The 60,948-nt window shown below is 43.9% G+C and overlaps 7 protein-coding genes across 7 annotated transcripts; all 7 read right to left on the bottom strand.

Moving 5' to 3' along the window:
* Positions 1–2,790: 2,790 nt before the first annotated feature.
* LOC310803087 (delayed-rectifier potassium channel regulatory subunit KCNS2) lies at positions 2,791–5,275 on the bottom strand (the record flags this gene model as incomplete). The annotated part of the gene is made up of 2 exons (XM_083667723.1): positions 2,791–3,288; positions 4,310–5,275. The coding sequence occupies 2 exons, from the start codon at positions 5,273–5,275 to the stop codon at positions 2,791–2,793; spliced, it is 1,464 nt and encodes a 487-aa protein (XP_083523849.1).
* Positions 5,276–9,595: 4,320 nt separating this feature from the next.
* LOC310803086 (odorant receptor 131-2-like) lies at positions 9,596–10,510 on the bottom strand (the record flags this gene model as incomplete). Its single annotated transcript, XM_083667722.1, has 1 exon — positions 9,596–10,510. The coding sequence occupies one exon, from the start codon at positions 10,508–10,510 to the stop codon at positions 9,596–9,598; it is 915 nt and encodes a 304-aa protein (XP_083523848.1).
* A 753-nt stretch (positions 10,511–11,263) lies between these two features.
* On the bottom strand, positions 11,264–15,123 carry LOC310803084 (odorant receptor 131-2-like; the record flags this gene model as incomplete). The annotated part of the gene is made up of 2 exons (XM_083667720.1): positions 11,264–11,353; positions 14,182–15,123. The coding sequence occupies 2 exons, from the start codon at positions 15,121–15,123 to the stop codon at positions 11,264–11,266; spliced, it is 1,032 nt and encodes a 343-aa protein (XP_083523846.1).
* Positions 15,124–31,092: 15,969 nt separating this feature from the next.
* On the bottom strand, positions 31,093–32,004 carry LOC310803083 (odorant receptor 131-2-like; the record flags this gene model as incomplete). The annotated part of the gene is made up of 1 exon (XM_083667719.1): positions 31,093–32,004. One exon carries the CDS (start codon positions 32,002–32,004, stop codon positions 31,093–31,095), a length of 912 nt encoding a protein of 303 aa, XP_083523845.1.
* Positions 32,005–32,673: 669 nt separating this feature from the next.
* On the bottom strand, positions 32,674–37,075 carry LOC310803082 (odorant receptor 131-2-like; the record flags this gene model as incomplete). Its single annotated transcript, XM_083667718.1, has 2 exons — positions 32,674–32,703; positions 36,239–37,075. 2 exons carry the CDS (start codon positions 37,073–37,075, stop codon positions 32,674–32,676), a joined length of 867 nt encoding a protein of 288 aa, XP_083523844.1.
* Positions 37,076–47,178: 10,103 nt separating this feature from the next.
* On the bottom strand, positions 47,179–48,093 carry LOC310803081 (odorant receptor 131-2-like; the record flags this gene model as incomplete). Its single annotated transcript, XM_083667717.1, has 1 exon — positions 47,179–48,093. One exon carries the CDS (start codon positions 48,091–48,093, stop codon positions 47,179–47,181), a length of 915 nt encoding a protein of 304 aa, XP_083523843.1.
* Positions 48,094–48,843: 750 nt separating this feature from the next.
* LOC310803080 (odorant receptor 131-2-like) lies at positions 48,844–57,424 on the bottom strand (the record flags this gene model as incomplete). The annotated part of the gene is made up of 3 exons (XM_083667716.1): positions 48,844–48,933; positions 52,230–52,368; positions 56,487–57,424. The coding sequence occupies 3 exons, from the start codon at positions 57,422–57,424 to the stop codon at positions 48,844–48,846; spliced, it is 1,167 nt and encodes a 388-aa protein (XP_083523842.1).
* Positions 57,425–60,948: the final 3,524 nt, after the last annotated feature.

Here is a 60,948-nt window from a genome sequence, read left to right as displayed (position 1 = left end):
TAATTGTACTTTGTATTCAATTGAATAGTTGTGAGTGGACAGAGGATTTTCTCCAACTATTATGAAAGGCACGCTTAGTCTGGTCGAAAAGCAGGTTAAACAATTAGGCCTGTTAGAGCATCCACTGGGGGGGGCATATCGCTTGCAAATGTTTGGTAGCATCTGGATTATCTAATGAGGAGATGAGCCCCAGGTGTATACTAATTGATGCTCTGGTCGCATGGGAAATCTTGGTTGCAATTAGGATAAGCTCTTTCACACCTGTATCTGATGTAACAAGAGACAGGCTCATGGTCATCCCATTCAGAATGTTGGTGTTAATTAACCCAAGGTTTTTCCAGGATGCTGACGATATGAGGATTTTGGATTTAGGTGGACAAAATACAGTACATAATGTTGAGAGATGGGGCTGTGGAAATGTGACAACTCTCAAATTAATTGACAGCTCTTGATGCCTTTATGTCTATGATAATGAACTTTGTTACAAATGATAATGTAAATCAACCTCTGATTTTTTTAGCATTTATAAGTCATATTCTTTGAGATTCAATGGGTATATATCAAGAATTAAAATGACCACTGAACGGCAGAACAAATCTCTGATTTGTCAGGAACACATCTAATTCCATAGTACATTCTAGAAGACAGCTGAAAAAAGAATTAGACATGGGTTCAAAATAATTTGACACAAACAGTCAGCCATGTCTTAACATAACGTAACTGGGTTATTACATTACTGAGGCAATGAGAATGTCATTCCAAAATGAATGAAAACCAATGACAAGTCACACAATCAGACTGCAACCATGTGTAGTGTAGACAATATAACACTGACCAGCTATAGTGTATGTAACTGGAAGCTAATCCATGCCTTAATGTCTTTCTGAGCCCACAAAGTTGCAGCAGCAGGACGTCTCTTTATTCAGTCAGATGAATAAATCCCTAAATGTTCCAGGAGCCCAGATTGTGTTTCATTTAATGGATGCCCACACAGGACAAACCTTCCGGAAGGCTGGGTTCACAGGCCCGTCTGAAAGCATTTGCGGAGATACAGTACAGTACTATTTGGATTACAACACTAAATGGTCCAGCTACAATAGGCCATTAATGCTCACCTGCCACTGATATTGACTAAATGCAGAACTTGTCCATGCACTTTTGCTTAGCTTGTGTCATTTCTTACAATCCTGTAAGCATTCTTTACACCAGGGGAAGCTGCTCTGATAATGATAATACCTGTAAATGCTTACTGTTAAAGCCACAATCCGAAATTTGAGAAAGCAGTTTTTGTTTATATATAAATGTATATGATATACACCCATTGAATCCTGAAGAATATTACTTACATAATGCCTCATGAGCTTACCTTAACAACTGTCTTTCCCTCTTCATAACACACACTATAAGGCTGTTTTACTCCAATCTTTACAAACAACAGGAATATATACTTTATATATATTCTATATATATATATATAAACATATTTTGAAGCTATACTTTATAGCTTCAAAATATGTTTAAAACTCCTGTGTTGATGTCACAGACTGTCAGTCCTTGCACCCAGAATTCTGTCTATGAATTTGAAAGTGGTAACATTTCTCCACCCCATCCCTCAGCTTTAGAGACTGTGAGACAGTACTTTTTCAGATTAAGGACTGTGGCTTTAAATTTGTTCATTTTAGCAAGACAAGTATTTCTTATACTGTATACTGAATTACTTAGGATGATGATAAGGCAGTCTTTTTTCATCAGTGTCAGGTAGGCCATTTCCTTGTGTAGCTGCCCATTTGTCTCTGACTATAATTCAGGGAGACATTACAACACTCCAGACTCACAGTATATTATGTGCACCACTTCAACATCAGTAAATATGATCATTTGTTTTTTTATTATCAACATTGGATGAACCACTGACTGCTTGCATTAACGTAATCTAAATTGCAATTCAGATTGTGTTGTACTTTGTTGCGTTATACCTGTGTCGTAACACTATTAATTACTATTTCATAGTATTTTTGTCATTGCTTCGTACTTGCATAGTAATTACAGTACATACGGTAGTTACACAAGTAGCTTCACATATAGTGTTGCACTGGAGGGAGATCGAAGGTGGGGAGAAGTCCTTGGCTGGGATTTTAACTATTATTTTGCTTCACGAATGAAACAAAGTGTTACGCAGGTCCCCTCCATGAATATCAGGGCCTACTGTTGCAAAACCACAGCTTTTTCAAGTCTAACATGTCTAACACCTAAGAGATGTTCTCCAGTGTGAGGTGAGTCCATCAAGGTAATTCCATCGAGCATACCCAGCCTTGCTCCTGGCTAGTGTGTTAACATACAGTGGACTAGTTACATGCACTATAAGATGGAAGTAAAGCACTATACTGTATGGGAAGATGTAAGTGAAGCACTATGAAGATGGAATTGAAGTGTAAGTTCAGAAGGAGATTTGTCATGCTTGAGGAAACATTCAGCACAACATAGGAGTTAGCATAATCTTACTAGCATAAGAACTAGTAGTGGCTTGATATTGACATTATTGCATAGGCATCCATCTGCAAAACTCACATTAGAAGTATCCCAATTTTGATGAGCTCTCCTAGAAAACTCAAAGATGGCACAGGTCCTGTGTTTTCTTATGAATTGGTACCTTGCCTTAAGCTACAGGTACCAATCCAAACAGAAAATACACAAAGCATATAATCCATCACACCAGTTCATGAACTGAATACACTGTGTGTATTTTCTCTCTATTGCTTCTCTCAACAGTCCTTTGTTGAAGAAAAAGACTCAGAACTGGTAGAGCTCTTTCCTCTTCATCGTCGGCGCAGGATGATCCACATAGCTGTAATTCACTACTCCTCCCTCTTCATCATCATCATCTAGCTCTTCTAGACACTGGCTATCCCCATCCGAACCCCCATCCTCCTCCTCAGTTTCACATCGCACATTAAGCTTCCTCTTGTTGTTGTTCCTCACCGAGGCCTCCAGGGCCTTCTGCTTGCGGTAGAAGTGGGAGAACTTGTTAAAGATGATGGTGATGGGCAGCGCCACCACCAAGGTGCCCCCAAGGATGCAGCCTCCAGCGGCCAGCTTGCCGGCCACAGTGACGGGCACCACATCTCCGTAGCCCACGGTGGTCATGCTGACCGTGCCCCACCACCAGCAGGCAGGGATGGTGTCCAAACCCACGCCTTCCTCATACTCAGCTGTGTAGGCCATCCCCGAGAACACGGAGACGCCCACAGCCAGGTACAGCAGGAGGCAGCCCACCTCCCGGTAACTATGCTGCAGAGACAGACACATAATAGCTGACAGTGTAACTGCGACAGACTGACATGTACTACAGCCAGGGGCACACTATGGAGGTCAGGACAGTCTGTGTGTCACAGAGACAAACAATGGAGGACAACGTGTAACTGTGCTGCAGACAGACACAGCTGACAGCTGGAGAAACTTACAAACTGGTCTGCAGCAGGAGAATCATTGATAAGGCAATTTGCACCGAATGACTTGTAAACATTAAAACAAATTATAAACATTTGAACAATTTTTATTGATTTGTTTGTGATTATTATAACCAATATTAACATTATAATATAACCAATACAATAATAATTTGTAATATTATATCATAACCTATCATTCTAATGCATTTTATTGTGTAAGGGGATTACCGTCTGTATTGTAACATCAGGAGAATGACTTTCCTATTGGAAAGGGCAGTGGAGAGATCAAATAGAATGTCCTGTAATACGCTACCCCATAGGGAATCTCCAAAGAGATCAGAAGGCCTTCCAAGATCACCTCTGCTAAGTCTATCAATTATGTAATACATGCTACAAAATAGCATCCAAAATTTAGCACACTGCTTAAACAGATAGAATCGATAGTGTGAGTCTTGAATCTAACTATGTATCAAGATACACAGGCAGAATGAAAATCTCTTAAATGTGCTATATACATGTAAATTAACAATATGAACAATAAAAATGTGATATGATCCATGCTGTTCAGAGTAATATAGTAAATAATGATACATGCCACTATGTGATATGATCTATGCTGTTCAGAGTTATACATTTTAGATCATGGTTCATAATAATTTGTGATATAATCCATACAATTCAATATGTTGATATGTGATATGTGATTTGATCCATGCTGTTGCCACAATACTGGAGCGTGACAGAGTAGTGTAACACAGTAGTGTGGTATGTATGTATGTATGTATGTATGTATGTGTGTGTGTGTGTGTGTGTGTGTGCGTGTGCGTGTGCGTGTGCATGTGTGTGTCAGCAGGGCTCACCCGAAGCGTAGCACCTAGTGACCGGAGGCCTGTGGAGTGTCTGGCCAGCTTCAGCACCCTGAAGATCCTCATGAGACGGAACACCTGCACCAACTTGCCCAGGTCGCCCAGCTCCGACTCACTGCCCAGCGCCAGGTCAAACACCAGCGTGATGTATATGGGCACCACCGACACGATGTCGATGATGTTGAGCGGGTGGCGGAAGAACTTGCGCCTGTTGGGCGCCAAGATCATGCGCATCACCACCTCGAAGGTGAACCAGCAGATGCAGAAGAGTTCCAACACGTGCATGGTAGGGTCCTCCACCAGTTTCCCGTCCTCGTCGAAGTGCTGGTACTCCGGAATGCTGTTGATGCATATGGTAGTGATGGAGGTGAGCACAACTATGATGGAGAGCAGGCTGAACAACTTGCTGGGGATGGAGTAGCCCGGGTTCTCCAGAGTCAACCACAGACACTTCCTGATCCCACCGCAGCGCATGTCCTGGAAGTGTTGGATGTCCCTGTTGAGATCGGAGATCTCATCCACCGACTCGTCCACACTGCTGACGTCACTGTCCTCGTCCCAGCTCTTACGGTGGCTCTCCAGCTTGCGGTCGTGGTAGCGGTAGCTGCAGCAAGTGTCCAGGAAGAACTCGTTGATACCCCAGTACTCGATCTCCTGGCAGAAGGAGAAGACACACAGCTCGTCCATGATGTGGAGCTTTCCCGTCTGGTAGAAGTGCAGCACGTAGGGGAAGAGACCCGGGTTGCGGTCGAAGTAGAACTCCTTCTGCTGGACGTCATAGTCGTCGCAGACCTGCAAGATGGCCTCCTCGGACTCGCAAGCCAGCAGGCGGCCCAGGCGGGTTTCGGGGAATTTACGCAGGGTGCTGGAGCACAGGCTGCGTTTCAGGCCGCCAACGTTGACGTGCACCAGGGGGTCCTCAGGTTCCTGTACCCAGCTTGGGAGACTCTCGTTCACCATGGTGGTGGTCCCTCACTGAATGTCAGAGAAGCCATCTTTAATAATCACTCTACTGCCTTGCACTAAACATTCTATACATCTCAAATAGTATCAAGATTTCAATAAAAACATGGGAAAACACAGGATCACAATTTCTTTTATGTTCCTATTCCTATTCTTTATGAGAGCAATTATTTTAGGCCAAAGTCTACCCTGATAATCTGTAATATTTAGGTTCTGTTTCTATTGGCTCTTTGTCTTTGGTCTGTAGAGCCACTGATTCTTTCGAGAGGGAAAAAGGTTTCCACTTATGCAATTTGGTTTTCTCAGGTGAGGTACATATGCAGTATGGGAAAGTTAAAAAGGTAATACCATTTTATTGCACAAAGTGGGAATAGTTTCAGGTTGCAGGTGCTAACCTAATGCAGATGCCATCTGGGTCTCTGCAGAGCAATTCTATACAGATTAGTCTCTCTCCCACAGCATGCTTTCCACTTAACACAAACCAGAGAACCTATAGCTAATTCTCAGAATTTCCTATGGTGGCACTCAGTAGTCCGGAAGCTTAGCTGGGAAATGTTGCAGTGAAAAAGAGCGGGTAATGTAGGTGGATTAAATACATTTGACCTAAAGGTAATTATTCTCTTGTTTGACTAACACCATATGCTTGCATTTACCTCATACTGTATCGATCGAGTGATAGACTTCTGATTTATTGCAACAGATTGCAACAGATGAATATACTGAAATAGACAAGGGGTTTCTTTGCGCCTTGTGCTGCTGCAAGGTATAAATGGAGCGCTGTAAACACCTTTGGCATTGAATGGTTCTGCTAACGGGGTTCTCACGCTAGCCACAGGGTCCTGTCTTTTCATACCAGCAGCTGTAAGCAGCGCAAAGGTCGATTGTATTTGTGAAACTATCCTTCCTATAGGTATACCCAAATTAACAGCGCTCCTAAGAATGTGCTTTAAGAAGTTTAAGGCCATACACAATGAATCCGAAAAAATCAACAGCGTTTTTTTTTAAGTCGTCTGTTCATTCAAATGTGGCACACAAAAAAAACTTTTAGCCAATACTTGAATACACGAATTATTGTTATTTTCTCACAAATATCATAATATATTACTGTAGTCTAGGCTACTGAGTAATTAATCGAAGAACGCTCTCTCTTGGGAATTGCCATACGCATATAGAAATAGTCAATCTATAATTTAGAACTAACAAGGGGCTCTCAATTTAAAATCACAGCACTGGAAAATGTCCATTACAACTGTAGATCTAGACGAAAAAATAAATAATATATTTACTTTAGTTCAGGTTATTCACATTGAGATTAAAAATATATTTTTCAATTGCGACCTGTTACAATAGGGAAAAAAAGACGTACATAAATTAAACATAATATTAAAAAGCAATTACATTCTTCCTTATAAGTCCATCATCATTGCTCGAAAAACATTTATGTTTTTTAAGTCAATCCAGGTTTGGGGGCATGCATGGTAACTAAAAGCAGTCTTTCAGAGTTCTGCAGCTACGTGAGGTGTATTTAAAGTTATCCAGTCTTGCGACCTACTGCCGTAATTTGTTGTTCTAAAATTAGGTTAGTGATGCAAGGTATGATGGAAGCTTCTCTAGGATCGCGTCGTAAACAAGTGCCTTGTAACGCAAACCAACATAGGCAGTGCTGATCCCTTTTTGTGGACAGAGATGACCATCCCACTTTCTCATATAGAATACAGTAATGGGTGTGGAAGTTGTCTCCCTAATAAAACGTAGGGCACTGTGGTAGACAGCATCAGGATAGAGGCAGCTGCACGTCCATATCACATCCCCATAGCCAAGAACAGACACAAATGTTGATTGGACAATTGCTTTTCTATTGTTGACAGAAAGTGCAGGCTTTGTGGTAATGTAAGAAGAGGAAACTTTCAAATAACATTACACTGGCTGCATATCAAAGTTGTCGCATTGTAATCAATCGTATACTTTTGTTTACAAGTATTATAATCACGGACATGAAGTGCAATATTTTGCGATATTTTGTGACGGCACTCACCTGAAGGTGATAGTTTTTGTTCTTGTTCTTTTTGTTCTGTCCAGAAACAACTTCCAACGTTAGTCTATCCCATGACAAGTTTGAGAGACTATATTTATCCAAGGCTAAACTCACTCCTCAATACCTCTGAATAACAGAACATGTTGATGTTTTCCCCGTTCGTTTCATGTTCTCACAATCTCATAGAAGGTTGGAATGCAGACACCCTCGTCTTCTTCTCTCCACGTTCAGTGTATTGTCTTGGAAGAGCGCTATCTCATCTTCATTATTATAATCACACATGGAGTGACCATCGGCATTTTACGTCAATTTCCGCCAGCGATCGTGTGTGTGTGATCATGTTACGGCATCATCCGCATCGCCCTTCTCTCCAAATCGCACATATCCGATCATCTGAGCAACGCACCAAGCAACAGGCCGACCCACGCGTATGCACGATGTTCAACACCTGGGTGCAAGAACAACATTTACTAATAACCTAAGCTGATTTCTCTCTTTTTATAAAATAATACATCTGTTATATCTGATTGCATGTATTCTACTGGTCCCAGTTTTCAGTGTGTAAAACATATAGTTTATTTCTTTGAGACATAATTTAGACCTATACCAGAAAAAAAACGCTCATGATTGTATTCTTACCTGGAAATGTGGTCGAGAAATATGTTTTTGTTTTAGTCTACTGGCACTTTATAACTGTAAATAATATGAAAATATGAATTGTTGCTAAACAGTATCAACGCAATATCTAATGCAGTATCTAATGCAATAATTGTGTGTATGGTAAATGTCTTGAAACTTCACAATTCAGCAATAACATGTTGATTCTTCTTGCATTAGATTCCTTATAATTGGCACATTTGTGAATAATATACATTGCTTATTTGCTCTGGAACATTCACACTTTTTGATGGACTATAGTGACATCAGCTCAGCCATTGCAGCAGATGAGCATCCAACACACCTAATTTACTTATTGACCCCACTGAAAACCCAAAAATCAGTATCAGGAAATCATCATTCTATACACTGATGATGCATTTCTGTTAGAAGACAACGCCCTCTGGTGTAAAAAAAAATAAATGCTTCAGGACAAAATATCAATTTAACCCTTAGATACCTGGACCCAATTTTCCTTGCATGAAAATGAAGCTGTGATTATGACTGCCCAAGGACCCCCAAATAACAAATATCTTCATGTCTCTATGGCTTTTTAAATTATTTAATTTATTAACTTTTTTTTTTTTTTTTTTTTTTTTACAAATATAGGCAGTTCTAGACTATGGATTTTCAGCTTTTGAGCCACAAACATATGATTTTATGCAAAAGCCTATGCAAAGAATGAAAGTGTGATTACAGTCCTTAATGCCTGATGTTGTATATATACAACATTTACATTTCAAGTGACTATACCGTCACAAAAATGTATATCTTTCTTAGAAAATGTACTCTGGACATTTTTCAGAAAATAACGTACAAGACTCTTTCAGAGGAGCAGCATTTCTCTGTTTACAGACTTGTGATTTCTGGACTTGTACATTTTTCGGAGAAAATCTTTTTCAAGAGAGTACTTTCCTTTTGTGAATTGATCATGCACATACATTTTACCCGGAAATACATTGTTGCCTATATGTAACATTGGGCATTAAAGGGTTAATACTTCTAAGGAGCCTATCACATACAGTACCGCACAAATGATCATCATCTTTACAATGTGAAGGCAGATTCCAGAATCCAAGATTCCAGAATCATAATCACACTAGAGAGAATCAGCATTGAAGCAGCGTTCTGAAGTGAGAGCTGTAAACCAAGCCTAAAGTAAAGTATTAATTCTAAGTTGTAGTTCTGCAGCTCTAAACCCCTACGCACTGAGACACAATGGTGCATTCTATACACGAATATGGAACTTCAGTGGCCCACTGTATGGAGTCTAGCTTGATTTAACTCTTGCATGTTTCATTTGTAGCTGTTTCTTTGATTAAATCATTTTTGTGAGTTCTTCCCCTCATCCTTTCTTCAGTATCAAATGGAGTGAATGATGATGTAGCCTAGATGTAGTCTCACATTGTCCAATGGTGTAATCTCTCCCTCTTACTTCGATATCAGGGTGACCCCCACCCCACCTTACCCCACCCCACCCTACCTGACGTTGCCTTTGAGTAGGTCCATTGTTTATTATTCTTGTAAAGGAACATTTATCATTCTTGAACAAAAATCAATATGCTTTACCCAATATAAGAGATACTTTCCCTACCCCTACCAACTGTTTGGAATTCATATGAGCCTCAGTTTACCTTATTTGGGCAGCACAGTTTGCACGAGAAATAAACTCTCAGGTATCTGGCAAACTTCTGATCTCTCACCCCATAGATCAGTGGGCTGAGGAGGCGTGGCAGAACATTAGTGAACAGGAAGTTGGAGAACAGAATGGTGGCCCGGTTGTTTGGGAAGTACTGCAGGAGAATCATGTTGGTCAGAGGGTTGAAGTACGACAGCATAAATATCAAGAGCTGGATCCCGTGCAACAGTATGGTGTTATGAGCCTTCCTAGACGACGCCTGGTCTGTCGTGGCCGCTTTGGCCGCGTACAACACCTTAAAATACGTCACAATCAAAGTCAGAAATACAAATGATAGGTTAATAACCTGGACCGCTGTGGTTTTAGCCTTATGATACGGTGAGCTAAAAACACCAAGGGCATAACACATAGCAACTGAGGAGAAGATGGTTAACGGTTGAGTTGCAAGCACTATGATGATGTCAGTGAGTCCAGGAATGACCGCCATGGCCCAGATGAGGCAGATGAGGATGTAGGTCCTGCGGACTGTACAGATCTGAGAGTGATGAAGAGGTTTACACACTGCAATGTACCTTTCTAAGGCCATGCCTGCCAGGTTCAGAGGACTGTTATAATTGGTCGTACTGCTAATGAGCAGTAGCATGCAGCACAAGGAAATGTCCATGAATGGCACGGTATAGCTCAAGATCTGTAAAGCCATGGAGAAAGAGAGCATGATCATGTCATTGATCACCAGGTGAATGTAGAGGATATACCTGGGGTCCCGGTAGAATAACTCACTCTTGCAGAAAATGTACACAAACATTCCGTTAATATAGTTGATGATCACACCCAGAGTGAACGTGATGAAGTTTTTGATGAAAGCCTCGCTGAACTGGTCCTGTCTTATTGTGAAGTTCATTACTCATCAACTGTTGAGAACTCTACCTGGCAAACACATAATAACATCATGTACAGAACAATTAAAAAGATTATGGTTGAATGTCAGAGTAGACTAGACAAGGCTGGCTATGACCACACTGAAACACACCTGATCAACCTCAAAGCGTTGGATGAGCACAGAATACAGTAAACCGGCTGCAGCTGTAGTTGATAGTTGATCAGAGTCTTTTCTCTGTTAGTGTTGCCACTCTATATCCCAATGACGAGACAGGCAGACGACGCAGACAGACGGTCCTCCTCGTGCCTATCTGGCTAGGCTGTGAGAAGGAGAGGCAAAGCTACTTGTTTATATAGATGCATTCTGTTATTTTGTGGTGAGACAAGCTCCTCTTGGGAAATGCTGAGATCAGTGAAAGAATAGAGCAGAGGATGGGGGGGAGGGCAGTGCATGATCATTAATGATGATATTTTAATAGATGGTACTATGTTACTATGACTGGGATGTTCATAGACAAATGTCGCAAAGTTCTTCAACAATACTAAACATTATAAACAATAATACATTATAAACAATATGAACTAACCTTGAACCATAGACCCCCAAAAAGCAAGCCATGCAAAAAAAAAAAAAAGCATTGGGCACAATGACAAGGAAAAACTCCCTGGGAGGAAAAAACCTTGAGAGGAACCAGACTCTAAGGGGGACCCATCCTCCTCTGGCTGATCAGTGCTGAAAAGTAATGTGGAATGTGGTGTCGTGTGGTGCAAGAGTTCATGGGTCCATAGTGAAGGGCTGCCTCCTGGTGGGACCAGGGATGGTGGGACCCTGGATGGACCCACTCGGATGGTTCTCTAGTTTAGCCTGGAGACCAACAAGGATTGTTTAACATTGTTTAACAGACAATGCTGGGGCTGGCTGACAGAGAGAGGATGCTGGCCGGCCTAGAGAACGCTACAGGTCGAAGAACAGAGGTTGGAGGACATAGATGAGCACATGTCACTCTGGGGCTTAACAGACACACATGCTGACACTTACATGTTAATACTGCATTCACGCAGTCATGTTGCTAGCCTAGTTAGCCTATCTTTTCCCCTAGACAACGAAGCTGTGGTAGTTTTAGGGCAGACAGTGGGCTAGTTCATAATAGCAGTCCCACTCCTTCCGTAATTTCACATTCATTCAAACAGTTGGAATATTTGACAGGTTGACAGATGAGAGGGATGACAGGACAGAAGAGGCCCAGCAGGGCTTGAACCCACAACCTTCAGGAGTGGATATACTGTATGTGCACTATTGTCAGGAGTGTTACAATTAACTACGTGTTCAAATGAAAGGCGACTTATGTTTTGGTACCCCAGGCACACTAGAATAATATTTTTCTGCGGTAAAGCATGTATTTTGACAATCTTCTAAGAACCCATGAAAGGAAATATGCCTCTGATGGCACAGTTATATCCACTCTGCAACAAATGTTTTGACAGGTTAAGATAATAACTTTTGAAGGCCACATGTGCCAAGTTTCACGGAAACAAAATTGATACTACGGTAACCCTTTATTTTACAGCCCTGTTTCAGCGGGTATTTACCTAGTATTTACTGAGAAACAACTTGGTACAGTAGGCAGGGGTTTAATACGTGCACACCAACATTTCAGAGAGGTACGCCGCTGTCCCGCCGCTGTGGCAAATTCACGATATGAAGTGCTGCTGAAAGCCACCACAAGGTGGTGATAAGAGCTGTGAAGGATGCCATATGCGTCTTGCACTTGCAAACACCCATGTTTGTTTATATTTGTCAGGGCGCATTTGACAGTGTGCACAAACAATAACCACCATTGGATTATTATTATTTAATCACTAATGAGCTCACATGTAAAGTGATACATTGTGAATTGCTACATTGCGAACGGAGGATGATCTCACATGAGAAGGTATACCATTGTCAGAGCCACTGGGCAGTTTTAATGTAGCCACTAATGTTTTGAAGCTAATATACAGTATCAAGGAAAGGAAAAGATGTGAGGGGGCTACAGTGAGGGGGGGTGTTGCCTGAAATGTTACGAGGGGGGTGAAGGGGGGTGTGTGTTGCATATCACATGTTAGCATGCAAGCAATTCTTGTGACTGTTGACGGGAGAATAGTATGAGTTAGTATGAGTGCAAAGCATGAAATGATCAGATCTCAGGTTTATGACACAAGGCCTATAAACAGCTCTGATAAGCGTTGCATATATTTGTCAGTATGTCAATCCCAACTCATCCAATCGTGCGCTACAATCTACAGTAGCAGGCGCCTACGTCACCGCACACTACCACACAAAGTGATGTGAGATGGGGATGGAGTAAGGTAGCATCCCCCTCACATACATTTGTTGGATATCCAATACAGGAAAAACTTAAAATAAAGTAAAACAATTACTATATACAAGCTAGACCAACCTTTTTAGCCTACTGAGGCTATGACAAAGAGAATGGTTTGGTATGGTATCAGATAGATTGGCAAAATCAAGTTTATTATACCAGCTCATGAATTGCAGAGATGATGAGTGGAAATGGTTTAAATATCAGGTTATTTTAAGGAGGACCAAGCAATGGGACCAACTCTTCTACTATCATACCATGTCATACTGGGGTTTCTCTGCGCTTTTTATTTTATCGCAGTCTGACATGAATAAGTGCGAGTCTGCTTTAATAATGTAACAGAAGCATTACAGAATGAAGTTTGAAATTTTCATGCGATACAGCAGTAAGGATGTTGGGTTTCAGTGGGATTGAGGCAGGATAGAAAAGTAGTCTACAGTTGTTATCATGTACAATAGTGCATTCTATACACTAATATGGATCTTCAGTGGCCCACTGTATTGAGTCTAATTTGATTTAACTCTTGCATGTTTCATTTGTTGCATGTTACTTTTATTAAATAATTTTTTGGGAGTTCCACCCCTCATACATTTCCTTGCTTTCATCTCTTGCATTCACTCTTCTTACTACTATACGAGGGCAATGTGAGTGGGAGACTGGAGATCTCGGCTATCCTAGATTTCTCTTTGGTTGCTTGATATAAATGCAATGTTCATTGCATCACTGAACACCTCAGAGAAAATACTTTTTATTGTACATATTCTTTAATAGGCTTTTAATCAGTTAATGTAGATGTACAGGAGGAGTTGGTATAGCAGACCTTGGTTGAAATTCTACTTGAATTATGAATACTGAGCATTTGCTTGGGTCTGCCTGGAGTGCCAGATGGGCAGGGTTTGCAAATTTGGGACAATTCGACAATGAAACAACAAAAAGAACAACCATACAACAAATACACACACGATAAAAGCCAGAGGATATATTACATAATGTCACAGTCATCATGATAGGCCAGGAAATGCAGCATGTGCTAATGTGCAGTTGTCATGAGAATAATAAATAGCAATACATACTTGTACATTTCTCAAAATTGGGGAGAGCATCACAACTGTTGACCATGTTGTTACACATTGATTCAGTAATTCATTTTTAATAACTTAGAACTGGAGATTTGTACATTGGTGGAATAGTTGTTTTAACAGGGACACACCACAACACAATGCTATGTTGCCTTTGAACAGGTACTGTACATCGTTTATCATTCTTGTACATACTTTTTTTTAGCATTCAATAAGCTTTACCCACTTTGAGATGCTTTCCCTACTCCTACCAACTGTTTGGAATTCACATGAGCCTGAGTTGGCCTTATCTGGGCAGCACATAGTTTACTTGAGAAATAAACTCTCAGGTATCTGGCAAACTTCTGATCTCTCACCCCATAGATCAGTGGGCTGAGGAGGCGTGGCAGAATGTTAGTGAACAGAAAGTTGGAGAACAGAATGGTGGTCCGGTTGTTTGGGAAGTACTGCAGGAGAATCATGCTGGTCAGAGGGTTGAGGTACGACAGCATAAATATCAAGAGCTGGATCCCGTGCAACAGTATGGTGTTACGAGCCTTCCTAGCCGACGCCTGGTCTGTCGTGGCCGCTTTGGCCGCGTACAACACCTTAAAATACGTCACAATCAAAGTCAGAAATACAAATGATAGGTTAATAATCTGGACCGCTGTGGTTTTAGCCTTATGATACGGTGAGCTAAAAACACCAAGGGCATAACACATAGCAGCTGAGGAGAAGATGGTTAACGGTTGAGTTGCAAGCACTATGATGATGTCAGTGAGTCCAGGAATGACCGCCACGGCCCAGATGAGGCAGATGAGGATGTAGGTCCTGCGGACTGTACAGATCTGAGAGTGATGAAGAGGTTTACACACTGCAATGTACCTTTCTAAGGCCATGCCTGCCAGGTTCAGAGGACTGTTATAATTGGTCGTACTGCTAATGAGCAGTAGCATGCAACACAAGGACATGTCCATGAACGGCACGGTATAGCACAAGATATGTAAAGCCACGGAGACAGAGAGCATGATCATGTCGTTTATCACCAGGTGAATGTAGAGGATATACCTGGGGTCCCGGTAGAATAACTCACTCTTGCAGAAAGTGTACACAAACGTTCCATTGATATAGTTGATGATCACACCCAGAGTGAACGTGATGAAGTTTTTGATGAAAGCCTCGCTGAACTGGTCCTGTCTTATTGTGAAGTTCATTACTCATCAACTGTTGAGAACTCTACCTGGCAAACACATAATAACATCACGTACAGAAATAAATTAACAATAAATAAATTAATACAATAAAAGATTATGTAATGACTGTAGACCAAGGCAGAGGACTCAATCGCACGACTCGGGACAAAAGCTTAATCCAAAAGAATAATCCTTTAATTCCAGAAAAAGGGTTCGGTACACTGGTAGACAATTCGTAGAGAGTCAGATATCCAAAAAGGGGTAGGCAAGGCAGGCTATGGTACACAGGTAGTCAGACAAACAGGAGGCAGATAATCCAACAGGGTAAAGGCAAAAGGCAAACTCTGAAAAACTAACAAAGATTAAAAACCAGGAAGACAAGAAATCACTATAAAAATTGCTGGGACGTTTTGACACTAAGGCACAAAGACAAACTGGCAACGAGACAGGGGAACACACAGACTAAATACACTGGGAATGATGATGAGGAACAGGTGAATCCAGTCAGGGCGGGGTAGACGATCACACAGGCGGGAAACACACAAGGGCAGGTAGTGAAGTGTCTGGAACGAGAGATAAGGTGAGAGACACAAAAATAACCAGGGAACAATAAATGAATAACATGAAACACAGACAAACAAACTAATGAACAAGACAAGACGTAACAGATTATGGGTGAATGTCAGAGTGGACTAGACTAGACTGGCTATGACCACACTGAAACACACCTAATCAACATCAAAGAGTTGTATGAGCACAGAATATAGTATACCGGCTGCAGCTGTAGTTGATAGTTGATCAGAGTCTTTTCTCTCTTAGTGTTGACACTCCATATCCCAATGATGAGACAGGCAGACGGCACAGACAGACAGACAGTCCTCCTTGTGCCTATCTGGCAAGGCTGTGAGAAGAAGAGGCAAAGCTACTGGTTTATATAGATGCATTCTGTTATTTTGTGGTGAGACAAGCTCTTTTGGGAAATGCTGAGATCAACAAAGAGAGAAGGGGGAGTGGGGCTGTGGATACCTGTTACAATGCAAGGAATGTTCTAATCATGCTGTTGAAGCACACCTCTCTCGTCAGGGCTGGAAGGGGTTTTGCATTGTTCAATATGTAATGAACACAGAGTGAACTAGAGACTACATAACTGACTCCCCACCCCGTAACCCCAAGCAGTGTTGCTCATGCGTCCCTTACTGTCAGGTGTACTTCCTGCCTGAAGGATATATAAGATGCCTGTGCTCACTCTCTTCCACTTCTCAACCAAGTCACTTCAGTCAACCAACCCAATGTATTTGTATAGCACTTTTTACATAGACAAATGTCCCAAAGTGCTTCACAACGAGAACAATACTAAACATTATAAACAACAATACAATATAAACAATATGCAACTAACACTGAAACATTGACCCCCAAAAAGCAAGCCAAGCAAAAACCTCCCCAGAGGGGAGAAAAACACAGGGCATAGTGGCAAGGAAAAACTCCCTGGGAGGAAGAAACCTTGAGAGGAACCAGACTCCAAGGTATGCCTCTGGTGGCACAGTTATATCCGCTCTGCAGCAAATGTTTTGACAGCATTAGATCATAACCTTTGTAGGCTACATATGAAAAAAGTGGAAAGTTGTTGACTGGCCAAGTCAATCTCCAGATTTAAATCCTATTGAACATGCATTTAATTTGCTGAAAAGGAGACTTAAGGCAAAATGTCCCAAAACAAACAACAACTGAAGATGGCTGCAGTACAGGTCTGGCACCAGAGTATCACCAGAGAAGATACCCAGTGTCTGGTGGGGTCAATGGGTCTCAGACTTCAGGCAGTTATTGCATGCAAAGGATTGTCTATCAAATAGAGGAATTTTAGATAGAGAGCTGTCACAGAGAATGCAGCTAATGTCAGATCTAACGCTGGAGAAAGGTATCAGGATAGCGCGGCAACAGGAAACGATCAAAGGGCAGATCACTGAGCAGGGCACTTGCGGAGCTGTCACGACTCCGCCTCCATGATCTCTGCCCGCCGTGACTAGCACACCTGTCGGCAATCTAGTAATCGACTCTCCACTACTTATACCCTGCACCTGCTGCTAGTCATCGCTGGATCATTTGCCTTTCATGGTTTTGTCTTTGTGCCACGCTTCCAGCTCCAGTACCCTGTCTGTCTGATTACCTGCCTGCTTGCTTGACCTCTGCCTGTCTGATTACCCGTCTGCCTGCTCGATCCCTGCCTGTCTGACTACCTGTCTGCCTGCCTGACCCCTGCCTGTCTGACTACCTGCCTGCCCCACCTGTTCCTTTCTACTATACCTGTCTTATCAAATCGGCTTGCTTTACACTTACCTGCTTGTCCCTAGTCTGCATTTGGGTTCGGCCTCTGATTCGTGACAGGAGCGTTGTAGCCAGGAATGCAGAATGTCGTAAATGTGGCGAGAGAGGCGTGGATGTGAAATGTGAAATGAAGGCGTGGATGAGACATTCTGCAGCATTTTGGGTGAGCAGAGGACAGATTTTTGACAACATTTCTGAGGCTCTAGGCTATCCTAGATTTCTCTTTGGTTGCTTGATATAAATGCAATGTTCATTCCAGACTAGATGTCATCACTGTAAAGAACAACGCAGAGAAAGGACTTCTTATTGAACATATTCTTTAATAGGCTTTTAATAAATTAATGTAAATGTACAGTAGTAGTTTAATTGGTTAAAGTAAAATGCTCAGAAATGGCTGTACAGTAGGTGATAGAGAGGGTTGTACAAAGGTTAATAGAGGGATGAGTTGGTATAGCAATCTGACCGTGGTCAAAATACTACATGAATTATTTCAAATACTGAGTCTTTTCTTGGTTCTGCCTGGAGTGCCAGATGGGCACGGTTTGCAAATTTGGGATAATTCCACAATGAAACAACAAAAAAACAACCATACAACAAATACACACACAATAAAAGCCAGGCGATATACAGTGCCTTCGGAAAGTATTCAGACCCCTTCAGTTTTTCCACATTTTGTTGTGTTATAGACTCAATTTAAAATGGATTAAATTAAAAGAATTTGCCATCAATCCACACACAATACCCCTGAACGACAAAGTGTACTTAAGTATTCAGACCCTTTGCTATTACGTTTGCTATGGCTTTGACTCTTAAAATGACCTAAAATGCAAAAATGTCATCAACAAATCACTCAATAAGTTGGAGTGAGTCCATCTTAAATTTCAAAAACATGTTTTCGTTTCCACACACAATACCCCTGAACGACAAAGCGAAAACACGTTTTTTTTTAAATCATGTACTTAAGTATTCAGACCCTTTGCTATTACGTTTGCTATGGCTTTGACTCTTAAAATGACCTAAAATGCAAAAATGTCATCAACAAATCACTCAATAAGTTGGAGTGAGTCCATCTTAAATTTCAAAAACATGTTTTCGCTTTGTCATTCTGGGGTATTGTGTGTGGATTAATGGCAAATTCTTTAAATTCAATCTGTTTTAAATTGAATCTATAACACAACAACATGTGGAAAAAGTGAAGGGGTCTGAATACTTTCCCAAGGCACTGTATAACATAATGTCATAGTAATCATGATAGGGCAGGAAATGCACCATGTGCTAAAGTGCAGTTGTCATGAGAATAATAAATAACAATACATAGTTGTAAACTTCAGTTGACAGAGATGATGATCATAATAATGTTTGCCACTCGACATGTGTATTAATGTTATAATTACCCTGTCATAACATCATGTTAAAGGGAAACGCAATTTCCAGAAATGCAATCGTTGTTGACCATGTTGTCACACATTGATTCAGTAATAAGTTTGTAATAACTTAGAACTGGAAATGTTTACATTGGTGGAATTGTTTTTATAACATGGACACACCACCCCACTATGCTACATTGCCTTTGAACAGGTACTGTACATCGTTTATCATTCTTGTACATAGTTTTTTTATCATTCAATAAGCTTTACCCACTTTGAGATGCTTTCCCTACTCCTACCAACCGTTTAAAATTCACATGAACCTGAGTTGGCCTTATCTGGGCAGCACATAGTTTACTTGAGAAATAAACTCTCAGGTATCTGGCAAAGTTCTGATCTCTCACCCCATAGATCAGTGGGCTGAGGATACGTGGCAGAACATTAGTGAACAGGAAGTTGGAGAACAGAATGATGTTCCGGTTGTTTGGGAAGTACTGCAGGAGAACCATGTTGGTCAGAGGGGTGAGGTATGACAGCATAAATATCAAGAGCTGCATCCCGTGCAACAGTATGGTGTTACGAGCCTTCCTAGCCGACGCCTGGTCTGTCGTGGCCGCTTTGGCCGCAGACACCACCTTAAAATACGTCACAATCAAAGTCAGAAATACAAATGATAGGTTAATAACCTGGACCGCTGTGGTTTTAGCCTTATGAAACGGTGAGCTAAAAACACCAAGGGCATAACACATAACAGCTGAGGAGAAGAAGATAGGTTGAGTTGCAAGCACTATGATGATGTCAGCGAGTCCAGGAATGACCGCCACGGCCCAGATGAGGCAGATGAGGATGTAGGTCCTGCGGACTGTACAGATCTGAGAGTGATGGAGAGGTTTACACACTGCAATGTACCTTTCTAAGGCCATACCTGCCAGGTTCAGAGGACTGTTATAATTGGTCGTACTGCTAATGAGCAGTAGCATGCAGCACAAGGACATGTCCATGAACGGCATGGTATAGCTCAAGATCTGTAAAGCCACAGAGAAAGAGAGCATGATCATGTCATTGATCACCAGGTGAATGTAGAGGATATACCTGGGGTCCCGGTAGAATAACTCACTCTTGCAGAAAGTGTACACAAACATTCCATTAATATAGTTGATGATCACACCCAGAGTGAACGTGATGAAGTTTTTGATGAAAGCCTCCCTGAACAGGTCCTGTCTTATTGTGAAGTTCATTACTCATCAACTGTTGAGAACTCTACCTGGCAAACAAATAATAACATCACAGTACAGAACAATTAAAAAGATTATGGTTGAATGTCAGAGTAGACTAGACAAAGCTGGCTATGACCACACTGAAACACACCTGATCAACATCAAAGCGTTGGATGAGCACAGAATACAATATACCGGCTGCAGCTGATCAGAGTCTTTTCTTTGTTAGTGCTGTCACTCCATATTTCAATGACGAGACAGGCAGACGGTCCTCCTCGTGCCTATCTGGCTAGACTGTGAGATGGAGAGGCAAAGCTACTGGTTTATATAGATGCATTCTCTTGTTTTGGCATGTGACAATATGCTCTTTTGGGAAATGCTGAGATCAGCAGAGAGAGAGGAGAGGAAGAGGGGGGTGAGGGCAGTAATGATGATCTTTTAATGGATGGTATAGATACTTGTTACTATTCAAGGACTGTTCTAATCATGCTGTTGAAGCATACCTCTCTCACCAGGGCTGTAATGGGTTTTGCATTGTTCATGTATGGAATACAAAGTGAATGTGTGCTTGTCTTTCAGTCGACTCGGTTGGACATCTCACTATGGGATAAGTGTAGCCCTATGGAAAATTAGGCCTAACTATTAAAAGTTCATTGATTAATAAATAGGAACTAATAAATAGTATAAATAGAATAAGTTCATTAATAGAATACATAGGACTTAAAAAGGGTAAAACTATTACTATGTTTGATATTGAATAGAGTTTCATGGGTTAAGTTCATGTATTGAATTATTTACATGATGTAAAATGTATTTTGTTTTCTTAAATACTATGTTCACAATGCTGGCAATATTGTAAAGGGATTTACTTTTGATTTCTGTGAGAAAAGATTCAAATGTAAAGTTTGTGCATTTTGTTTATTTTCATGAGCCAATGAAAAAGTGAGTTAAGGTGTCAGGTGTCAGGTGGAGGAGAAGGAGAAGTGAGATTCAGGATGGCCAACGAAGAGAACGCATGGAATGTGCAGCTGTGCTGAGTAAGGTTAATATTGTGGAAATAGGTAGCCCACTTATTTCTGTGTTTAGAACAAGGTAATAATGCGAGTGCACAACCCGTGTACTTTATAAGTTATTACGTTCGGCGTATGACCTGTTTTGGAACAATTTCTCTGCAGAGGAGTAACCGTTCAGACGGTCAGCCACCTTGCTTAGCCTAGCCTAGCTCAACAGTGAGATAGCTAGCTTTCTTCGGAGTGCTTATGGACTGTGATCGACCAACACGGGAGCTCAAGACGTCTATAGCCACCGGGAGAGACAGTAGCACACAAGATTCCTGCCGTTCGAGAAAACTGCACCGGTTGCCGAGAGAGGAGCTTCGCGCGGCTGCCTGCTCAAGGAACTGGGAGTTTCGGTTTTGTCGTCTAGCTCGTGAGAGTGAAGGAGCCGCCATTTTAGGTGAGCTACAACTCACGCAAGCTACACGCGCCAGGCCTGCAACGCACTGGACTTTGGTATAGTTATCATTGTTATCATTGCCGGCTTTAGAATAGGTTTTATTTCTTTTCATTGAGGGTTACAGTGTTTACCATTTACATTTGGATATGTGCATGTTACATGTTATTGTATTTCATTTCATGCAATCTATTTTGGGGATTTAATATCAGTGAAAGACATGGAATTGGTGGGACTGTGTTAATGTGAATAGGTAGATGACTTATGGACTGTAAGTTATAAAAGTAGTGCAACCTAGTTATTAATTATACCTGTAGTGAACAGACAAAGTAAAAATACAATAATAGTTAGAGATAACATTTTATTTAAAGAATTCAGGTTAGCCACCCCTATTAATTGCCCAGACCAGCAAAGGGGCGCTACATAAGCATAGTGAGATTTTTGAAACCCTCTTTAATCACGCCTGGAACAGTTAATGCACAGTGCACCCACTTCATTTTTTTCACTCTTCACTCATTTATTCACAAGCCCATATGCAGTGTTCTGATAGAACCTAGCTACCTAGCTTAACTGTTCCAATGGAAAGTTAGAAAACAGCTTTCCCTGGGGCGTTAGGTTGCTTATTCTTCCCCACAGGAATCCTGTTGATTCAGGCTTTACCAAGTAATTTTTTCTCTGGTTTGGTTCATAAACAAGACATTGAATTAGTCACTTGCCTAGCTACTTTCTCTCGTGCTCTTCGGGTACCACATTAGTTTTGTTGCTAGCTGGTGAGTGAGCTCTCGTAGCGTACATGACCATCGAGGTGCTCCCCTCTTTTAGCACAGAAAGTGAAAGAGCTATTTTACTGCACAAGTGAAAGAAATAGTCTAGTTTGCCCCCTCGTGTTTTCCACATGAGTTAACACTGGCTAGCCAACGGTACACAACTGTTAGCATGCTCCCCCCACTTTACTGTTACGTGGCGCACTTTACCTGGTTCGCTAGCTTCACCACACAACGAAGTTACGCCAGCTGGTTAACAGCAACAGAGTGGTGGTAATAAACTCATACAATGTAATTACTATAAACATCTACCTGGCTACTTTTGCTCGTAATCCCCACTGGTTCTACTTGAGTTGTGTGTCATGACGTGTGTCACGTTCTAAGTGTTACTACTGGCTCCTTTGCATACATTTGGAGTTAGCTAGCATATGCAGGATACTGTCAACATCGGCATTGAGGGAACTTCCGCTTACTCTTTTCTCTCCTTCTTGTCCTCGTTGTTGATCAATGATGTCGCCAAAGAAAAATAATCTGTGCCTGGATTTACCTTGTAATTGTGGACTCACTATGGCCTCATAGGAGTCTCACTCCGCCATTCAACACGCAAGGGATGCGCTCTCTGTTCTAGCGAGCATTGCCTCTATTTCCAGGTCGGGAATTTGCAGCGGAGGGCAAAGTTCAATGTGAGTTTAGAGCTGAGCTGGCATATAGACTGCTGGATGAGGAAACCGCTAATCGCGAGGCCTCACAGCAATACTCCACTCTCAATGAGAGTGCCCATGTAGCGCCAGGGGACCCCAGTCTACAGAAGCGGAGGCCCTTTCTCACTGAGAGTGATGAGAGTGACCTCTCATGGTGCGCATCTAATAATAATTTCTCTGAGGGAGAGATTGATGAGGCTCTTGGTGAAGAGCGCCTCCCCTCTGCTCAACCTGTTACACAGGCGAGTGAGTGTAGTGAGGAGCCTATTCCTGACTTTGCTTTCATGGAAGTTTCATGAGTTAACACTAGCTAGCCAATGGAACAAACTTTGCTTTCATGGAAGCAATCAGAAGTGCTGCAGTGAAAGTCTACCCACTAAGAGGACTAGGCTGGATGGTCTCACCTCAACGGGTGAAGCCCCATCTGCACATGCGCATGCATGTCTTCCCAGACTCCTTATCTCAGATTCAGTATACATGGGATAAACCCCTCTCCTCCAGTGTCTTTAGACCTGGCTACGGCCACCTGGATTTGGATGATGTGGAGGCATTGGGCTGAAACTCCCTCCCGCCCGTGGGGGCATTATTGGAGTGTCTTGACCCCAAGGCAACCACCGCCTCCTCCTACATGATGGTGGCACTTTAACGCTTTAGCACTTTAATGCAGCCACCTATGACAGGATCTACAAAGCCTTTGTGCAGGCAGCGCACTCAACATCAATGCCACAACCTATGTCTACCTACAGGCTAAGGAGCTGTTTGACCCCCTGGCCGATGAGGCCACCGTCAAGGATGACAATATTATGGAGCTCTGCCTCCTTGTTGGCCACGCAACCAGGACCGTCAATTGTTCTGATGAGACTACAGGCAGAGTGATGGGTCTGGCTGTCATCGGCAAGAGGGCTCTCTGGCTTGACGAAGCAAAACTGTCAGAGAAGGAGAGGAAGCGTATCCTTGACGGACCTGTCAACCCCTCAGGGCTGTTTGGGCAGGTCACAGTCAAATCCAAGGAGAAAGAGACGGAGGTGTATCACAAAGCGTTGCCTCTCAAGTCCACCCTGAAGTCTTACATGCCTCTCACTGGACAGATAGTGACCATGAAGCCAAGGAGTCAATGCGATCTCAAGTGCAGGGTGTTTGAGAGACGTGGGGGGGTGCCTTTTCTGTACTTCCTCTCCAGGGCACTCTCCTTCTTACAGGACCTGCTTGAACAGAACAAAGCCTTTTCCACCATTAAGGGTTACCTGGCCACCGTTTTGGTATAAGTGACACGACAATAGGGGCACATCCCCTTGTGCCTCATTTTATGAAGGGAGTGCTCCGCATCCGTCATTTCCGCATTTCCAGGCCACCTGTCCCGTTTTGGGAATTGATGCACTCAATATGAGCCTTTGGAGACATTTGATATGGTAAATGCCTTGAAACTTGAAAATTCAGCAATAACATGACAACAATCATTATTGTCAGATCTGTAAATAATATACATTCCTTATTTGCTTTGGAACATTCAAACTTTTTGATGAACTACTGACATCAGCTCAGCCAGTGTAGCAGAAGACATTGCCAATTTACTCAAAGACCCCATTCAAAACTAGAGGTTATTGTTATAACCCATGGGCCAAACCCATAGATCAACTCGGGGAGGGGGGGGGGGGGGGGGGGTGGTGGAATAACTGGCCATGTGCTTTGGACAATAAGTGCCAGTGCAGGGCGCCATGGGTGTGTGTAAAGAAACTGATGAGCTATTACCGCTCACCATGGTTGTCTGCACCAGTCTGGGGCTATCAGAAGCAGGACTAGACTGTGTATTCTCCATCCGGTGAGCATGGAGGAGATGAGGTCCACGAGAGGAAAAGCGTAATGGAGTGCGCTACTCCCAAAGGAGCGTTGTGATCCACCATCAAAAGATCAATTTGTGATGAGCGTTGTCTCGAGATGCGTACAGATCGACAGCAGCCTGGCGGTAACATCTCCAAACAAGTGGGTGAAGTTGCTGTTCTCCGTAGGAGACCACCTTGTGACAGGAAATTCCCTTCTGAGTTCAGTATGCCTGGCACATGTGATGCTCTGAGAGACAACTGTCACGATTCCATCTGGACACTAGGGGGAGGCTGAGACCGCCCCATGTACTTTTTAGCACTCAGTTGCATCCCATTCTTAATTAAGGAACTCTCTATTTAAGTAATGTTTTCCTCAGTCCAGTGTTGTAGCTTGACACTTGTCATAAGTTCCGTTCTCTCAAGCGGTCCGCCGTCCAGCAATTCCACATCCCCTATCCCGGAGCGATCCCAAATCCCGAATGGTATGACGGCCACCCAGGAGGTTGCAAGTGGTTCCTTACCCAGTGTTCGATGGCATTCGAGCTGCAGCCCTCCTTGTTCTACACCGACGGGGCCAAGGTCGCATACATCATCTCCCTGCCCTCAGGGAAAGCCTTGACATGGGCAACAGCGGTGTGGGAACAACAGTCACCATCCTGCAGCTCCCTCTCTATTTTCACCTCCAAGCTGCGGCATGTCTTCGATCACCAAGTCGGCGGATGACAAGTGGCAAGTTGACTCTTCAGCCTACGGGAGGGGTCCAGGGCAGTGGCTGACTTCGCCATCATGTTCCGGAACCTTGCGGCGGAGTGTGATTGGCATCCGGAGGTTTTCATCACTGCCTTTCACCATGGATTGTCTGGCACTATTAAGGACGAGCTAGTTGCTCGGGATCTAGGAGGGGACCTTGAGTCTCTAATTACGATGGCTATCAGGGTTGACCACTGTTTCTGGTTTTACGATCATCCCAAGCCTCCCAAGTCCTGAGGAGCCCATGCAGCTGTGATAGGCGCAGGCGCGAACTTTGCTGCCACTACTGACCTCTGCCATTCCCGCTCTACATGCCGAGCTGAGCTGATGGGAAATGCCGAAGCTCGCCTGGACAAAGAGAGACCTGATGAGCTGTGCACTAACTCAGAGCTTTCGTGGACTCCGGGGCCGCTGACATTTCATCGACCAGGACCTCGTCAAGAAGCTACAGATCTCCTGCATGGACCGCCCCATCCCTCTGCATATACTAGTTCTCGATGGACCTCCCATCGGTTCCAACCAGGTAGATTCCCAGACGAGACCCATTCACTTACAGGTTGGAGAGAGCCACTCTGAGACTATTGATCACTTCCCCCGAGAACCTCCTTATCCTAGGGTACCCTTGGTTAGTGCAGCGTTACCACAATTCTCCTGGGCCATGGGCCACTTACTGGACTGAGGAGAGGCCTACCAGAATGACTGCCTAAGACCCCTGGAAAATCCTCTCTGAATCTTTGTTTCGATCTCAGTGAAGCCTTCAGTAAGAGGCAGACCTCCCTTCCTCCTCATCGGCCATACGACTGCGCCATAGACCTCCTGCCTGGTTCCACACTTCCCCGGGCTGCCAGCATTCTCTCACATCTGGGAGTCTTTGGTGGCAGGCTTCATTCTTCACTCAACCTCCCCAGCCGCCGCAAGCTTCTTCTTCGTGCGAAAAAAGGTCTGTGCCCTTGTATGGAGGACCATGGACTGAAAAAGATCACTGTCAAGATCCATTATCCATTGCCTCTGATGTCCTCTATCTCAGATGTCCTACCCAACACCTACAACCTGGTGAGGATCCAGGAGGCGGATGAGTGGAAACAGACTTTAACACCCCTAGTGGACACTACAAATATTTGGTCATGGCATGCGGGTTGTCGAACACGCCCACAGTATTCCAGGCATTGGTTAACGACACACTGGACCTCGTTGGTTAACGCCTTTGTGTACCTCGACAACATCCTGATCTTCTCTAAGACCCTCCCTAACACATTCTGCACGTCTGCCAAGTTCTGAGGCGCCTCCTGCGGAGTCAATTGTTCATTAAGCTGGAGAAGTGTAAGGTCCACGTCTCCTTCCTGGGCCGCATCATCTCCACCGCAGGAATCCAAATGGACCCGGTCAAGGTCAAGGCAGTCTCCGTCTGGCCCTGTCCCTCCTCTCTCAAGCAGGTCCAATGTTTCCTAGGGTTTGCCAATTTCTCTAGGCGCTTCATACGCAACTTTGGCTCGGTGGCAGCGTCTCTCACGGCGCTGACCCGACGCACACTGACCGACTCTGGAGGGCGTTTGAAGAGCTTAAGGGCCGCTTCACCTCCGGGCCCATCCTCATCCACCCTGCTCATCCGTTCCAGTTGGAGGTGGACACTTCTGATGTAGGGGCGGGGGCGATCGTTTCCCAGTGGACCGGGAAGGATGAGAAACTCCACCCATCCACTTTCCTGAGCTTTTGGTTGTCAAATGGGCCCTTGAGTAATGGAGACATTGGCTGGAGGGGGCGCCTCATCCCTTTGTGATATGGACGGACCACAAGAACCTGATCTCTATCCAGGAAGCCAAGCGATTGAACGCTTGCCAGGCTAGGTGGGCCCTGTTCTTTCACCCCGGCCTACTGCCTGGGATCTACGAACCAGATGGCGGATGCCCTGTCTTGTCTCCATGGTGTCTCTAATGAAGGAAATGAACCTGAGCCTATCATCCCTAGTTCCCACATTTTGGGCTGAGTATGCTTATAATTGGGCTGTCTCCGCTCGAGTGCTTTGTTTCGTTTTCCACCCCCCCCCCCCCTCCCCCTGTTTCAGAGCAGGAGGTGGAAGCAGGGTTTCCCTTGGCTTTTGTTCTTTAGTGCTGCTGCACCTGGTCCAGTGCACACGCCTCCCTGCTCTGTGCATGCACCCGACAGCATCGACAACCCAATCGCCACTGAAGACCCCTCATCCTTAGGAGCCGCTCCTTGGGTAGGGGGTACTGTCACGATTCATCTGGACACTAGGGGGCGTCAGAGACTGCACCATGGACTTATTAGCACTCAGGTGCGTCCCATTGTTCATTAAGGACCTCTCTATTTAAGTTGTTTGTTTTCCTAAATCATTTAAACCCTATTAGAATCAATGACTGTAACAGAAGGATTCTGTGGAACATGTTTTGGCCACATGGCTATACCATGTGGCCAAAAAAAATATGAGAAGCTCCTAATCTTCTTCGGTGTTAAAAATATACCAAGCGATGAGTTTCAATATGGCCACGATATTTCATCATCAACCAATTTATTGTCAATCCCATCCAACCCATGAAATCTCATTTTATTCTCGACATTACCTAACTCCTATACTTTTCAGATCAGGTTAGGTGAGAAACTTGAGTACTGCATTTGAAGTTGACTCAAATTGTAATGATTTGAGAAAGTAAATTACCATCCCACTGAAAACATGGTCCAAATATTACCGAAATAGCCAAATAAGCCAAATCTTCCATCACTAGCCACAATTGACAAGTTGTTGATCTCGTATCATGATGCTGGCTCATGGCAACATCCTTCAGTTCTCTCAAGCCTTGATTGGCATTTCAGTGTAATTGTGTCAACATTTAGGTGTGTAAAACTACACATTTATTTGAAGACATGACGTACTGCACATCTAAAAGTGTATTTTCACCAAATATTATTGAGAATATGCAAAATAATAATGCATGTACTGGCATATACTGCAAACAGAATGTGATTTCATGATTTATTGTTAGTGTTCAATTGTTGCGGCACTTCTGGATGCAACACATCTAGCGTGGTTCATAAGGTTTCCATGCTCCTACTCAGTGCCTCACTCGTGCTGATACAATCCCTGCGTGTTCCCACCCCTTGGCTGGCTCAAACCAGAAATGCTTCTATCGTCCAAAAAAAAAACAGACAGGCATGAATTTGTATATTTTAGGTAATTGTAGAACATCAAAGTCACCCTGGATTCGACCTTAGCTAAGTAGCTAGTTTATGAACTGCTTGCAGCTATAGGAAGCATGTGCAGATAAATTGGAATATTTGTGAGTGCTTATATGCACTCTGCACTGTATGGGGCTGTCATGCAACGCCCCAGGCCTGGACCAGGCGTGATTGAAAAGGTCTCCCTCCAGCTAGAGGGAACGTGCAGGGTGCAGATCCCATATTGAGGGGTTGAATGGAGTCAACTGAAAGAGAACCAATAAATCAGTAACAGGAAATTGTAATTCTATAGACCCCTTTCGAGTTCACATCACACATGGATAAACTTGGATGCGGCGTGCACACATTGGTTGGCACCCATCGTCAGTCAATATCACGTAGAAACACATTATCGTACAGTAGACACGAGCTGGCATCTCACTTAAACAAAACAAAAATATCCTGTTTTGAAGTTGGGTGACAAAACAGAAAAGGACTTGTTGAAGGATAGCATCAACAAATACTCCTTTTAGCAATTTCATGTATGGCTAGGTAGCATTGCAAAACACTAGTAGGAATCATATGAAAAATATGGATTTAGCTGATGAGCTTGTTTTTACCTGCTCTCTTCCAACATATGTCCCTAGTTATCTAATAAATAGCCTATCAAAAAGCAATTGAATCTACCTTGCATTTTAACAGTGATGCTTTTAACTTTTGAAATGATAACGGTTCCTGTTGCTAAGTACAGATTGCTAGCAAAGTAGGTAGCTTGCCAGTTGAAGTGATGACTAGTTGACATGCTTGATTTCGCAAAGCTTTATTCACTACAAAATAATAGTCCATAGCTAACTTTTCATAGGTCAAAGGCGAACTAAACACAGAAGATATCTCAAGAAGAGAACTCAAGTTTTGAATTCAAAGCAGGGAATTCCATCTGAGAATTTTTAGAACTTTACTGCATGTTCTCTGATGCTTCACAGTCATGTAACCATGGCAATGGTCGCAATGTCAGGGTCATTGTTATAATTACAATATAATTTATATACTCTTAGTGCCACTAATAAATTCATTGTCCCCCACCGAAGAAATGTGTTTCGCCATAGAGTAGAGATTGTTCTGGCACTTTCATATTGAATTGTGTTCATTTGGAATGAAGTGCCATGCATCAGTGTCACTTTCGGCCAAGGAATCAAATTGACGGTGGGAAATATCACAACAAGATGGTGGCTACTTGAGTGAAAAATTAGGATGTCTTCCACGACAGTTTCTGAAATAAATATACTATATTTTTGTTGTATGAAACACTCTCGAAATGTATTTTACCCCCTCTTGCAAGCAAGCTACTCTGTTACTAGCATAGAAATGCCTAAAAAGTCTTCAGCAAGTCCACCTATTGTTCTTCGACATATTTATCATTATTATTATTCTAATTCTTCCAGCTGCTACTTCTCCTACAACATTTAAGCTATTCACACCTATCCAACTTTAAAACAAGCAGAGAGGTCTAACCATCGGAATTAATAGAATGTCATCATTATTATGAACAAAGAAAAGGAAAGAAAGGACTTCTTATTTAACATAACCTTTAATCAACTTTTAATTTATTTATTTATTAATATAGATGTACAGTAGAGATGGTTGTACAGAGATTAATAGAAGGAGGAGTTGGTATAAAAAAACGACCTTGGTTGAAATACTATTTGACATTTTTAAATACTTTGAGCGTTTCCTTGGGTCTGTCGGGAGTGGCAAATGTGTGACGATTCCATTTGCTCCATTGTGCCAGGCAAACTCAATCAAGCACAGCACAGGAAAGTATTCAAAATTATTTTTAATGCAATTTACACCCAGGTCTGATAGAAAAACAGGTTGCACATTATTTCTCCTACATAAATTACCACAAATGTATTTAGAACTTACAGTGTTGGTCATGTTGCACAACAAATAGCCTATATTCTATTAGATTGCATTTCAAAGCCAAATTATAGGATCAAAGTTGGCGAGGCCTACAAGGTGCCTCACAATTGTCTAAGAGCTCCTTGATATTTCCTATAAATATTGTTTTGTTTACTGAAATATTACAGGATTCCAATACCGCGACAACATTTTAGCATCATTGTGAAGGTGTGATTCACCTAATTTCATCGGTATGTGTCATTAGAAATATCAGAAAAAATCATGGAAGAATTTCAACTATCAAAATAATAACATACTATGGCCCTCCTAAGGAGGTCTGTTCATGTTATGTCTACTTACCTTTGACTCCCATGACATCTCCAGGACATAGTTAGGGACGAAATCAGGACGTTATTGGAATGTTCTTACAACCATTTATCATTCTTGAACAAAAATCAATCAGCTTTACCCACTTTAAGAGATACGATACTTTCCCTACCAACTGTTTGGAATTCATATGAGCCTCAGTTTACCGTATCTGGGCAGCAGAGTTTGCACGAGAAATAAACTCTCACGTGTCGGGCAAACTTCTGATCTCTCACCCCATAGATCAGTGGGCTGAGGAGGCGTGGCAGAATGTTAGTGAACAGGAAGTTGGAGAACAGAATGGTGGTCCGGTTGTTTGGGAAGTACTGCAGGAGAATCATGTTGGTCAGAGGGGTGAGGTACGACAGCATACATATCATGAGCTGAACTCCGTGCAACAGTATGGTGTTACGAGCCTTCCTTGCCGATGCCTGGTCTGTCGTGGCCGCTTTGGCCGCGTACAACACCTTAAAATACGTCACAATCAAAGTCAGAAATACAAATGATAGGTTAATAACCTGGACCGCTGTGGTTTTAGCCTTATGATATGGTGAGCTAAAAACACCAAGGGTATAACACAAAACAGCTGAGGAGAAGAAGAACGGTCGAATTGCAAGCAGTATGATGATGTCAGTGAGTCCAGGAATGACCGCCACGCCCCAGATGAGGCAGACGAGGATGTAGGTCCTGCGGACTGTACAGATCTGAGAGTGATGGAGAGGTTTACACACTGCAATGTACCTTTCTAAGGCCATGCCTGCCAGGTTCAGAGGACTGTTCCTATTGGTGGTTCCGATGATGAGCAGTAGCATGCAGCACAAGGACATGTCCATGAACGGCAAGGCATAGGTCAAGATCATTAAAGCCACGGAGAAAGAGAGCATGATCATGTCATTGATCACCAGGTGAATGTAGAGGATATACCTGGGGTCCCGGTAGAATAACTCACTCTTGCAGAAAGTGTACACAAACATTCCGTTAATATAGTTGATGATCACACCCAGAGTGAACGTGATGAAGTTTTTGATGAAAGCCTCGCTGAACTGGTCCTGTCTTATTGTGAAGTTCATTACTCATCAACTGTTGAGAACTCTACCTGGCAAACACATAATAACATCATGTACAGAACAATTAAAAAGATTATGGTTGAATGTCAGAGTAGACTAGACAAGGCTGGCTATGACCACACTGAAACACACCTGATCAACATCAAAGCGTTGGATGAGCACAGAATACCGGCTGCAGCTGTAGTTGATAGTTGATCAGAGTCTTTTCTCTGTTAGTGTTGCCACTCTATATCCCAATGACGAGACAGGCAGACGACGCAGACAGACGGTCCTCCTCGTGCCTATCTGGCTAGGCTGTGAGAAGGAGAGGCAAAGCTACTTGTTTATATAGATGCATTCTGTTATTTTGTGGTGAGACAAGCTCCTCTTGGGAAATGCTGAGATCAGTGAAAGAATAGAGCAGAGGATGGGGGGGAGGGCAGTGCATGATCATTAATGATGATATTTTAATAGATGGTACTATGTTACTATGACTGGGATGTTCATAGACAAATGTCGCAAAGTTCTTCAACAATACTAAACATTATAAACAATAATACATTATAAACAATATGAACTAACCTTGAACCATAGACCCCCAAAAAGCAAGCCATGCAAAAAAAAAAAAAAGCATTGGGCACAATGACAAGGAAAAACTCCCTGGGAGGAAAAAACCTTGAGAGGAACCAGACTCTAAGGGGGACCCATGGCAAACACAGATACCTGGCAAACACAGAACAACAATCTTATTCAGATACTATATTTGCCTCGATACAGTACATGGGGACCTAACCATAAACTCACTTGACGTACAGTACAATACAGGAAAAAATATTATGATTGAATGTTAGAGTAGACTAGACAAGGCTGGCTATGAACACACTGAAACACACCTGAACAACATTAACACATTGGATGAGCACAGAATACAGTAAATTGTTTGCAGCTGTCGTGTTGATCAATCTTATCTCCTCCTAATGTTGACACTTCATATCCCAATGACATGACAGACTGACAAAGACAGGTGTTCCTCCTTGTGCCTATCTGACTAGGTTGTGAGATGGAGAGGCAAAGCTGCTCATTTATATATAGATGCATTCTCTCACGTTGTGGTGAGACAAGATAATCTCTTGGGAAATTCTGAGATAGAGACAATAGGGGGGGAGGGGCGTATGTGTATGATCATTAATAATTATATTTTAACAGATGGTGTAGATACCTGTTACTATGCAAGGACTGTTCTCATCATGTTGTTGAAGCATATACAGTGCTCTCCGTAATGGGACAGTGTAACTGACCGTTGTACACAGAGGCAGACGCAGCGTTTGGTTTGAGGGAACAGCTTCCCGTTTATTCATATAGTAAATTGTCCAATGTTTGGGCTTTCCAGCCTCTGGCGAAAGTCTCTCTTACGTCTTGCCGTTCCCAGCTCAGCTCGCCTCCTGAAATGACAGAAGCACACACATCTTAAACATTCGCCGACGAGACTTAATTCGCAGCAGGTGTGCAACAAAAGTCTCGCCGACGCAACCCCGGCCACGGTCCTGTAGCTCCCTCTACAGGCCGAACGCTGCATGTCCCCCCCACAGACAGTGAAGCGTTTTTTCTTCTTTTTGTGTCTACTCCAAAAGTTTGGAGGGTTTGGATTTTGGATTTTAAATCAAACAATTACTATGAGGTTAAAGTATAGATTCTCAGATTTGATTTAAAGGTATTTGTGTTAGGGGTTTAACAGAATAGGCGACTATGATAACCACTAGTCGCCGCTGTGAGCTGTTGTCGACTAGTTGTGGAGTAAGTGGTTGTAGTTAAACTGGTATGATTCACGCTGTGTCATAACGTGTGCCGATTGTGTGCGGTAACAGTTTAATTCATCAGTTAAGGATGAATATAACACCATTGAAATGTTGGCTCTCATCTGTAAAATAAACAGCTTTTCATACATCCGTTTGTAACATCATAGCACATTTGAATAGATAAATAACCACTGTACACCTTAGCCTAATAATTCATTGACGATTTGCTTTTGAAACTGTGAGGCACCTCGACGTTTCCCAGAGACTGTATAGAACACTAAAGGTGACGCAGTCCAGGAGATAATGACGGGTGAGGTCGCTGGTAGAATTTTACACACAAGGACAGGGTGGCCTCAAAGGAAAGTGTTTGAAGGACGCACCATTGCAGCATAGGTTTAACCACAGAGCTCAGTTTTTATATCTTCATTGATGATGCACTGAAAGTGCTGATGGCATCAACATGAATAATTCTGAAGTGTACAGAAACATCTTGTCTACTCAATCAAATGCCTCCAAACTCATTGGACACGGCTTCATCATACAGCGAGTTAATGATCCAAAACCAGGGGGGCAATCCTGCCCAGAGATTTTGAAGCTGGTTATACCATGTGGCCAAGTAGAGAACTGTGTGGCTGGTGCCCAAAAGCATATTTCCTCATTGAAACCCATTAATGTTAAACGTTGTATTCCATCTGGCCAAATAAGACTGTTTTAGACTGCGATTTCAGTTTCTATTATTTCCTGGTTTTACATTTAGTATTGTCCCTTGGCCGATTTTTCTTTCATAGCCCAGAAATGAGTTCACATGAGTGCATAATAACTACCAATTTTTAGAACAGCTGTTGGCATCTCAACTCAACATATACAATTTTAAGTTTAGCTTGTTATAACTAGCTTTTTATCTAGTTGGATTAGCTGTCAGCAAACAACCTCCTGTGAGTCTTGATTGCTATTTGGAAGCTATACCATGCTAGGCTATGAGAATATCATCATCATAACCAAAGGACAACAATTAGCCTACTAGTAGCTACTGTAGTTGCCAGCCAGTCAGACGTAATGAACGCAACATTGTGTCGATCACTGTCAAGCACAGCCACTATGTGTGCACAATGATTGATTTACCATGGCAGTCAATACGAATTGAACTAATGAACAGAAATTGCACCAGTGTTAGTGAATGTAGCAACATGTTTTTTGAGAAATGGATGGTTTGGGGATTAGTCTTGCATTTTAATGCTGGTAACCTGTTGTATAAAATCAATCATACACAAGTCTGTATGTTATGACATTTTTATCATGGCTGTGGTAGTCTACACCACTCAGCTTTGGTTTGACATCTTCTGTCATTGTCGAAATCGGGACAAATAGCCAAAATGCAAGGTGTTCACCTTACTCCATCTCCATCTCTCACTATATGCGATTACTTTGTGTGGTGTGTGGTGGTGTACTTTACTGCTAGATTGTAGCACATGATTGGATGAGTTGAGATTGACATACTGACAAATATATGCAACACTAGCCCTTGTATTTTCACAGTAATCACTACGTTATTCTCCCATCAAAAGTCACCAGAATTGCCTGTTTAACAGGTGATATACAACACGGTAGATTTTTCAAGTAGATTTAAGTAGCTTTAAATGTTAATAATTTTACTTGAGTACCTTTTGAATTAAGTATTGTACTTTGTAGGAGAGCCACAAGAAGCGGGGTTAATACTATTTTTCTCACAGTTCTTCTGTTTTTAATTTTTAATAAATTATTGAAATTTTTCAGAATTCTTCTTTCACTTTGAAAGTGTCCAGTAGGCTGTGTAGATCAATGGGAAAAATCCCAATTTAATGTATTTAAATGTGTGGCTCTGAGCTTACAAAATGTGGAAATTGTGCACGGGGGTGAATACTTTTCCAACGCAATGTAAACGTAACGTGCTATGAAAAGTAACGTAAAGTAAGCAAAATTCAGATTGTTTCTGCACAGTCCAACATGGGGCCTATATGGCCACTATAAAAGAACATACTATTTTATGATAATATGCTTATTTCAAGGAGAGCATTACTGCAATGAAATCTTCCCTCTGTTGCTTATTGTACCTTATAAGCAAATCGGTAAATCATCAAACCTATTATGACATTGTAGTTCACATATTGAATATTGACTTAAGTGATGTAGGCCCTTCCTTGATCATCTTGTCTAGAAACAAAAACCTTTAACACAGTCATTAAATTACAATTTAACAATGTGAGTAGAGTATTATGACTGCAGTAATTGCAGTGTTCAATTACAGGTTTATAATGTCAAGGTTACTAAAGACAATAAAAAAGAAAATGCATGACTTAAATTGTTGAATTTATATCAAATTACATTTACTTGTTTATTTGGAATGAAGTTGGTTTTATCTGCATGGGACACAAATTACAGGAGAAATAATGTTTCATGTACTTGATTAAATTCTTATCTCGTACCCCATAGACCAGGGGGCTTAGAAGCCTGGGACAGATATTAGTCACAACAAAGTTAGAAAACAGAATGGTTCTACTGTAATTTGGGAAGTAAGGTATGAGAACCAGATTCAGCATAGGGGAGATGTATGCCAACATACAGAGCAGGAGTTGTAGCCCATGTAGCAGTATGGTGTTACGAGCCTTTCTAGCCGACACACTGTCTGTGGAAGCAGCTTTGGCAGCGAATAGGACCTTGAAATAAGTCACAACCAATGTCAACCACACAAACGACAAGTACATTACATTCATAGCTGTGCTTTTAGCCTTATGATACACTGAATTATATAATCTTGCGACATAACACAGAATGCCTGAGGAGAGAAAAGACAATGGTTGAGTTGCGAGCACGATGATGATATCAATGAGTCCGTGGATGACCGCCACACCCCAGATGAGGCAGATGAGGATGTAGGTCCTGCGGACTGTACAGATCTGAGAGTGATGGAGAGGTTTACACACAGCAATGTACCTTTCTATGGCCATGCCTGCCAGGTTCAGAGGGTTATTCTTATTTGTGGTCGAACCTAACAGCAGTACAAAGAAGCACACTGACACATTTATCAATGTCCCAGTGTAGACCACAACCTGCAAGATCACTGAGAGGGAGAGCATGATCATGTCGTTGATCACCAGGTGAATGTAGAGGATATACCTGGGGTCCCGGTAGAATAACTCACTCTTGAAGAAAGTGTAGACAAACGTCCCATTAATATAGTTGATGATCACACCCAGAGTGAACGTGATGAAGTTTTTGATGAAAGCGTCGTTGAACTGGTCCCGTCTTATTGTGAAGTTCATTACTCAACTGTTGAGAACTCTACCTGGCAAACACATAATAACATCACGTACAGAACAATTAAAAAGAGTATGGTTGAATGTCAGAGTAGACTAGACAAGGCTGGCTATGACCACACTGAAACACACCTGATCAACATCAAAGCGTTGGATGAGCACAGAATACAGTAAACCGGCTGCAGCTGTAGTTGATAGTTGATCAGAGTCTTTTCTCTGTTAGTGCTGCCACTCCATATTTCAATGACGAGACGGGCAGACGGTCCTCCTTGTGCCTATCTGGCTAGGCTGTGAGATGGAGAGGCAAAGCTACTGGTTTATATAGATGCATTCTCTTATTTTGGCATGTGACAATATCCTCTTTTGGGAAATGCTGAGATCAGCAGAGAGAGAGAGGAGAGGAAGAGGGGGGTGAGGGCAGTAATGATGATCTTTTAATGGATGGTATAGATACTTGTTACTATTCAAGGACTGTTCTAATCATGCTGTTGAAGCATACCTCTCTCACCAGGGCTGTAAGGGGTTTTGCATTGTTCATGTATGGAATACAAAGTGAATGTGTGCTTGTCTTTCAGTCGACTCGGTTGGACATCTCACTATGGGATAAGCATAGTGAGATTTTTGAAACCCTCTTTAATCACGCCTGGAACAGTTAATGCACAGTGCACCCACTTCAACTTTTTTTCACTCTTCACTCGCTTATTCACAAGCCCATATGCAGTGTTCTGATAGAACCTAGCTACCTAGCTTAACTGTTCCAATGGAAAGTTAGAAAACAGCTTTCCCTGGGGCGTTAGGTTGCTTATTCTTCCCCACAGGAATCCTGTTGATTCAGGCTTTACCAAGCAAAGTTTTTTCTGGTTTGGTTCATAAACAAGACATTGAATTAGTCACTAGCCTAGCTGCTTTCTCTCGTGCTCTTCGGGTACCACGTTAGTTTTGTTGCTTGCTGGTGAGTGAGCTCTCGTAGCGTACATGACCATCGAGGTGCTCCCCTCTTTTACCACAGAAAGTGAAAGAGCTCTTTTACTGCACAAGTGAAAGAAATAGTCTAGTTTGCCCCCTCGTGTTTTCCACATGAGTTAACACTAACTAGCCAATGGAACAGACTTTGCTTTCATGGAAGCAATCAGACGTGCTGCAGTGAAACTCGATGTTGAGCTTCCTGGGCCCCCTCCACCCACTAAGAGGACTAGGCTGGATGGTCTCACCTCAACGGGTGAAGCCCCATCCGCACATGCGCATGCATGTCTTCCCAGACTCCTTATCTCAGATTCAGTATACGTGGGATCAACCCCTCTCCTCCAGTGTCATCAGACCTAGCTGCGGCCACCTGGATTTATATGATGTGGAGGCACTGGGCTGGAACTCCCTCCCGCCCGTGGGGGCATTATTGGAATATCTCGACCCCAAGGCAACCACTACCTCCTCCTACATGATGGCGGCACTTTAACGCAGCCACCTATGACAGAATCTACAAAGCCTTTGTGCAGGCAGTGCACTCCATCAACGCCACAACCCTCCTCTCTGTCTACCTACAGGCTAAGGAGCTGTTAGATCCCCTGGCCGATGGGGCCACAATCGAGCATTACAAAATTATAGAGCTCCGCCTCCTTGCTGGCCACGCAACCATTTACATTCATGGCATTTAGCAGACGCCTTTATCCAAAGTGACTTACAACAATACATTTGTTTAAGTAAGTGAATCATCTATCCAACAATCATCATAAGACAAAGTAATCAATGCTCACACCAGGGGCCATCGGCAGTCGTAATGCCAGTAGGCTAATTATTATTATTATTTTTTTTTTTTTTAAATATATTTTATTTGCAGGAGAGAACTTGTACAGGGGGGTAGCAGGGGAGAAGAGATCTCGGGGTTGGGGTTAGGGTTAGTATAGGGGGGGTAGTGAGGGTGAAGCGGTCTTTAGGAGGGACTGTTAAGATGTAGCTTGAAGAGATGGGTTTTCAATCTACGGCCGAAGATCGGAAGTGACTCTGCAGTCCTGACTATAGTGGGAAGCTCATTCCACCAGCAGGGCGCCAGGACAGTGAAAAGCCGTGACCGAGTAGCGCGGCCACTGCATCCACGTAGAGGCGGCGGTGCCAGGCGGGCAGCTGAGGTGGACGAGTGGAGTGATCTTGCAGGGGTTTGGGGGCTAACCATTGCTTGCAAGTAGGGAGGGGCTGTTCCCTTTGCCGCCTGGTAAGCAAGCACCAGGGTCTTGAATTTGATGCGAGCTGCTACCAGGAGCCTGTGGAGGAGGCGTGACATTGGAGAATTTGGGGAGATTGAACACCAGACGAGCGGCAGCGTTCTGGATGAGCTGCAGAGGCCTGATGGAGGAGGCGGGGAGTTCGGCCAAGAGTGCATTGCAGTAGTCAAGGCGAGAGATTACAAGTGCCGCTCGTCGGTTGGACCAAAAGTTGTGCTGCTGCTTTTCTGGTGAGGAATGGACATATCCTTTTGATGTTGTAGAGGAAGAATCTACAGGAGCGTGCTGTCGCTGTGATATTCACCACACAGGATAAGCGGTTGTCAAGGATCATCCCAAGGTTCTTAGCTGTATGGGAGGAGGTCACAGTAGAGTGTTCTACTGTGATGGAGAAGTCTTGGAGAGGGCAGGCTTTTCCTGGGAGGAAGAGCAGCTCAGTCTTGTCAAGGTTGAGCTTTAGGTGGTGGGCTGACATCCAAGCAGAAATGTATGCAAGATATGCCGAGACACGTGTTGCCACCTGTGAGTCAGAAGGGGGGAAAGAGAGAAAAAGTTGAGTGTCGTCTGCGTAGGTGTGGTAGGAGAAACCATGTGAAGAAATTACAGAGCCGAGAGATTTGGTATAGAGAGAGAACAGTAAAGGCCCAAGGATAGAGCCCTGGGGGACACCAGTGGTGAGGGGTCGTGGAGAGGACAGCGATCCTCCCCACGTAACCTGGTAGGAGCGACCGGCCAGGTAGGATGCAAACCAGGAGAGTGCAGAGCCAGAGAGTGGAGTGGAGAGCGAGGAGAGCAGTTTCAGTAGAGTGCCCAGCTTTAAAGCCAGATTGGTAAGGGTCAAGGAAGTTGTTTTGAAGGAGGTAGTTAGACAGTTGGTTAGAGACAGTACGTTCAAGGGTTTTAGATAAGAAGGAGAGAAGGGATACCGGTCTGTAGTTATGGACAGCAGACGGGTCAAGAGTTGGTTTCTTGAGAAGAGGCTTGACTCTGGCTGTCTTGAAGGTAGCTGAGACAGATCCTGTGGATAGAGGGGAATTGATTAAGGTGGTAAGGAACAGAAGGAGGTCTTTGGAGATGGATTGGATAAAGGGGGAAGGGATAGGATCGAGGGGGCAGGTGGTCACCTGCTTGGATGTGACCAGCTTTAGAACATCCTCAGGGGAGAGGGTGGAGAAATTTGATAAACCAGAGACTGAGTGTTGCGCAGTGGGTTTGGGAGGAGAGGTAGCAGGGAAGGAGCTGCTAATGCCATCAACCTTCTTTTCAAAATAGGTGACAAAGTCATCAGCAGACAGAGAGGAGGAAGGAGGGGGAGGGTTGAGGAGTGAGGAAAATGTGGCAAAAAAAATTTTTTGGTCAGAGACAGAGGATTGAATTTTGGAATGGTAGTAAAAGGCTTTAGCAGCTGATGCAGATGAGGTGTAGTTGAGGAAGAGAGAAAGATAAGGGTCTAGATCACAGGTGTCAAACTCATTCCATGGAGGGCCGAGTGTCAGCAGGTTTTTGGTTTTTCCTTTCAATTAAGACCTCGTCAACCAGGTGAGGGGACTTCCATACTAATTAGTGACCTTAATTCATCAATCAAGTAGACGGGAAGAGCAAAAACCTGCTGACCCTCGGCCCTCCATGGAATGAGTTTGACACCTTTGGTCTAGATCATCAGGAAGGCCAGATTTTCTCCATTTCCTCTCAGCTGCCCGGAGCCCTAATCTACAAGCTTTTAGGGTTTCAGACAGCCAGGGAGCGCATGGAGTGGATGATGCTGGCTTTGAGATCTGTGGACAGAGAGAGTCAAAGGATGAGGAAAAAGAGGACAAGAGGGTGGAGGAAGCTGCGTCAGTGGATATAAGAGAGAAGGATTCAACAAAGGGTAGAGCAGATAAGACAGAGGAAGAAAGAGGGGTGAGTGAGAGGGTGCGCAGGCCGTGACGAGAGGACACAGTGTGGGTAGAGACTGTTTGGGAGGGTGAGCATTTGAGAGGGAGGGAGAAGGATACAAAATGATGGTCCGAAACCGGAAGAGGGGTAACAGTGAGGTTTGAGGTATGGGAGAATATTGTGAAGACAAGGTGAAGCTGAATGCCCGCCTTATGAGTGGGAGGAGAGTGGGACAGGGTAAGGCTGAAGGAGGATAGAAGGTCAAGCGCGCCAGACGAGTGAGCGGTGTGCCGTCCTCAGGGAAGGAGCTGAGAAGTGTCCAAGCTGACCTGGAGGACGATAGACAACAACAATGTGAAGTTTGACAGGGGAGGTGATAGAAACAGCATGGAATTCAAAGGAGGATATGGACAGATGTGACAGGGAATGGACATTATGTGACCACTTAGGCGAGATGAGGAGTCCTGTTCCTCCTCCTCGACCAGAGAGTCTAGGGGAATGAGAAAAGGAGTAGGCATCAGAGAGGGCTGCTGGGGTAGCTGTGTTATCCGATGTAATCCATGTCTCTGTGAGAGCAAGGAAATGGAGAGACATGAAGCAGGCATAGGCTGAGATAGCCTCTGTTTTCTGGACCGCTGATTGGCAGTTCCAAAGTCCTCCTGTGACAGTGAGATCATGGTCAGTTGAGCGTGGTGGGTAGATTAGATTGTAAGAGTTGCGAGTGGAGGTGTAGCATCGATGTGTCCTCCTAATGGAGGAAATAACAGGAATGGGGAGAAAGCACATTGTGATTTTTTTTATTTTTTGCCGGTGTAGAGGGAGAGGGTTAGTGGGAAAAGTATACACAATACACTCAGGGTAATAAAGAATTTATCAAGATAGAATAAAAATACTTAGAAGTATGGCCTTCCTCTCAGGCCTTCCTCGATTGACTCCACAGATAGACTCCTATGTCTTTGTGTCTGGAGTCTTCATGTCAGGAGGCTGTCGCTGTGCAATCGTTACAAAATAAATGCAGATTCTGTGATTGCTGATGACTAGCAGGGTGGCATCCCCTCCCATCCCCTACGACCAGACAGGTTTCACCACTCAATCAATCCCAAACTCACCACTCACTCAATCCTCGTGCTCCAGGGTGAGCAGGAGTTAAATACCTGGCAGGATACTGGAGATTCCCACTTCGAGATTGACAGCACTTCACAGCTAATTGACTTCAAACAGATGGCTTCCAATAGAAACTACTTCAGGCAGGATAGCCACGGAAAAAACAAACAACTCCTAATAGCACACTGACTAGAAACAAGATTAAACTGACTTGCTCAGACTGGAGAACAGGCTTCACCACTCACTGTATCCCAAATGTATTCAACCAGGACCATCAATTGTTCTGCTGAGGCTCCTGGCAGAGTGATGGGTCTGGCTGTCATTGGCAAGAGGGCTCTCTGGCTTGACAAAGCAAAACTGTCAGAGAAGGAGAGGAAGCGTATCCTTGACAGACCTGTCAACCTCTCAGGGCTATTTAGGCAGGTCACAGTCAAATCCAAGAAGAAAGAGACAGAGGTGTATCACAAAGCCATACATGTACAGATAGTGACCATGAAGCCAAAGAGTCAATACGATCTCAAGTGGAGGGTGTTTGAGAGTTGGTGTCAGAGACGTGTGGGGGTGCCTTTTCTGTGCTCCATCCCCAGGGCACTCTCCTCCTTACAGGACTTGCTTGAACAGAACAAAGCCTTTTCCACCATTAAGGGCTACCTGGCCACCGTTTTGGTCTGGGTGAGACACGACAATAGAGGCACATCCCCTTGTGCGTCGTTTTATGAAGGGAGTGCTCCACATCCGCCATTTCCGCATTTCCAGGCCACCTGTCCCGTCTTGGGATTTGTTGCGCTCGATTTGCGCCTTTGGAGACATTTGACATTGTCTTATAAGACGGCATTGTTGCTAGCCTTGACCACAGCCAAGCGCGTTAGTGACCTTCATGCACTCTTGTTTCATCCTATATGCATTCATTTTGCCCCTGGGGACTCGAGGGTTACGATACTTCCTAATGCTCAGTATGTTCATAATTCCCTGCCGAACTCGTCCACTGGGCTGTCTCCGTTCGAGTGCTCCATTTGGTTTTCCACCCCCCTGTTTCCAGAGCAGGAGGTGGAAGCAGGGGTTCCCTCAGCGGAGACTTTTGTTCTCCAGTGCCGTCGCACCTGGTCCAGTGCGCACTGCTCCATGCATCCACCCGACAGCAGCGACAATCCAACCGCCACTGAATACCCCTCCTTCTCCTGAGGCGTGGTCAACAGGGATGGCTGTCCACCCAGGATCTTCCCTTGAGAATGGACCCCTGTAATCTCGCCCCTCGTTTCGTGAGGCCATTCAAGATATTGAGGAACTCCAGAGAGTGCCTGTCTTTCGATGTCTCTTGTTTCAAAGTGGTGAGGACCAGTTCCCCCCGGTATACGAGAGTATACACTATACACGCTCGTCAGGTCCATGGGAGCCTTCAGTGCCTGGTGGACTGGGAAGGTTACAGCCCCGAGGAGCATTCTTAGGCACCTTCCCGGGATGTCCTGGATCCGGATTTCATTTGGGACTTCAATCAACTGCGTGGTGGTCATCCTGGCTATGCGGCTGGAGCCGCTCCTTGGGTAGGGGGTACTGTCACGATTCATCTGGACACTAGGGGGCGGCAGAGACCGCACCATGGACTTATTAGCACTCAGGTGCATCCCATTGTTCATTAAGGACCTCTCTATTTAAGTTGTTTGTTTTCCTAAATCTTCTTAGGTGTTAAAAATATACCAAGTGATGAGTTTCAGTGTGCCCACGATATTTAATCATCGGCCAATTTATTGTCAGTCCCATCCAGCCCATGAAATCTCATTTTATTCTCGACATTACCTAATTCCTATACTTTTCTGATCAGGTTAGGTGAGAAACTTGAGTACTGCATTTGAAGTTGACTAAAATTTTAATGATTTGAGAAAGTAAATTACCATCCCACTGAAAACATGGTCCAAATATTACCGAAATAGCCAAATAAGCCTTCTTAATATCTTCCATCACTAGACACAATTGACAAGTTGTTGATCTCGTATCAACAACTTCAGTTCTCTCAAGCCTTGATTGGCATTTCAGTGTAATTGTGTCAACAGGTGTGTAAAACTACACATTTATTTGAAGACATGATGTACTGCACATCTAAAAGTGTATTTCCACCAAATATTATTGAGAATATGCAAAATAATAATGCATGTACTGGCATATACTGCCAACAGAATGTGATTTCATGATTTATTGTTAGTGTTCAATTGTTGCGGCACTTCTGGATGCAACACATCTAGCGTGGTTCATAAGGTTTCCATGCTCCTACTCAGTGCCTCACTCGTGCTGATACAATCCCTGCGTGTTCCCACCCCTTGGCTGGCTCAGACTAGAAATGCTTCTATCGTCCAAAAAAAAAACAGACAGCCAAGGCATGAATTTGTATATTTTAAGTAATTGTAGAACATCAAAGTCACCCTGGATTCGACCTTAGCTAAGTAGCTAGTTTCTAAACTGCTTGCAGCTATAGGAAGCATGTGCAGATAAATCGGAATATTTGTGAGTGCTAATATGCACTCTGCACTGTATGGGGCTGTCATGCAACGCCCCAGGCCTGGACCAGGCGTGATTGAAAAGGTCTCCCTCCAGCTAGAGCAGGGGTCTCAAACTCGTTTTTGTGGCCCCCTACTTGACATCAAAGTTTAGTGTTAGTGCGGCCCGCGCGTTTTTCTCACACGCACCTTTTTTCCGAGTCGTTGCCCTGGGCGTTTTATATTTTTTTATCACTTATGGGCTACCATAGCTCAGGCTCGTGACAGCTTCCGGTGGTGTTTGTTGACAAGTTAGCCAACGCGAATTAGCAACGTTAGTCACTTGGTTGAAACGTGATTCCGGAGTGACACCAAGTGGAAGGAAAATATATCCTGTCACCCAGTGCAAGGTACAGAGGACTTAGGAAGTGGGCGGACTCAACAAGAGTAATCAGTGACCTAATAAAGACAGCAGAGTGTTGCAATAGGAAAGGGAAAAGAATTACATGGATAGCAAATAGCATGAGATGGGCGGCATGAACAAAAGCTAAATGGTGGTTAGAACCTGAATATTATAAAGAAGAAGTTATAGATTATTATTACAAGAGAAATAAAGAAAAGGAAAAAGGACAGATATGTGCGATCACAAAAGAAAACGAATTTACCAAGAACAATTTAATCAAAAAAAGCAAGAAATTAAAAGACATAAAACATGAGACAATGCACTTGATGTTAAGAATTAAGACAGGTGGAGTAACATGGACACCAGAGTTAGCTCAATGGTATCCAGAGAGATTTGGTAGAGCAGAAGGATGTGTAGGATGTAAACAAAAAGAAGAAAATCTAGATCACTTTATTTATGAATGTGAAAGGTATAAACACCTGAGAGAGAACACGATTGAGAAATTTAATAATGATAAGAAAAACGAAGTGCTCAAAAAAGCTATGAACAATGATAAAGTTTTCAAATCCCTCTCAGAATATATAGAAAGAGCATACTAAATAAGATCCCAAATACTCAGGTATTGGGATAAAAACATGTAATCACAATCATATCACAATGGAAAGCCCGCCTTAAGGGTGCCCAAAGCGCTGTAAAAGTGTATGGTAGGCAAAAGCCAAAGCATTGATAGTAGTTTTTTTTATTAACTTGATGCGGCCCAGCCTCACCCAGACTCTACCTCCAGCGGCACCCAGGTAAGTTGAGTTTGAGACCCCTGAGCTAGAGGGAACGTGCAGGGTGCAGGTCCCATATTGAGGGGTTGAATGGAGTCAACTGAAAGAGAACCAATAAATCAGTATCAGGAAATTGTAATTCTATAGACTGTAATTCTGGATAAACTTGGATGCGGCGCGCACACATTGGTTGGCACCCATCGTCAGACACATTATCGTACAGTAGACACGAGCTGGCATCTCACTTAAACAAAATAAAAATATCCTATTGTGCAGTTGGGTGACAAAACAGAAAAGGACCATCATTGTTGAAGGATAGCATCAATAAATACTCCTTTTAGCAATTTCATGTATGGCTAGGTAGCATTGCAAAACACTAGTAGGAATCATATGAAAAATATGGATTTAGCTGATGAGCTTGTTTTTACCTGCTCTCTTCCAACATAAATGTCCCTAGTTATCTAATAAATAGCCTATCAAAAAGCAATTGAATCTACCTTGCATTTTAACAGTGATGCTTTTAACTTTTGAAATGATAACGGTTCTCGTTGCTAAGTATAGATTGCTAGCAAAGTAGGTAGGTCTAACCATCGGAATTAATAGAATGTCATCATTATTATGAACATCACAAAGAAAGGACTTCTTATTTAACATAACCTTTAATCAACTTTTAATGCAATTTACACCCAGGTCTGATAGAAAAACAGTTTGCACATTATTTCTCGTACATAAATTACCACAAATGTATTTAGAACTTACAGTGTTGGTCATGTTGCACAACAAATAGCCTTGCATCTATATTTTATTAGATTGCATTTCAAAGCCAAATTATAGGATCAAAGTTGGCGAGGCCGACAAGGTGCCTCACAATTGTCTAAGAGCTCCTTGATATTTCCAATAACTATTATTTTGTTTACTGAAATATTACAGGATTCCAATACCACGACAACATTTTAGCATTATTGTGAAGGTGAGATTCACCTAATTTCATCGGTATGTGTCATTAGAAATATCAGAAAAAATCATGGAAGAATTTCAACTATCAAAATAATCACATCCTATGGCCCTCCTAAGGAGGTCTGTTCATGTTATGTCTACTTACCTTTGACTCCCATGACATCTCCAGTACATAGTTAGGGACGAAACCAGGACGTTATTGGAATGTTCTTACAACCATGTATCATTGTTGAACAAAAATCAATATGCTTTACCCACTTTAAGAGATACTTTCCCTACCCCTACCAACTGTTTGGAATTCATATGAGCCTCAGTTTACCTTATTTGGGCAGCACAGTTTGCACGAGAAATAAACTCTCAGGTATCTGGCAAACTTCTGATCTCTCACCCCATAGATCAGTGGGCTGAGGAGGCGTGGCAGAATGTTAGTGAACAGAAAGTTGGAGAACAGAATGGTGGTCCGGTTGTTTGGGAAGTACTGCAGGAGAATCATGCTGGTCAGAGGGTTGAAGTACGACAGCATAAATATCAAGAGCTGTATCCCGTGCAACAGTATGGTGTTACGAGCCTTCCTAGCCGACGCCTTGTCTGTCGTAGCCACTTTGGCCGCGTACACCACCTTAAAATACGTCACAATCAAAGTCAGAAATACAAATGATAGGTTAATAACCTGGACCGCTGTGGTTTTAGCCTTATGATACGGTGAGCTAAAAACACCAAGGGCATAACACATAGCAGCTGAGGAGAAGATGGTTAACGGTTGAGTTGCAAGCACTATGATGATGTCAGTGAGTCCAGGAATGACCGCCACGGCCCAGATGAGGCAGATGAGGATGTAGGTCCTGCGGACTGTACAGATCTGAGAGTGATGGAGAGGTTTACACACTGCAATGTACCTTTCTAAGGCCATGCCTGCCAGGTTCAGAGGACTGTTATAATTGGTCGTACTGCTAATGAGCAGTAGCATGCAGCACAAGGACATGTCCATGAACGGCACGGTATAGCTCAAGATCTGTAAAGCCACGGAGAAAGAGAGCATGATCATGTCATTGATCACCAGGTGAATGTAGAGGATATACCTGGGGTCCCGGTAGAATAACTCACTCTTGCAGAAAGTGTACACAAACATTCCGTTAATATAGTTGATGATCACACCCAGAGTGAACGTGATGAAGTTTTTGATGAAAGCCTCGCTGAACTGGTCCTGTCTTATTGTGAAGTTCATTACTCATCAACTGTTGAGAACTCTACCTGGCAAACACATAATAACATCATGTACAGAACAATTAAAAAGATTATGGTTGAATGTCAGAGTAGACTAGACAAGGCTGGCTATGACCACACTGAAACACACCTGATCAACATCAAAGCGTTGGATGAGCACAGAATACAGTAAACCGGCTGCAAATGTAGTTGATAGTTGATCAGAGTCTTTTCTCTGTTAGTGTTGCCACTCTATATCCCAATGACGAGACAGGCAGACGACGCAGACAGACGGTCCTCCTCGTGCCTATCTGGCTAGGCTGTGAGAAGGAGAGGCAAAGCTACTTGTTTATATAGATGCATTCTGTTATTTTGTGGTGAGACAAGCTCCTCTTGGGAAATGCTGAGATCAGTGAAAGAATAGAGCAGAGGATGGGGGGGAGGGCAGTGCATGATCATTAATGATGATATTTTAATAGATGGTACTATGTTACTATGACTGGGATGTTCATAGACAAATGTCGCAAAGTTCTTCAACAATACTAAACATTAGAAACAATAATACATTATAAACAATATGAACTAACCTTGAACCATAGACCCCCAAAAAGCAAGCCATGCAAAAAAAAAAAATAGCATTGGGCACAATGACAAGGAAAAACTCCCTGGGAGGAAAAAACCTTGAGAGGAACCAGACTCTAAGGGGGACCCATCCTCTGGCTGATCAGTGCTGAAAAGTAATGTGGAATGTGTTGTCGTGTGGTGCAAGAGTTCATGGGTCCATAGTGAAGGGCTGCCTCCTGGTGGGACCAGGGATGGTGGGACCCTGGATGGACCCACTCGGATGGTTCTCTAGTTTAGCCTGGAGACCAACAAGGATTGTTTAACATTGTTTAACAGACAATGCTGGGGCTGGCTGACCGAGAGAGGACGCTGGCCGGCCTAGAGAACGCTACAGGTCGAAGAACAGAGGTTGGAGGACATAGATGAGCACATGTCACTCTGGGGCTTAACAGACACACATGCTGACACTTACACGTTAATACTGCATTCACGCAGTCATGTTGCTAGCCTAGTTAGCCTATCTTTTCCCCTAGACAACGAAGCTGTGGTAGTTTTAGGGCAGACAGTGGGCTAGTTCATAATAGCAGTCCCACTCCTTCCGTAATTTCACATTCATTCAAACAGTTGGAATATTTGACAGGTTGACAGATGAGAGGGATTACAGGACAGAAGAGGCCCAGCAGGGCTTGAACCCACAACCTTCAGGAGTGGATATACTGTATGTGCACTATTGTCAGGAGTGTTACAATTAACTACGTGTTCAAATGAAAGGCGACTTATGTTTTGGTACCCCAATCACACTAGAATAATATTTTTCTGCGGTAAAGCATGTATTTTGACAATCTTCTAAGAACCCATGAAAGGAAATATGCCTCTGATGGCACAGTTATATCCACTCTGCAACAAATGTTTTGACAGCTTAAGATAATAACTTTTGAAGGCCACATGTGCCAAGTTTCACGGAAACAAAATTGATACTACGGTAACCCTTTATTTTACAGCCCTGTTTCAGCGGGTATTTACCTAGTATTTACTGAGAAACAACTTGGTACAGTAGGCAGGGGTTTAATACGTGCACACCAACATTTCAGAGAGGTACGCCGCTGTCCCGCCGCTGTGGCAAATTCACGATATGAAGTGCTGCTGAAAGCCACCACAAGGTGGTGATAAGAGCTGTGAAGGATGCCATATGCGTCTTGCACTTGCAAACACCCATGTTTGTTTATATTTGTCAGGGCGCATTTGACAGTGTGCACAAACAATAACCACCATTGGATTATTATTATTTAATCACTAATGAGCTCACATGTAAAGTGATACATTGTGAATTGCTACATTGCGAACGGAGGATGATCTCACATGAGAAGGTATACCATTGTCAGAGCCAAACGGGGCAGTTTTAATGTAGCCACTAAGTACACCATGTTTTGAAGCTAATATACAGTATCAAGGAAAGGAAAAGATGTGAGGGGGCTACAGTGAGGGGGGGTGTTGCCTGAAATGTTACGAGGGGGGTGTGTGTTGCATATCACATGTTAGCATGCAAGCAATTCTAGTGACTGTTGACGGGAGAATAGTATGAGTTAGTATGAGTGCAAAGCATGAAATGATCAGATCTCAGGTTTATGACACAAGGCCTATAAACAGCTCTGATAAGCGTTGCATATATTTGTCAGTATGTCAATCCCAACTCATCCAATCGTGCGCTACAATCTACAGTAGCAGGCGCCTACGTCACCGCACACTACCACACAAAGTGATGTGAGATGGGGATGGAGTAAGGTAGCATCCCCCTCACATACATTTGTTGGATATCCAATACAGGAAAAACTTAAAATAAAGTAAAACAATTACTATATACAAGCTAGACCAACCTTTTTAGCCTACTGAGGCTATGACAAAGAGAATGGTTTGGTATGGTATCAGATAGATTGGCAAAATCAAGTTTATTATACCAGCTCATGAATTGCAGAGATGATGAGTGGAAATGGTTTAAATATCAGGTTATTTTAAGGAGGACCAAGCAATGGGACCAACTCTTCTACTATCATACCATGTCATACTGGGGTTTCTCTGCGCTTTTTATTTTATCGCAGTCTGACATGAATAAGTGCGAGTCTGCTTTAATAATGTAACAGAAGCATTACAGAATGAAGTTTGAAATTTTCATGCGATACAGCAGTAAGGATGTTGGGTTTCAGTAGGATTGAGGCAGGATAGAAAAGTAGTCTACAGTTGTTATCATTAAAACTGTCATAATAGGGTGCGAGCATCCATTTTCAGCAAGGCCAGCCTTCTCTCGTTCACACAACGTAATAATCATAATAATGATGCATTTATTTTATATATTGCTTTTTGGGGGATCGTTTGAAGGGGGAGAGAGTGCTGGATAAATTGTCACGCTTTTGTTTGTTAATCAGAAACGATCAAGTAAAAGATTACCCTCCCCCCATCAACCATACAGTATACCCTAAGATTAAACGTTTAAAAGTCCTGGCTGGCTCAGGAATTTGTATTTGTACAATTACAAAAATGCATCTCATTCCAGTCAGACTGGATGTTTGATTTTTTACTGAGGTCTGTGAATAGAGATGCGCCAAAAGTGAGATTTATTGACACAGGTCTGTTTGCTTCAGTTGTCATAGAGAACAACTATCACCAGTAGGCTAAATGTAGATTTTTGTTAAAACACGGAAGAATGTAATCTTGTTCTGTGCACACAATAATGTAATCTTGTTCTGTGCACACATTATTTATCATAATGCCAAACAAAAAAATGCACCCCTGGTTTTGGACTCCTCCCGTTCTCTGGTCTTCGTCAGCTATCTTATTATGATGAGTACAACCTTCAAAAAAGTATTTAACACACATCACATGTGTATGCACAAATTGGAAAACATGATTTGTCAGCAGTATTTGAAAACATATAAACAAACATAGAATAAGACCATAAATAAAGAAATGATCACCACACAAACCTGTCACCACACAAACACAAACAATTGATACAAGGGGCGAGTGCCGGTTTCTTGGGCTGAATAAACTTGTTGGATATCCGCTACAGGCAAAATTGAAGATAAAGTTAAACTATACAAGCTAGACCAACCTTTTTTTATCCTACTGAGGCTATGGCCCAAAACACAGCGCACAGTGCAGACACATATGACACAACTATTATCTACAACATCCTTCACAGCTCTTATCACCACCTTAAAGTTAAGCTACTGTATACAAGCTTTACAAGCTATACAAGACCAACCTCTTTAGCCTACGGAGGCTATGACATACTATACAAAATGCAGCGTGTTTGAAACAATTAATACAGTAAGCTACAGCGCAGTACTCTTGCAATGCAAACATATCCATCATGGTCAACGATGCCTCCTAGCACAGGACAGAGGGTGTTCAGATGCCTTGTTCTTCGGTGAGGAAGGGAGGCAGTTGGAAGGGGAAGAGCTTTGTAGATCAACTGCGTTAAGTCATGGTAATGCCCTTGAGAACGAACGCAGCGCTAGGCCGGGACTTAACCCTAGCATCACCAGGGGCAAATAGAGTACATGAAGGATGGGCCGAGAACGCCTGCAAGTCACTCACATGCTTGGCCATGGCCAACACAAACAACAAAGCCGTCTTGTAGGATAGTATTCCAATGTCCGCTGTCTCTGAGGGTTGGAAACGGACGCCGGTGAGAGCCTCCAGAACCAAGGACAGGTTCCATGAAGGAACAGGCTGTCTGGAAACAGGGAGGAGATGGCACGCTCCCTTCACAAAGCGACAAATGAAAAGATGAGCTCCCATAGTCGTACCACCTAGACCTTCACGGCTGTCTGAAATAGCTGCCAAGTAGACTCTTAACGGTGAAGAAGGCTTTGCCCTTATCAAGCAGGTCTTGCAGGAATGAGAGGACTGCTGGAATGTGGCACTGATAAGGTACTAACCCGTTGCTCTGCTCTTGCACTACTCCTCAAACCATGTATGCCCCGAGTGGATTGTAGCAGTCACTCGAGGGGAGGCCCACTGAGCTTAGACTGGATCCTTCACGGACCAAACCCATAGTTCCATCAGCTCGGGGTGAGGGTGGAATAACTGGCCCTGTGCCTGGGACACTAAGTCCTGGTGCAGGGGGAAACTGATTTTTCAGCCTAATAAAGGCTTCCTTTCATTGACACCACTTTGGTCCTCATGTTGACAGACACCAAAGGCAAACGCAAAGCCTACAATCAATACTAGACATTGACAGCTCTCTTATGCCTGCACAAATGATGTGATAGAACACACCTTACTTGCCAGAAACACCTGTCAAGGCAATTGTCCCATTACTTTTGGGTACCCTGAAATAGGGGGACTATGCAAAAAAAGTCCTCCTGCTGGGGCTTATGAAGACCGGGCTGCTTTGTGGAGTCCCATCGTTGCTGCTGGGTGGAGCTTCCCCTGCTCCTGCAGGGACTGAGGGATCTCAAACTTTCTAAACCTGCTGTGCGTACATCTAAGAATTGGAGCAGCAGAGAAGCAGTGGAGGAGCTGCGTGACTGCATAGACACCACAGACTGGGACATTTTTAAGACTGCTTCCAACAGCCTGGACGAATACACAGAGTCTGTGACGTCATACATCAGCTTCTGTGAGGACAGATGTATTCCAACTCACACCAGGGTGAGTTACAACAATGACAAGCCCTGGTTCACAGCAAGACTAAAACAGCTTCGTTTGGAGAAGGAGAGGTTTAGACTGGCTAAGTACAAGTTTGGAAAGGAGATTAAGGAGGCCAGATGACAGTACTCAAAGAAGCTAGACAATGGAGCAGTCCTGACTCTGACCTACACAACCAACCGTCCCCCACAGCTATCACACCTCTTCTTCCCAGCCTGGACAGACACTACCCCCCCCCCCCCCCCCCCTACACAATGGGCCCAGACAGCCCCCACCCCCCCATCGCACCTCTCTCCATCCAGGAGAGAGATGTCAACAAACTGTTAAAGAAACAGAACCCCAAGGCAGCTGGACCAGACGCTGTCTCCCCCTCCACACTGAAGCACTGTGCAGACCAGCTGTCTCCAGTGTTTATGGACATCTTTAACACTTCACTAGTTGAATGCATGGTACCTGCCTGCTTCAAAACATCCACCATCATCCCAGTTCCCAAAAAGTAGAGGATCACAGGCCTTAATGACTACAGACCAGTCGCCCTGATCTCTGTGGTAATGAAGCTTTTGCCCTTTGAGCGCCTCATGCTCACCCACCTCAAGGCCATCACCAACCCCCTCCTTGACCTACTGCAGTTTGCCTATAGAGCCAACAGGTCTGTAGACGACGCAGTCAACATGGGACATCATTTCATCCTCAAGCACCTAGACTCTCCCGGCACCTATGCCAGGATCCTGTTTGTGGACTTCAACTCTTCATTTAACACTATCGCCTCATCTCTCCTCCAGCTATCCCAGCTGAGCCCACTTGTAGGTGGATCACTGAATTCCTGACAGACAGGAAGCAGCAGGTACGCCTGGGCAAGTTTGTCTCGGAGGCCCGGACCATCAGCACTGGAGCCCCACAAGGCTGTGTGTTCTCTCCTATGCTCTTCTCCCTCTACACCAACAGCTGCACCTCTAGCCACCCTTCTGTCAAACTCCTGAAGTTTGCGGATGACACAACCCTCATTGGATTAATCTCCAATGGTGATGAGGCCGCCTACAGAGAGGAAGTTGACAGCCTGGCTTCCTTGTGCACCCAGAACTACTTAGAGCTGAACGCCCTAAAAACTGTAGAGATGGTAGTAGACTTCAGGAGACTTCGAGTTCTACACGGCCATCATTGAGTCCATCCTCAGCTCATCAATCACCGTCTGGTTCGCTGCCTCCACTGCCAAGGACAAAGGCAGACTGCTGCGGATCATTCGGTCAGCCGAGAAGGTCATCGGCTGCAACCTGCCATCTCTCCTGGACCTGTTCCACTCCAGGACCAGTAAGAGAGCAGGAAAGATCATCGCTGATCCTTCCCATCTTGGTCACAACCTCTTCCAGAGACTTCCGTCCGGCAAAAGGTTCCGGTCAATCAAGACTAAAATCTCACGCCACCTGAACAGTTTCAAACAAGCCCCCTGCCTCTCACTGACTCTGGGACTTCCACCCCCCCCCCCCCACCCTGTCACACACACAATGCACTGACAGTGTAATTTATTATTATTTAAAATTATTCTAATTTATAGTGTACATGCCCCATAACCATTTCACAGCCTCTAGCCTCATTGCCAATGTAAATGTGAGAACGGTGTCAAGGAATAATGGGAGCAGACAGGTGGGGCTAGAATGAGGGACATTAAACTGTTATGTTGACATGCATTAATTCATATTATTCTGTAGGCTATAGCCTTATATATAAAACTCACAACTGTTAATCTGTAAACAAATTATATTTTCACCGTTTTACTGCTTGTATCAAATGAGTTATGTATAGTTGCCTACTGTGTGTATTTGACTGTTCTTTTTCGCCCCTGTCGGTAATATCATGTATCATAGTTGGCTACAAATCAATAGCTTTCATATAGGTGCACTGGTGAGAGGGGCTATCTAGGCTAGGCTGAGAACCTTGTGGGACTTGGTGAGGGGCGAGGCGAGCGAGCCAGGCTGATTTACACTGGTAATGTAAATAGGGTTGTAGCTGTAGTTGGCACTTTAGTGGTTGTAGCCAACTAGAGCTACAGACAGCAAATGAGAATACTTCGGTCAAATGCCTTTGCACCGAACTAACTAGAAACAGTAGGGGGCCTATTACATACCACACAAATCATTATCAGCTTTACAAAGTGAAGACAGTAAACAAGATTCCAGAATCATCAGCGTCCTGGAGTCAGTAAAGGGCTCTAAAACAAGCCTAAAGTAAAGGCAGTATGAATTCCAAGTTGTAGGCCCAATGGCCCATACACGTTGCTCAACCAAGTATAAACCCGAAGCACTTCATGTACAATAGTGCATTCTATACACTAATATGGATCTTCAGTGGCCCACTGTATTGAGTCTAATTTGATTTAACTCTTGCATGTTTCATTTGTTGCATGTTACTTTTATTAAATAATTTTTTGGGAGTTCCACCCCTCATACATTTCCTTGCTTTCATCTCTTGCATTCACTCTTCTTACTACTATACGAGGGCAATGTGAGTGGGAGACTGGAGATCTCGGCTATCCTAGATTTCTCTTTGGTTGCTTGATATAAATGCAATGTTCATTCCAGACTAGTCATCACTGTTATGAACACCTCAGAGAAAATACTTTTTATTGTACATATTCTTTAATAGGCTTTTAATCAGTTAATTTAGATGTACAGGAGGAGTTGGTATAGCAGACCGTGGTTGAAATTCTACTTGAATTATGAATACTGAGCGTTTGCTTGGGTCTGCCTGGAGTGCCAGATGGGCAGGGTTTGCAAATTTGGGACAATTCCACAATGAAACAACAAAAAGAACAACCATACAACAAATACACACACGATAAAAGCCAGAGGATATATTACATGATGTCACAGTCATCATGATAGGCCAGGAAATGCAGCATGTGCTAATGTGCAGTTGTCATGAGAATAATAAATAGCATTATATACTTATACATTTCTCAAAATTGGGGAGAGCATCACAACTGTTGACCATGTTGTTACACATTGATTCAGTAATTCATTTTTAATAACTTAGAACTGGAGATTTGTACATTGGTGGAATAGTTGTTTTAACAGGGACACACCACCCCACAATGCTATGTTGCCTTTGAACAGGTACTGTACATCGTTTATCATTCTTGTACATACTTTTTTAGCATTCAATAAGCTTTACCCACTTTGAGATGCTTTCCCTACTCCTACCAACCGTTTAGAATTCACATGAGCCTGAGTTGGCCTTATCTGGGCAGCAAATAGTTTACTTGAGAAATAAACTCTCAGGTATCTGGCAAAGTTCTGATCTCTCACCCCATAGATCAGTGGGCTGAGGAGGCGTGGCAGAATGTTAGTGAACAGAAAGTTGGAGAACAGAATGGTGTTCCGGTTGTTTGGGAAGTACTGCAGGAGAATCATGTTGGTCAGAGGGGTGAGGTACGACAGCATAAATATCAAGAGCTGTATCCCGTGCAACAGTATGGTGTTACGAGCCTTCCTAGCCGACGCCTGGTCTGTCGTGGCCGCTTTGGCCGCATACAACACCTTAAAATACGTCACAATCAAAGTCAGAAATACAAATGATAGGTTAATAACCTGGACCGCTGTGGTTTTAGCCTTATGATACGGTGAGCTAAAAACACCAAAGGCATAACACATAGCAGCTGAGGAGAAGATGGTTAACGGTTGTGTTGCAAGCAGTATGATGATGTCAGTGAGTCCAGGAATGACCGCCACGCCCCAGATGAGGCAGATGAGGATGTAGGTCCTGTGGACTGTACAGATCTGAGAGTGATGGAGAGGTTTACACACTGCAATGTACCTTTCTAAGGCCATGCCTGCCAGGTTCAGAGGACTGTTCCTATTGGTCGTTCCGATGATGAGCAGTAGCAAGCAACACAAGGACATGTCCATGAACGGCACGGTATAGCTCAAGATCTGTAAAGCCACGGAGACAGAGAGCATGATCATGTCGTTTATCACCAGGTGAATGTATAGGATATACCTGGGGTCCTGGTAGAATAACTCACTCTTGAAGAAAGTGTACACAAACGTTCCATTGATATAGTTGATGATCACACCCAGAGTGAACGTGATGAAGTTTTTGATGAAAGCCTCGCTGAACTGGTCCTGTCTTATTGTGAAGTTCATTACTCATCAACTGTTGAGAACTCTACCTGGCAAACACATAATAACATCACGTACAGAAATAAATTAACAATAAATAAATTAATACAATAAAAGATTATGTAATGACTGTAGACCAAGGCAGAGGACTCAATCGCACGACTCGGGACAAAAGCTTAATCCAAAAGAATAATCCTTTAATTCCAGAAAAAGGGTTCGGTACACTGGTAGACAATTCGTAGAGAGTCAGATATCCAAAAAGGGGTAGGCAAGGCAGGCTATGGTACACAGGTAGTCAGACAAACAGGAGGCGGATAATCCAACAGGGAAAAGGCAAAAGGCAAACTCGGAAAAACTAACAAAGATTAAAAACCAGGAAGACAAGAAATCACTATAAAAATTGCCGGGACGTTTTGCCACTAAGGCACAAAGACAAACTGGCAACGAGACAGGGGAACACACAGACTAAATACACTGGGAATGATGATGAGGAACAGGTGAATCCAGTCAGGGCGGGGTAGACAATCACACAGGCGGGAAACACACAAGGGCAGGTAGTGAAGTGTCTGGAACGAGAAATAAGGTGAGAGACACAAAAATAACCAGGGAACAATAAATGAATAACATGAAACACAGACAAACAAACTAATGAACAAGACAAGATGTAACAGATTATGGTTGAATGTCAGAGTGGACTAGACTAGACTAGACTGGCTATGACCACACTGAAACACACCTAATCAACATCAAAGAGTTGTATGAGCACAGAATATAGTATACCGGCTGCAGCTGTAGTTGTTAGTTGATCAGAGTCTTTTCTCTGTTAGTGTTGACACTCCATATCCCAATGACGAGACAGGCAGACGGCGCAGACAGACAGACAGTCCTCCTTGTGCCTATCTGGCAAGGCTGTGAGAAGAAGAGGCAAAGCTACTGGTTTATATAGATGCATTCTGTTATTTTGTGGTGAGACAAGCTCCTCTTGGGAAATGCTGAGATCAACAAAGAGAGAAGGGGAGTGGGGCAGAGCATGATCATTAATGATGATCTCTTAATAGATGCTGTGGATACCTGTTACGATGCAAGGAATGTTCTAATCATGCTGTTGAAGCACACCTCTCTCGTCAGGGCTGGAAGGGGTTTTGCATTGTTCAATATGTAATGAACACAGAGTGAATGTGAGTGTTTTCTGGAGTGGAGCGTTACGACCCTAGGCCTATGTAGATTAGATTACATTTACTAGAGACTACATAACTGACTCCCCACCCCGTAACCCCAAGCAGTGTCCTTACTGTCAGGTATACTTCCTGCCTGAAGGATATATAAGATGCCTGTGCTCACTCTCTTCCACTTCTCGACCAAGTCACTTCAGTCAATGTAACAATGTCCGTGTACACAGAGAGGCAGACGCAGCGTGTCGGTGAGGGAAAGGTCCCGTTTATTCATAAAGTCAGTAATACTTTCGTATTTCCCAACTTTCCAGTCGCCCTCCTTCCTTCTCGAACGCAGAGGCACACACATCTTAAACCATCTAGTCAACGAGGCTTCATTTGCAACAGGTGTGCAACGGAGCCTCGCCGACGTCACCCTGTCCTGTAGCTCCCTCTACAGGCCGAACGCTGCATGTCCCCCCACAGTCAACCAACCCTATGTATTTGTATAGCACTTTTTACATAGACAAATGTCCCAAAGTGCTTCACAACGAGAACAATACTAAACATTATAAACAACAATACAATATAAACAATATGAACTAACACTTGTGGCGCCCGCCCCGTGCCTAAGCCCATGCGCGAGTGTGGGACGGTGATAAATGGAGTGTATATCTCGCCTCGCTTTGTCTCTGCTGTTTCTGCTGTCCCTCTCTTGCCCCGTGTTGTCTTTGGCAGGACCATGTATGGAGTTCCTGCGCCCCAAGGGGCCACAGCTGCAACCCGTGGAGATAATCACCGTATGCCCATACATGGAGTTCCTGCTCATCAAGGCACAGCTGAAGGGCATCAGCAGGAGCAGCAGAGACCGTACAAAAGGAGCCAACGGAGCACCCAATGGAGAGGAGTTGCTACGGCGAACCACGGAGCAGTTGATGAGAGAGAGAGAGAGTAAGCCAAGTCACCGTTGTCCTGTGTTTGATCCCTGACCATAGGAGAGCCCCCTTTGAAGCCCGACCCCGAGAACGTCCGAGAGCCCGCTACGTTGCCAACCTTCGCCTGTCTGACTACCCCGCTGCCGCCCCGACCTGGAACGTAAGAGGACCACCCACCGTGTACCGAACCCCCTGCTATCTTCCCGACGACGGATCTCCTGCGAGGCCCTTGAACGACACGACGCCTTCTCACCCCCACCCTCTCTCTATCATTTCCCTCTCCCCGCTACTCGAATAAATATTTTTGACTGTAATTCTGGTGTGGACCTCTCTGTTTACACTGTGTTTGGGTCCGTGACACGCACGCACACCCCGGCGGCCGTCACAGGTGGTGGAGAATGCGGGCATAGCGACCCGGGACCCAAACGTAGTGAACCGCAGAGACACCAGGTGGCCAAGCACTGGGAAACCAGTCCAGACCCCGCCATGGCCACTGGTACGGATTTCCAGGCGCTGATAGCGCAGCTCGTGGACCTCAATGTCAAGCAGCAAGCCCGCCATGAGGAGCTCGTCGCCGGCCTACTGGCCAAGGGCCAGCACAAGTCCGCCACTCCGGCCCAATTCCTGGTCAAACAAACGGGGGACGACGACGTGGAGGCGTACCTCCAGATGTTCGAGAGGACAGCACAGAGGGAAGGCTGGGCCCCCGATCAATGGACAGGCCTGGTGGCGCCATTTCTGTCGGGCATGGCCCAAAGTTGCTATCAGGACCTCTTGTGCCATACCCAACCTTGAAGACGGAGATCGTCAAGCGGCTCGGCCACACCCTTTTGAACCGGGCCCAACAGCTCCACGAGTGGACCTTCGACCCGGGCCCAGATGCACGAACTGACTCGGGTGGCCAACAAGTGGTTGGTATCTGACCCCCCTTCCCTGGGGCCGGTGGAGAGGGTGGTCATGGACCGATATATGAGGGTGCTGCCCCACGAGGCCCGGAGGTATGCGTGCCAGAACAACCCCCAGAGCGCCGAGCAGCTGGTATCCCTGGTGGAAGGCTACCAGGCCGCCCCGGGCGTGATGAGGGTGGCCCGGACACCGAAAAGAATCCCGCCCCTGTTACCGACGAGTCGCCCGGAGGCGACGGCCGACCGGAGACGCTGTTTCTCCTGTGGTGAGGTGGGTCATCTGTCCTGGGCCTGCCCCCACGCCCAGGAGGCCTCCATGCCCTCGGCGAGCGACCCCGGACGTCCCTGTGGGCTCCTGACGGCCTGTTGGGCTCAGCCGACGGGAACACCCCCGATCACCCCGGTGCGCATCAATGGGCAGGACGCCACGGCGCTCCTGGACTCGGGTAGCGCGGTGACGCTCGCCCGGCCCCAGTACACCCAACGGCCCTACCTACCCGAAACCCTCGCCGTAACCTGCATCCATGGGGAGACCAGGCATTACCCCACTGCCCACG

This window comes from Argentina silus (assembly GCF_951799395.1).
Source record: "Argentina silus genome assembly, chromosome: 4".
NCBI classification, from domain to species: domain Eukaryota; kingdom Metazoa; phylum Chordata; class Actinopteri; order Argentiniformes; family Argentinidae; genus Argentina; species Argentina silus.
Note: the sequence above shows the minus strand (reverse complement) of the source record. Positions and strands in the feature narration are given on the sequence as shown.